Source organism: Citrus clementina, unplaced genomic scaffold, assembly GCF_000493195.1.
Source record: "Citrus clementina cultivar Clemenules unplaced genomic scaffold, Citrus_clementina_v1.0 scaffold_5, whole genome shotgun sequence".
Lineage (NCBI taxonomy): Eukaryota > Viridiplantae > Streptophyta > Magnoliopsida > Sapindales > Rutaceae > Citrus > Citrus x clementina.
The window spans coordinates 36,247,129-36,305,125 of NW_006262201.1; the positions used below are offsets into that span (position 1 = coordinate 36,247,129).

Genomic DNA, 57,997 nt, shown 5'->3' on the forward strand with positions numbered 1-57,997 from the left:
TTGAATAGAAGAAAAGAAGTGAATGAAGCCAAAAAGAAACCAATCTATAAGAGAAGATTCACTGTGAAATGCAGCATATGTCATGAAATAGGGCATAACAAAAAAAATGCCCAGCTTACAAGGTATAAATATTAAATATTAATAAATTTCGAAATAAAATTTTATTGAATTGACGTAGCTTTTGACATTGTAAAAGGAGAAGAATGTTTGCTCAAACTCTGCGAATGACCAAGTGCTAGCAGAACGAGAAGCTCTACCAGTAGCAGCAGGTAGTGGACTAACCTTACAAAGTTGCCTATATTTAATGTTTGTGAGTAATAATAATATTTTTTTCAGGAACAAATAAAGCTCACCAATTGTTTGTGAGTAATAATAATATTTTTTTCAGGAACAAATAAAGCTCACCAATTAATTGGACAACAACAATTATCTACACCCATTAAAGTGAAGCAAAGTAAAGTAAGGTCTATGCAGGTTTCACAAGCACAAATTAATCAAGTAGTTACACGAGCACAACCTGAACAAGCACCAGGTAATATTTAACCTCTATGTTAATTCCTTATTTTTATGTCCATGAATAATAACTAAATTAATACTTTTTAGGAATATATGGACCTCAAAGTACAATTGGACAACAACAACAACCTGCATATATTATAGCGAGGCAAAGAAGAGCTAGACAAGGGCATGATCATGGAACTGGTAACAACAACAATAATGGGGTTATTAATACTGAGCTTGTTGTAAAAAAAGTCAGAAAAGAGAGCAAAGATAGGTTGAATGCAACTCAACCATCAGCTTCTATGCCCGATGGCTTTGGTGGTTGCATGTAGTATCTAGTAAAATATGATATCTAATTAGTTTTGTTAACTATTGTAGCAGGGGATAAAGGTGGCTTCATTCGTTGGGTATGTGGCAATAAAATTCATACCCATTTGAATATTGTGTTTACTTTTGGTTAACTATGATGGAATCTTCTTATATTATGATTACATTTAGTTTATATGGCATTGATGCGTCAAACGATTACTCCCTGATTTTGATTATAACGAAGATATATAATTTTTTTTTTTTGGCAATGCAGTAAGATTTTGTTGGATTGTTTTTGTAAGAAGTGATTGGGTATTTATATTTTTGCAAGATTATAATTGTGGAGACATAAATGGTTGAAAGGATAGAATATTCGAGAATGTTTGTGCAAGGAATGTGGTTTGACAGAAGTGACGCAAATTAGGCTTATTGCAATTGTGTTTTACAGGTATATATAGCTTGATTCATGAAATTAGAAAATAAACGTTAGTCTTCCTATTAATATTCATTTTTTCAATCCATATACTAATGGTAATTAAGTCTTTTTGACTCTAAAAGTAAGGGCACTTTTAAAATTTCACTTTGTTATATATCAATTAAAACATATGTGGGTAATTGTGTAATTTTATCCACTAGAGCTAAGAAAATTGGCGCCAATCTCCTGTCATTTGGACACTAGGGGCAAATAGGTAAAAGTACTTAAAAATTGAGCAACTTCTGCTACTGTTATAACGGCAGGGAGGAAATTGGTCATTGTAAAAATAGTAAGGGGGGAATTGGTATATAATGATTTTAATAAGGGGGAAATTGGCAATCTCCCTAATTTAACACATAAGAATGAGTGAATGACAACATCAAGTGAGAACCATGCACAATCCTTTTTATTAGAGATCTTTTCTTAAATCTTAAATAAGAACATTAAATAAGCTTGAAAAATATTGGTAACTGACCCAAAACACATCCATCTAACGGAAAACAGCGGACAATTTGATGCATGTGTGGAGCACTTAAGGCAACAGAGCATCCACAGAATGCCTAAATTTGAAAAAAAAAATATTTGCATTTGACGAAAAGGACTTTGAGCGTTCAAATACAAAGTGTCAATTAACCTTACAAGATACATCAACCATCAGATATGCTCAACATGCAATACCAAATTAAATTACCTATCTCCAGGGTTGGATTTGTCTTCAATCAGATGAATGTTGGAGAGAATATAATTGAAAGAATGGCATCATCTACTATGCAAGGTAAAGCTCCGTACAGGTGCTCAACATGACACCACAAAAGAAAATACAATATCAAAGACACATCACCAACATATATGCAAACAACCAATTCTCACAGCATGCAGTGCAACAACTCACAAAATATGAAATTTAACATCATCTAAGCATTTTTGTCATTAAAGAACTTAACTGAAAGTAGTAAACATAAAGACATATAACAGCTTTATAAGTACAGACCACAAAGTAGAACTTTGTTCGAATGATAATGATCATAATCCACATTATAAACGCAGTGAAATCATCAAATGAAAATAAGAACACAGTACACAATTACACAAATATTAGGCTTAATTGATTATTTAGATTAAAACACCACTTCACACAGCTTCCTTAGCTGGAATCTTCTCATATCCCATCTTCTTAGGGCTCCAATCATCATCATGATCATCAACATCAGTGAATTCCTCATACGAATTGCGAGAATCGTGACGATTAGCAAAAAGGCTCCACACCAAATACATGGTAACGACAGTAAGCGAACTGCACCCAACGCCGAAAAGCAAAGCGACCGGTCTGGTCGCATAGAGAGGAGAAGTCGTGCTCGAAGGGCAAAATGCGACATTTTGGCTCGTGGATGAGGTGCTGCTCCCGATCATCAATTGAAGGGAGAATCAGACAATCGAGGAAGATTAAGGGACGATGGGAGCTGAATTGGCGAATTTCGGTGAAGATTGTGACGAATCTAACGGGGTTTTCGGAGTTAGAGTTAGGGTAACGGGAATTGAAATGGATCGATTAAGAGGAAATGAAGAGGGTTTTGCATGGCCTTTTGGAGGCTGAAATTGAGAGGACACCATGAATATTGTGAGAGCTAGGAGGAGACGCTGAGTCGATGACGCCATTGATTCATACCACAGCTTCGATTGGAAATGGAGCCTCTAATTGCTTTAGCTAGTTACCCATTTTTCAAGTGTTAAATCTCAGCTGTTGACTACCTTTCTTTATGATCTAAAGGGTCATTCGCAAAAGGACAAGCGACTGGGATACCAAACCCCTGATGCAATGTCGCTGGATCCTCAAAGTTATTCTTTCTTTACTGATTAATTAATAGTAAAATTGTTAATAACATAGTTGAAAGTCAAAACTAGAATGTCCAAACATTTTAAAATAACTCAAGATTATTCGGTGACTTGAATCTTCATCAATACAATTTATGCGGGCGATTAGTAATAATAGTAATAATAATAATAATAATAATAATAATAATAATAATAATAATAATAATAATAATAATAATAATAATAATAATAATAATAATAATAATAGAATTTTAATTACATGTTATGACAAAATAATATTATAATAGAACCCATAAATTTTAAAAATTTAATAGAACTCAACAAAAAAAAATTTGAATTTTTTTTTTGAATAGTGAGAAGATCTTAATTCTTCGACAAGGTATAAAATATTTATATTCGTTGTCCCTTATTGTCTGTTATATTCTTGCTAAATAGCAAATAGCTGTGTAAGTTTAGTTAATGTAAAAGTCAAAAAATATAAAGAATGTGTTATGTCTCTCAAAATTTCTTTTGATATTTTAATATTAAAAAGTGCGGCTCCAATAACACCGTTTCAAAAGACATACAGCCATTAGTTGGCCGACTCTCAAAAGCCCGATATGCTCAAAACATCATTAACATGTTACAATAATTGATATCGTTTATACATAAATTTATTTTAATACTCATTCGGTGTGCTCTGCGTTTTGTGTTACATTATTATATTATTTTTTATCACGAGTTTTTAATACCACACACAAAATCAGATTCAAATGGTAGCTCTCGTCACTAGTGCGCAGATTAAGGGCGGAGCGGCGCCATCAAGTGGGTGGTATAATGAAAGCACATTGAGGCATGAGGCGTTTGGAACAAAGCTGGCCATCACACTTGAGCAGAGCTAACATTCGAAATGACCAAAGAAGAGAACAGCATGCATTCTAGCTTTAAAAAGCACTAAATAAATATAAATTGAAAGAAGCGATCACCTCACAGATGATCAAATTCAGCTTTCGGTAATTACTGTAAAACATAAAAGAAAACCAATTAAAGAAAGCAGTCTTTTCTTTAAATAAATAAATTCAGCTTTCGGAAAAGACTGCTTCCACCTTATTGATAGGTATTAAAGTATTGTATTAATTTCACAAGGACACTACATTGTTAACGTAAACCTAACTTGTTGCCGTGCAGATATTGACATCCGGTAGACCCGCAAATTGACATCTTTGCGGTGATCAATTAATTATGCATTTTTTCCCGATCATTATCGTATGATGATAGTGGATAAGTAAGAAGAACGTCGTTTATCAAATTGTCCAAGTTGACATAAGATGACCCGTTAGGGCCGGCAGCGGCCTTTTCAGCTAATAATTTCCACTCCAACGCTTTCTCTTTCATTAGTTTCCCACTCTCTCCCTCCATCAATTCCCTTACACGCTTTTCTATTTCAACTCTGTCTCCACGAGGATTGACTTCAATGCCAACACCCCACTTGGTCTGGCAAAACCAACAGTTGGTCTGCTGCTCCGCGAAAAACGGCCAGCACAGCATAGCCACACCACTGCACAAGCTTTCAACCGTTGAGTTCCAACCACAGTGCGTTAGAAATCCTCCCACCGCCGGGTGACTTAATATCTGTTCTTGCGGGCACCAGCTTGCCAACATACCTCTATCTTTGGTCTCTTCAACGAACTCTTGTGTAATAACGGCTGTTGCTTCATTGACAATATCAGGCCTTATTACCCACAAGAAAGGCCGCTTACTATTAGCAAGCCCCCAAGCGAACTCAACAAGTTGATTTTCTGTCAGTGCAGTGATACTGCCGAAGTTGACATAAACGACTGAGTTTTGCTCTTTCGAGTCGAGCCACTCCAAACACCCAGGCTGTTCTCTCCATAAATTGGACCCTATGAGACTCAGCGCGCTGTCGTGAGCTGAAACCTCATTGTTGAGGACTAGCTGATTAAGAGGACCGATCGTGAAGATATTAGGATAAATCGAAGAAAGTTCTTTCAAAACCTCAGGCTCTAAATCATCAAATGTATTGAAAATGAGTGCAGAGGCATTATGCGTATTCTCAATTTCTGTTATGACAAAATTGACCATGATATCATCTCGATCGGTACTTCTAATAAAACTTGGCAAGTACTTCAATTGTATCCCTTCCATGACCGGTATCCAATCAATAACAGAGTCCATGTACCCATTCGTCAAATAACTGAGATCTACATGCAAATAACATAAAGAACGGTGACATTTATCAATACCAATATATCTTTTCGGGCAAAAAAAAAACTACGAGAATATATAAATAAAGTAACGGGTGCAAAGACATTAATATATCTCATAAGATTACCTTTGAGAGGGAATATACACTTTTCAACTAAATGGCGATAGTGCACGTAACCCATGAAGCCACAAGCGCTTGCCGTGAAAAAAAGAACGTTGGGGATGTTTAGTTGTTTAGAAGCTTTGAGAGTGAAGCCCATGGACCAGTCAGAAACTATGCAAGTGACAGGAGGATTAACGTTTGACAAAGCAGAGTTGTTGAGTCTAGTTAGAAGCTCTTGAAATGGAGCAGAGCAGGTTCTCCTGGTGGAATCGCAGAGAGATGGGATATCTTGCGTGGCGTCGGAATCGGACGGCGGGAGGCCGTCGGGAATTGTCTCAAAACGGAAGGTGGGGACGGCGTTGAGAGAGTCGGGGCCTTGGGATTTTAGCAGGCGTCGCTGGTTGAACTCTGTGTTAACAAAAGTGATGTGAAAGCCTTTGTGGTGTAGTAATTTAGCCAGTTGAAACATGGGATTTATGTGGCCTTGAGCTGGATACGGAACACAAACTGCATGAGGACGACGAGGGCGTTGTGTATCGATTAAGGAAGCCATCTCAGCTCTCTGTTTCAATCCTTCTTTCTTTCTTTCTAAGACAAGCGTGATTATTTATAGGCCAAAAAACCTGAAGATTTATGGATGGATCTGTGCTAACTAAGCTGAATGGAGTTTTACTTCGACTTTTTAATAATTTTGTTGATAATGTAGATAATATTGGTTAGGAAATAATATGCATCATAAAAAGAAAAGGGAAATTCAAATTATCAATGCACTATTTTTATTTTGTCTTATGTTCATCCAACTATTACAAAATTTTAACATGTACTTTACACCATTTTTCTTTTCACATTTGTATCAATTAGCCATTTTTGCATTAACACTATTAAATAATTGTAATAAAATAACAATTTTACCCCTAAATAAATTAAAAGACTATTTTATCTTATAAAAATTTTTAAAATTAAAAATTATAATCATAAAAATATCCCTATATTTTAATAAAAAATAAATCCCAAAATTAGAAATTTTATTTTTAATAAAAATTATTTTAATATAAAATTATAATTATAAAAATAATTGCAAAATTTTGGGATTTAATAAAAATCCTCTAAATTATTAAAATTTTAGGATTGATTCTTTTAAGAAATAAATTCAATTATTTTAATAAATACAAAATTATATTTTTTATTAAAAATAATTATTAAAATTTTGTAAAATCTAAATTTAGCAAAAATCAGTTGAGCACCTCTATTTGGGATTTATTTTTTTATTAAATTTAGAAATATTTTTATGATTATAATTTTTAATTTTAAAATTTTTTATAAGATAAAATAGTCTTTTAATTTATTTGGGGCTAAAATTGTCATTTTATTAAAATTATTTAATAGTGTTAATGAAAAAGTGACTAGTTGATACAAATGTGAAAAGAAAGGTGGTGTAATGATAATTTCTCTAAAAAAATTAAAAGAAAAAAAATAGGTGGGTCAACCAATATTAAAGGTAGCCAACGGGCCATGCCACGTGCCCTATCGAAACGTGCTTGTGTCGTGTTGTGTTGTACAGACACGTGCCATGCCCGTGCCGTACCAATATCACTTAACACACCCTTAATATTTATAATTATTTATCTTGGATGAAGAAAATGTAAAAATAAGCAGAAACCTCATTTGGTTTTAACTCTACTTTAAGGCGAACTCAATGACTCGTTGAGTCAACGGTATCTTAGCAATATTAAAGATGGCAATAAAAAAATAACATTTAAATAAATTAATTAATGAAATATTCGAGAATAGAGGGATTGTTTGTCAAGGATAAGGATCTTCTTTTTGTTTTTGTTTTTGTTTTCTCTCCTCATTTCTCTTATTTTTATAACATGGTGAAAAGAAAATAAGCTTGATTGGCAAATAAAATAAAAAATTAGGTTGATTGTCAACATTAAATGTAATACTCAATCTTGGCCACTAATTGAATCTTTTTCCCACCATCAAAATACTCGAATTTACCTCGATGTCATATTTCTTTGCATAAAGTTAAAGACAAAGAAAAATAAGTGATTTCATCATTTTTCATTGTGTTGAATTGCATCCCACATTGACTAGTTAAAAGAGTGATCATTTTTTATTTTTATTTTTTATAAATATGATAGGTCCTTCTGCTCAACAAGCTTGTCTTTTGAAGTGAATACCTCAATCTGTTAGACTCAACCCTAGCCAGTGGCATAAGAGCTATATTTTAATAGTCAAAACGTAGTGGTAGAACAGCTCAAAGAATTGGAATTTGGTAATATTGGCAAACTATAAGGAAGTAAGTGAATATATATTACCCAAAAAGCTCAATTTATATATAAATTATATGTTAGGTTTACCACCAAAGATTTTAGTATCTAGCTTTTTAAAAAAAATAATTGTAACGATAAACATACTAAAATTTTAGCATTCTAAATAATAGAATATGTGATGTGTTATTTATTAAGTGATTGATGAATTTTTACAAAATTAAAGTAAATTTCGTGCCTTATCTCAAATAAATAAAAAAAAACGAATAATATAATTCCACCATCGAGTCAATGTCTACAGCTTTTTTTGAAGTTTTTGGAATGTCTGGCACTATACTATTTTTTTATTCTTTATTTTGAGTTAAAGACAAATATGCTTCTCGTAGTTTGGGATTAGCCATTGGAAAGTCCTCAATCTGCGGTTCTCCATGGCGAGGTGCTTAATAATGCACACTTAGGGGTTGTTTGGCATTATATGTAGGGATGGCAAATTGCGGGTTTGGGCCGGGCTTTTCAAAGCTCAGGCCCAAGCCCACATTAGTTAAACGATGTCCAGGCCCTTCAAAAGCCCGTTCAACTCGGGCCGAGCCTAGGCGGGCCTGGGCCGGGCTCGGACTTTTTAAATTAAGAAAAATATTTAAATTAAAGATAATAATATAATATATAAATAGAATAATAGTCAAATACATTAAATATTAGCAATACAACCTAATAAAATAATAAATGCTAATATAAAAAATTAAACTAATTTAATATTTTGATTTTTTTCTTTTTTATTTAAATTAAATTTATTTTTTATTCATAAATTTAGAAAGCCGGGGCCAAGTCCGGACTTTTTTGCTAAGCCCTTGTCTAGGCCCAACATATGCGGGCTTTATAATTTTTAGGCCCACCCCCTGCAGGCCGGACTTTAGGCCCGCGGACTTGGGCTGGACTTGGCCGGGCCTGGGCCGGCCCGGGCTTTTTTGCCACCCCTAATTATATGGGATTGCATTACATTAGCAATGCAACCCCATGTTTGGGGTACCAAATGGCTGCAGTAGCTGAACCCGACATATAGTCGGGTTTAGCTAATGAGTCCAGCTACTGCATTAGCTCTGGCTTCCTCTTTTTTTTTTTTTTTTTTTACTTTGTAATAATAATAAATGAATGTAATTTTTAATTTAATATTATTTTTACATTATAATTTTAATATAAATTAATAAATTTATTGTTTAATAATATTATATTATATTTTAATTTTTATTATAGTAAATGTACAACTAAATAATGTATTATTTAATTATATTATATTGATTAATATGTAAAATTATATTAATTAATATATATAATTGATTAATTTTTAATAAGTTAATGTAACTAATAATAAATACTTAAATAATATAATAAAATATTACATTATTTAATTATATTACAATAATTAAACTAGTTGTTTTTAAATAATTTAATATAACTAATAATAAATATTTAAATTTGAATAATATTAATTAAAAATTAATAAAATATATAATTATTAGATTGTTTAGCACAATTCATCAGTGCTAAATATATAATTTAAATTAGTCACAATTCATTTTCAAAATATATAATTTAAATTAGTCACAAAAAATTAATACAATACAGTGCAATATCAAATATAATATAATTAAAAATTAATACAGTACAGAGTAGTACTAAATATTATACAATATTATTATAATACATTACTAATACAATACAACATGATATAATATATCTGTATTAAAATAATATAATACAGCATAATACAATACAGTGTGTCAAATACAACCTTATAGCATTTGGATTCACAAGGAAACAAAACCAAACCAAGATTTATAAAAATTAAGAAAATAAGTAAATAAATAAGTGCTTGGGCTACACTGACTACAAATGGCGCAAAGTGGTAAGTCGCGACAATATATTGACGTTAAATAGGAAAGACCAAATCGGCAGTTGTCCTCGGCGATGAAATTAATAATGCCTACGCAAAGAATTTGGAAACACATCCATCCTAACGAATGCTAAAGACAATAAATTTTTTATGCGCCAAAGGTCATCAGAGCCCACCGTTTCTTTAGCCTCTTTTTTTTTTTTTTCTGGTTTTGTTCAGAAACGTTCGATGCTTTGGGCTTATACTTTCAATAGAAAAACCAAATTCTGTGAAGGATAATTTCATTTAAAACTCACGGTTTTCCTGTATAAAAGGAACGAGTCAATGTTTAGTTATTTATATAGATTCATTCTTTTAATTGGTAATATATCTTTTAAAATCATGTAAAAAATTTTGGGATTCAACTGTCAATTAGATGAGGCATTATTTGCATTTGGTATTGAGATGAGGTAATTAAATTCACAATTACAACATCTCTCATTAATATTGCTATTAAATAAATTTGTTTCTTATTATATAAATTATTTTTTATTTTTTATTTATCCATTTTTTATACACGTGTATTCAAACTATTATGTATTTTTTTAATGAGAATTTCAATAAGTGTGTTTTATAATATGTCTATCTCTTTGTATATATATTTACTATTCTTATAATAGATTTTGAATTTTAATTTTAATTCAAACAATCAAACAATATCAATATAATATACTAAACATAGCATTATAAGTATCATATATTAATGTAAAAAAATAAGTGTGTTCGATATAAATTTTATTTTTCATACTTTGTTAAGGTAAACATTATTATTTTTTTAACTAATGAAATAAATTTTTTTTGTAACTTGTCGTGTGTTTAGCACTAATAAAATATACATATTGTTAATACTTATGAGATTGTATATGCCAAAATATTATATTTCAAATGTTTTATTTTTAAAAAACAACAACTTAACATTTATATTCAGATATTAAAAAAAAGAAAAAAATGTTATTATGATATATGTATTCAACCCTATTAAGATTTCAGCTAAATTTATACCCATTTAAATTTTAGATAAAAAAACAAACACTATCTAAGTCTCATAAAATTTAAGTTTATCCAATATTATTATGTTGATCTAACATATATTCTTAGTTTATCTTTAGTTGATGAGTCATAAAAGATTATTTTGTTGACAGTCAGTAACACTGACACCGTGACACGAGAAAGTGATAAGCTGAATGGAGGTAGGATGACATTCTCTAGAGCAAAATTGTAATCATCGATTGTGATACGCAATAAGTAATTATTAAAGATTTAGAGGCCTAGTCATGTAGATCCTAAAGGAAACCTATCAAAATTATACGTATTTTTTACTTTTTAATTTTAAATGATGGGAAATAAGTTGGGCTAGTCATTAAAGTCAGGCCCAAACAAAAGTTAGTGTCTCACCGCTTCTCTTGAAAGCGCATAGCAATCGGGGCTATTGAGACCAACTTTTTATCTCATTACATGTACATCAATTTTATATTAACCTTTATGTGTATGTGTGTCTATGTATATATATGGTCCATGCTACATTCCGTTAATATATCGTCTTTACCTACGTTGTCAAACTAGCACATTCACCGTATACTAATACTATACATAATGTAATCCCAACGAAAGAAGTATTTTTTTAGAGTTGTGATATTTGACTCTCTGATTATATCTCACCATCCCCACTAATCACTTTTGTATTAATATTTATTTTATCAAATGACTTAAAAGGGTAAGGAGCTTTTTAAGTGCACCCACATGATAATTTTTATTAATACTTAATTTAACTAATTTATAGTTCTATTTTATATATATATATATATATATACACACACACACACACAACAGGACATGTTGCATTAGGGGCTATTTGTCTGCATTCTCTCGTTTTGTTAAGCCTTAACTTTTGATAGGTTCGTTTCTTTTACCAAAAAAGAAAGAAAGTGACTCTACTGCTGCACTGTCTTTTCTTCATAATCCTAGTTTTGCTACTTTATGTTGCATTCATAATAGATGAATTAACTATTGTATTTTGATTAAAACATAGTTGTTAGTTGCTCCATGCTCTCATGTCTTCCAAGAAGGAAATTATGTGGTAAATTAATTGGCTAATTTGGGATTTTCTTATTTTATATTTACTTAGTGGGATTGTCCATCAATGAGGCAATGACTATTCGTAAAAAAATATTAAGGATGCTTGGGCTATTTCAAGTATCATTTTATAACTTAACCTCTTATACATGAGACATTTTGTAACTCTTCTCTTTTCAATTTAATTTATTTTAAGATTTACATAAAAAAATATATGGAAAATTCATTTGTTGGACATTTTTTTTTGGATGGTACTTTTGTTTCATTGATGACTTCCATAAAGTCAAAAACGAAAATTTTGAAAATTTAATCTAGCGATAGCAAAATCCTCAACAGGTTTGGGGCTCCATGGAGTCCCACCCCAAATGAGAAAAATTTTGAATAATTTTTGGGAAATGGGGTGGGGAGTGAGAGAAAAATAATCCCCAAATTCTTAAAGGGGTGGGATTTGGTTTTGCAGTCACCACCCCAATCGCCATTATATATAAATATATTTTTAATTCTTTTTTAATAATTTTTATTTTATCAACTATAATTTCAATTAATAATGTTTTTAATTTTTATGTAATATAAATAGGATATAAATAAAAAAAATCTACAATATTTTTAAACTCTAAAACATTGTTACGTTTTATTTTCTCTTTTAAAGTACTGCTCTCTTTAAATATTTTTCACTTTTAATATTATTTTAAGATATTGTTTCAAACTTTTAGAGATTTTTTTAAAATAATTTAAATACTTTATAATATGGTGATAATTTAATTTTAAGTCTCTAATTTTTAATTTACTGAAATCATATATCTATGCCTATTATAAAATAGGTAAATGAGGAATGAGGTGGGGATGGACAAATCATTCCCCACGTGGGGAATGGGGGCAAAAATATACATATTGTTAATATTTATGAGATTGTATATGTCAAAATATTATATTTCAAATGTTTTATTTTTTAAAAACAAACAACTTAACACTTATATTCAGATATTAAAAAAAAATATTATTCAGATATATGTATTCAAACCTATTCAGACTTCAGCTAAATTTATACCCATTTAAATTTCAAACAAAAAAACAAACGCTATATAAGTTTCATAAAATTTAAATTTCATAAAACAATTTTTATTTTATTATCCAATTTTATTATGTTGATCTAACATATATTTTTAATTCAAACGACCAAACAATTCTCGATTATTTTGTTGACGGTCAATAACGTTGACATGAGAAAGTGATAAGCTGAGTGCAGGTAGGATGGCATTCTCCAGAGATTGTGATCTGTAATAAGTAATTATTACAGATTTAGACGCCAAGTTGTCCATATCCTAAAGGAAACCTATCAAAATTATATGTATTTTTTATTTTTTAATTTTAAATGATGGGAAATAAGTTGGGCTAGTCGTTAAACTCATGCCCAAACAAAAGTTAATGTCTTACCGCTTCTCTTAAAAGCCCATAACAATCAGGGCAATTAAGACCAACTTTTTATCTCATAGCATGTACATCAATTTCAGATTAACCTTTTATGTGTATGTGTGTCTGTGTATATATATGGTCCATGCTACATTCCGTTAACTACGTTGTCAAACCAGCACATTCACAGTATACTAATATTATACATAATGAAATCCCAACGGAATAAGTATTTTTTTTAGAGTTGTGATATTTGACTCTCTGATTATATCTCACTATCCCCACTAATCACTTTTGTATTAATATTTATTTTATCCTTATATCAAATGACTTAAAAGGGTAAGTAGCTTTTTAAGTGCACCCACATAATAATTTCTATTAATACTTAATTTAGCTAATCTATAGTTCTATTATATATATATACACAACATGACATATTGCATTAGGGGCTATTTGTCTGCATTCCCTCGATTTGTTAAGCCTTAACTTTTGAAAGGTTCGTTTCTTTTACCAAAAAAGAAAGAAAGTGACTCTAATGCTGCATTGTCTTCTCTTCATAATCCTAATTTTGCTACTTTATGTTGCATTCGTAATAGATGAATTAACTATTGTATTTTGATTAAAACATAGTTGTTAGTTGCTCCATGCTCTCATGTCTTCCAAGAAGGAAATTCTATGGTAAATTAATTAGCTAATTTGGGATTTTCTTATTCTATATATACTTGGTGGGATTGTCCATCAATGAGGCAATGACTATTCGTAAAAAGTATTGAGAATGCTTGGGGTATTTCAAGTATCATTTTATAACTTAACCTCTTGTACATGAGACTTTTATAACTCTTCTCTTTTCAATTTAATTTATTTTAAGATTTACATAAAAAAATATATTGAAAATTCATTTGTTGGACATTTTTTTTGGGATAGTTATTTTGTTTCATTGATGACTTCCATAAAGTCAAAAACAAAAATTTTGAAAATTTAAATGGCAAAATCCTCAACGGGTTTGGGGCCCCATAGAAACCCACCCAAAATGGGAAAAATTTTGAATAATTTTTTAGGAATGGGGTGGGGAGTGGGAGAAAAATAATCCTCAAATTCTTAACGGGCTGTGGTTTGATTTTGCAGTCCCCATCCCACCTCCACCCCACCCCCACCCCCACCCCAATCCCCATTATATACAAATATGTTTTTAATTCTTATTTAATAATTTTTATTTTATCAACTATAGTGTCAATTAATAATTTTTTTAATTTTTATGTAATATAAACAGAATATGAATAAAAAGAAAACCCTACAATATTTTTCAACTCTAAAACATTGTTATATTTTCTTTTCTCTTTTAAAATGTTGTTCTCTTTAAATATTTTTCATTTTTAATATCATTTTAAGATATTGTTTCAAACTTTTAGAGAATTTTTAAAAAATAATTTAAATACTTTATAATATGGTGATGATTTTATTTTAAGTCTCTAATTTTTAATTTATTGAAATCATGTATCTATACGACTATACCTACTATAAAATAGGTAAATGGGGAATGAGGTGTGGATGGATAAATCATTCCCCACGTGGGAATTCCCTATCCCCGCCCTACTAAATTTATTGGGGAATGGGGTGAGAAATGAAGGTAAAAAATTTTAATGGGGGTGAGGAATGAGGTAGGCCTCCCCACCCCCACCCCATTGCCATTCTTAATTTAACCCAAAAAAGTTAGACTGTAATAATGCACTCATAACCTTACAGTCTTTTTTTTGTGGCGTTGAGTATGAACTCGTGACATTAACCTTGAACAAAGGCATGTTTGTATGTGCGTGTGTATATAATAATACCACAAAAAAAAAGTGATAATTTAGGGACCATATTATTTGGGCTATAATGAACCCATAATGTTACAATATTTATGTATTACGAGATTTTTTTTTAAATATAATAAAATTTCTCTATCATCGTAATATTGAGACCATACTCATTTGTTATTATAAAGATGTTATAATTTAATAGTGGTGTGGTTTTAAATCATTAATGGTACATATCAAATATACAAACATTAATAAAAGAGATAGACATAATTTCAAAAAATTAATACATATACTATTGTAAGTATGAAAAATTATTTTAAAAATTTCTAAACTTTTACATTCTCTTTAATATTTTTCTCTCATTTTTTTGTTGTACTATATGAAGATAAATTCTTTTAATGTAATATAACCTTTTTTTTTTGCAGTATATAGATAGCTATTTATATTCCAAGGTAAACTTCTTAAAATAAAATTTATAAAAAAATTATAATTTACTATAACATGCAATTTATTCTTATTTATAATTTGTCTAAATTTAGACTAAAATATTTTGCAATTAAATCAAAATTATCCCCACATAAAATATCACTATAATGTCGTCAGTGTCGGCAGGCAAATAAAACGTTTGATGCACGCAATAAGAACAGTATCTCACGTGATGCTGATACCTCCGCCAAAATATGGGATCCGTACTTCATTCAATGATCTCCGCAAGCGGATAATCTTGACTTTCTTAAAATGAAAACATATTTATCTTGAGAAAAATGACGTGTGCTCGGTTCACTGCTTGCGTATCGTTTCCTGATTCCTTTGCTCTTATTATATTATTATGATAATGATGACTGCACACCTCTACCGTTCTTTATTTAGAAGAAGAATAAATTATAGATAGTTTAAAGCTGAGCGATAATTCAAATCTTCAATGATTAGTCATTTGGTAAATAAATTGCGACTCCCGCGGTCCAATCCACACTGCTCATATAAAGTTACAAATATCTCAATAATTGGGACCTGTCTGTGATACAGATTCCGTAACAAACATCTCCTGTCATCCCACCATCCGATTGTCTATTGTTTAGTTTCTCACTCCACATCCAGCGGCTGATGCTGCAGTCTGTAGCTTACAGATAGGGGTGGGCAAATTCGGTTTGGATCGGTTTGAGACATATTCTCAAACCAATCCAAACTAATCGGTTTGAAATATTTTTAAATCGATATCAATTTAAAATTTTTTCAAACCGACTGGATCGGTTTGGATCCGGTTTGAACTTATTAGCTAAAATTTCACTTCTTTTATATTATTTTACCTAAATTATTTGTTATTTTTTTGTGTCCGTAATCCAAATTGATACATCTTTTATATTATTCATATCTACTTTGATATCTACATAACAATTCAAAGATACATCCATACAAGTTTATAGCATAATACATCCTAATAAATAAGTTCTTAACCTGTTCATTCAAAACAAACTCACAAAATTAAAATAAACTTGAACAACATTTGACAATTAAAATATTGTGCATCTTGTCCGTCAAAATTTATGCCCTAATTACTTTTGATTTGTCAAAATCTGCATAAAATGATAAATATAATTAGTTAGATTGCTTAACTTAGAATATAATATAATTATATAATATTTCTAGATTGGATCGGTTTGAATCGATTTGGAATCCTTCCAAACCGAAATCCAAATCGAGTGATGTCGGTTTGCAATCCAATAAACCGAAACCAATTTTTTTACTAATGAAACCGATCCAAATCGATCCAAATGGTCGGTTTGGATCGGTTCGGTTAAAATATGCCCACCCCTACTTACAGATTCTGTAAGCTAGTCAAGTCCCACTAATTGACATGTATCGTCTTCCACAGCTCACATTTTGACTTGTGGGATTTTTTTTGCCCTTTTTAAGAATCATTTCAAAGTTATTCTTTTTTTAGTGATTAATTAATAGTAAAATTGATAATAGCTTAGTTGAAAGTCAAAACTCAAATGTCCAAATATTTGAAGATCACTCAAGATTATATGATTTGAATATTCATCAATGCAATTTACGTGGGCGATTAGCGATTCATAGAAAAATACAATAACAGTTAAATTTTAATTACACATGCTTGTATGGACCGATTCATATGAGGATTAGAAATTTTAAATTTCCGTCCACCTTTATGTCGGTTATCGTTGTTTGATAGATCAATAACCCTGATGTTCGGATATGCTTTTTGGGAAAATTTAAATCACCGATATTAATAAGTAAGTTGATATCGTTTGATTGCTTCTGTGGAGCCCACTAGTGAGAGATCCTGCCTGTCAGGAAATAACTACTCTGGTTCTTGACTTATGCACCGGCGCTTGTAAGGTGTGGAAGGCAAATGATTGGACAGCTGGGTTTAGTAATAAATATACCGAAAAAAGAGGTATTGATTCGAAGCCGACTCCAAGCAGGATCCAAAAACATCCAAATCCAGTTCCCATTTGCGTGCAGAAGCGCGTGCAGCTCAATCGTCAAAAGTTTTCGCTCGGTCTTCTTTTCTCTGCAGTCGGGTTATCGTGACGGGATAAGAAACTGAGTTTTCTCGGCGTCTCTCTTCACACCTTAAGCAAAGTTAGTTGCAGATGGAAACTGGACCTCAGAGAGGCAAGACTTCTAGTAACAGAAGGTGCGCTGTCAATTGAGGAGACTTGTTCACAAGCATTGGTTATGGGCTCTTTCCTTTTTACAGTTATGTCCCATTAAATATAGATTTATTTACATTTAACTTTTCTTCTAATAACTGACTGTGTTATATGACGTGAAGTCTACTTACACAACCTAAATTTTTCCCTCACAATCCCAAGTATCAGAGCGATTTATGCTCTATTCACAAATTAATAGATACCTAAAAAATTTACAAACTAATAGATATGTCCCTTTATGATGTTGTAATTTTCTTACAACATTTGTAATATAAGAAATATGTATTATTGGATCTAATCAATTGTGCACACTATCTCTTTTAATTAACAAAAAAATTTAATTATGTTAAAAATAGTATAGCCAATTAACAAACCGAATCAAAGGGTAATTTAAACTTAAAAATAAAAAAAAAGAGACATGATAAAATACAATATCTCAAGATTTTTTTATTTGAAATCAAACTTTTAACAATTTCTTCTATTTGAAATTAAATTCTTGACACATTAAGTAATTATGCTTCAATACAAAAGCTCATGTGTGCACCTTCTTTTAGATAAAGATGCTATATTAATATATAAAGTGGTTTTTAAAAGTTAAAGGTTACAATTAAGTGGCAATTAGGCATATGTCATGGTTGCACAATAACAAGAGACCTATTTTAAGTTTGCACAATAAGAGATCTATTCTAACAATGGGAGAGGAACGATGGATTCGATTCCAACAAGTAAAAAATATTTTGTGTCAATGTCATTATCATATAACTTTAGTATTTTCTTTCTCAATTGCTAATATTCATGTAATTTACTCGCACATTATTTTGATGCATTGTTAGATATTGACTAGATGTAATTAGTGAAGTTTCTTTGTATTCTAATATTTATATTGGCAATTATCTAATTATTGTATTTACTAAAAAATATGAATTTTTTTTCAATTAATGAAAGAGTGGAGCTATTGGCACCCCTACGTTATTCTTATAAAACCCCAGTTTAAATAAAATTACAATTAAGGACAATTGAAAATTAAATACATTTAGATTTTTTTCTAGCAAATTACTTAATTCATAATCAATCCTTTTCAAAAAAATAATAATTCTATATGTTACTTCCTATTTAACTAAAATAAATTATACAAATTTAGAATAATCTATTGTTCTCTTTTGATTTCTTATTGATTAAATGTTTTTATACTTAAAATTGCTTTGAAACTATAATTTGAAATATGTGTTATTTCAGCCAATGATTAACACTAAAAAACTTATCACTCATATATCTTTTTAATTTGTGTATAGAATAATAATAAAATTAAAATAATTAAAAAAATAGCACAATAATACTTTGAGTTTTAACAATAAAACAAATCAAATGAAAATTGAGAACTTAGAAAAGTGTATCTAAAAAAGAGGTCTTTTCAGAAATAAAATGAATATAACTAAAAAGGAAATTTTATGAGGAGTTCAGAAGAATGCCAATAGTCCAACTCTTAATGAAAAGTTACTAATAAAAAGTGGATGTACACAGTTTGGTTAAAGAAATTAAAACTTTTAAAGGCAAGCATAGAAAATTATAAACCACAACAACAATAACTTTGATTAACCAAGCAAAAGAAAATTTGATTTTACACGTGTTTTACAATATTTATAAGCTTCAAAAGGATCGGGTGTAACAATATTTTAAAAAACGAGGCTAAAGGACTTTTGCAGCATTTGTCATATGCTGTCATAATACAGAGTTCTCGTAGTGAAAAATTAACATAGCAAACAACCACGGATCTTGGCAATCCACCAACGGCTCACATCGGACCTTGGTAATCTGTCAAGGGCTCACCTCTTATTATCATTAGTTTCTCTTTTCCGATTTGTTTAAAATTAAAAAAAAAAAAAATCTGTTTACCTATTCCTAGACATCCGATAAAATTGGAACGGGACAGAGAAAATTAGCATGGCCCCTACGCAGTGGCGGTGCCAGAAATTATTTGTAGGGGGGCTAAATTCACATATTAATTTAACTCAAGAAAGTAGTCAATAAATAACATATATCAAAATAAAAATTCATTAAAGTATTTAATTCAACACACTTATAACTGTACTCGGCGATATTTCATATGTTGAAAACGTTGAAGAATAACCTTATTGTCAAGACTACAAAATACATCATTTTCCATGAATACAACAAGACTATCATTCAACCATTGATCTCCTATTCGATTTCGTAGACGATTTTTCACAAAATGCATAGTCGAAAATGCCCTTTCTATTATAGCTATGGCAACTGATAAAATCAATGCTAATGTCACCAATAAATAAACTACTGAATATAATTGATCATTTTTAGTCTCAACCAATTTTTCTTGCTAACTCACCAATCCATTTCAATCCTAAAAACTTGTTGTCAGAATCTACATCCATAAAATAAATATCAAGTTGCGTTTCAACTGCCACAAGATCTATTAGAGAAAAATCATTTGAATAAAACTCAGTAAAGCGAAGTAGCTTCTGTTTATCAAAAGTTGCAAATGAGTCATTGGAATATAGACATGCCACACAAAAAAACAACTCAATATTGGTTTCATTGAAACGATTGCTTAATTCTTGAAGTTGCATGTCCAAGATGAATTTAATTTTTTTTAAAATTATAGGGGGCTGAACTTTCAAGGGGCCCGCCCCTGCCTCTACGCAAGAATGACACGCACAAATAAAAAAAAAGGTCTATTTATCAACAACTTGAATATTATAAACTATCTTTTAATTAACTAATTATTTGTTTATTATTATATTAAATTATATTAAATAAATAGTTAAAATTAAAATACTTGAATTTAAATTTAAGAGTGTACAACAATTTCCACAATTAATATTATAAAAATCCATACAGCATCATACAAAAATTCTCAGTCGGCAACTCAAAGACGAACCCTCTATAAAATTAATATATGAAGATATATCCTGGAAACCTACAGCATATAATATATCTGTTATTTTGACTTTACGGTTTAGTGTACAAGTTCATCTTTGCTGAAAACAAGAAAAAAAAAGTCGCGTGAGTAAATGAATTCAAAAGATTAGGCGGCAGCCTAGTTTAAATTTATATATAATTTTAGCGGTCTTTCGAGCAGTGTTGGCCTACAGCTCTCTTATAAATTGTTTTAGGAAATTGTTACGGTACATTGTACCTAAGCTATACATGTGTTAGTGATGGTAACTGTAAAATTGACGTACCATATATGATAACATATAATAATAAGTTCCATAATTTTCGCCGTGCAATTTTCAGTTTAGTATTCATTTGACTTTTAGGCTTTCACATTGACAAAGCCGAAAAAAAAATAATAATTGACACCGGCATGTTTTGGCGGGCTATAAAAGCGGGGAGCATGCAATCTCTCACAAATTACCATTTAGTTTTATTACAAGAGCAGCTAAAAGAGCAATGGGCTCCGTTGCCGCCGCCATAGAAATGCCTCATGCTGTTTGCATACCATACCCAGCACAAGGCCACATAAACCCAATGCTAAAACTAGCTAAAATCCTTCACCACAAAGGCTTTCACATCACCTTTGTTAACACAGAGTTTAATCACAAACGTTTGCTTAAATCTCGAGGCCCTGACTCTCTCAATGGCCTCCCTTCGTTTCGATTCGAAACGATACCCGACGGCTTGCCGCCGACGGATGTCGATGCCACACAAGACATACCATCTCTATGTTACTCAACCACAAGAACTTGCTTAGCTCCTTTTAAAGAGCTTCTTCATAAGCTGAATGATCCCTCCTCTAATGTTCCGCCGGTCACTTGCATAGTTTCTGACGGAGTCATGAGCTTCACCGTTGATGCAGCTGAAGAGTTGGGTGTCCCGGAAGTGCTTTTCTGGACTACTAGTGCTTGTGGCTTCTTAGCTTACCTTCACTTTCGCCAACTCATTGACAAGGGCTATACACCACTCAAAGGTACTTTAATTTTCCGAGTATCAGGTTCTGTTTTGGAAGTACGGTTTGATTTTTCCTAGCAGGCAGATCTCCTATTTTACAACAGATTTGAGCTAAAAGTCGCAGCAGCAAATTTACATCTATCTTTCTAATTATATGTGAGCTGTCAATTTCATTTAGTCGGTCACTAGAATTCAAATACTAAAAGTGACGGTGTTAAAAAATATATTTGGGCTTAACTCTCTACCATTTTTAAAATAGATCAGGATTCTCTCCTGATCTAATCATATTTTGAATAAATCAATTAATTATTGATTGATTGTTAATAAATAAAATAATAAAATATTATCCATATACTACTATTAAAAGACGTATGACATAAGACCTTTAAAAGATCAGTATAGCTCAAATCAGCAGATCAGATCAGGAGAGGATTTTATTCGTTACAAAATATGTGAAATATTGAGGCTAGATACTGATCTTTTTGTTAATTTGATTTGCAGATGAAAGTTACTTCACAAATGGGTACTTGAATACTGTTATAGATTGGATACCAGGCATGAAGGGTATCCGTTTGAGTGACATCCCGAGCTTTATCAGAACAACTAATCCTGATGATATTATGTTAAATTTCGTTATCTCCGAGACTGAAAGATCCAAAAGGGCTAGTGCAATTATTTTGAACACGTACCGTGAGTTAGAGCAAGAAGCTTTGGATGCACTTACATCACTGTTACTGCCACCTGTATATTCCATTGGTCACTTGCAATTTCAGCTGAATCAGATCCCAGAGAATGATTCGATCATGCGGATTGGATCCAATTTGTGGAAAGAAGAAACAGAGTGCATTGATTGGCTGGACACAAAAGAACCCAACTCAGTGGTTTACGTGAATTTTGGTAGCATCACTGTCATGACGGCAAATCAACTCATTGAGTTTGCTTGGGGTTTGGCAAACAGCAAGCAAACGTTTATGTGGGTCATTAGGCCTGATCTTGTTGTCGGTGACTCGGCGATTTTGCCACCCGAGTTTGTGACGGAGACCAAAGAACGTAGCCTCTTGGCAAGTTGGTGTCCTCAAGAACAAGTTTTAAACCACCCTGCCATTGGAGGATTCTTAACGCACAGTGGGTGGAATTCAACGCTGGAAAGTATATGTGGCGGCGTTCCATTGATTTGCTGGCCATTTTTTGCGGAGCAACAGACAAATTGTCGATACAGTTGCAGAGAATGGGGTATTGGGATGGAGATTGATAGTAATGTTAAGAGAGAGGAAGTTGAAGTACTTGTCAGAGACCTAATGGTAGGAGAGAAAGGCCAAGAGATGAAACTGAAAGCTTTGGAATTGAAGAAGAAGGCAAAAGAGGCAGCTACCGGTCCAGTTGGATCGTCATACGTCAACCTTGAAAAGTTGATTACACACGTGCTTCTTTCTCCTACGATACGATCAACGTAACGTACACGCACACACAACAATAACACTTATTAGTGGGATTCATCACTATTACTGTGTGTAGACGTACGTTACATTAATTGTAACGTAGCATTGGCCACGAATTAATTGTTTGGGGGGCTTAATTTTTCACTTTGATGTGATTATATAAATTAATCTCGTGTCTTGTACTCTTGTATTAATTAATTGGTTTCCATGTATTTCTTTATTATTAATAATTTTAGTTATCAGTCACCCCAATTTATATTATTATGATAATAATTACTGCACACCTCTACCGTTCTTTATTTAGAAGAAGAATAAATTATAGATAGTTTAAGCTGAGAGATAATTCAAATCTTCAATGATTTGTCATTTGATAAATAAATAACAGTTAATTAAATTGCGACTCCCGCGGTCCAATCCACACTGCTCATACAAAGTTACAAATATCTCAATAGTTGACATGTATCGTCTTCCACAGCTCACATTTTGACTCATGGGAATTTTTTTTTGCCCTTTTCAAGAATCATTTCTGATGCAGCGGAAGTTTAATGTTCAAAATATTCCGTTGATTCTAGAGAATACCGGAACAAAAGAACAACTAAATTCACGTTGATTCAAAAGAATACCGCGAATTTAGGAGTTAAGACTCGTTGATTCCGTAGAATGCCGAGAGTTAACTGTTCAAATACTCAAAAAGAGATTTGAAAATTGAAATATTATTAAACTCAAAATTCTCTGCTTGTAAAAGTTACAAATGACACTTATTTATACTAAGTAAGACTTATCCTAATATGATTAGAAAACCTATTTTAATAAGACTTATGCCTAAATTAGGAATATTACCCAAATAAGTAATACCTAAACAATAAGACTCTAAATAGGAAACCAAATTAAACTAGAATACAAATTAATTAAAATATTTCTAAATATTATACATTTAAATATAATTAGGATTTCTTCAATTTCTTGCTCTGCATCATTCCCGCCAGGTTGGAGAAAATTTGTCCTCGAATTTTGTATGTTGTAGTCTTCAAGAACATCTTCATGTGCATAATGATTAATTTTTAAAACAGAGCTTTGACATAGACGATGAACTTTAAATTTTCCAACTTTTGTAATAACGTCCATCCAATCACTCCAATGGCGTAAAATAAATTCTTCTATCAACAACTTCTCCAATAATGTCTTCTCGTATTGTTCGTGTCGAACTTCAACATAGTTGAGGAAAAACGATTTCTTTTCATAATCCATTAACTGTTGAAAAATATCACAACTCTTTTTGTCTTCTTTCGGCAAATCAAGAGAACAATAAGAGATTGTATCAACAACTATCTCTCTCTCCTCCATAAGATCAAAAGATGGATGAACAATTACCCCTTCTCGTCCCACAATATCAAGATTCTCATCAAATTTCGGCGATTGATCCAAATCAATATTGTCTTTGTGTTGAGGATTTGTTGTAGACATGAATGACCAATTAATATTCTCCTCGGAAGGAATAATATTGTCGAAAGGAACAAAGTTACAATTTTCCTCATTATCTTCATAACAAACATCACCGTGAACAACTTCATCAAATCCATATGCATGCTTTATGTGTAAAGATTTTCTATCTCGAATTTTCTCTAAATCTTGAGAAATTGAACGCAAAATCCTCAACATCTTAACTAAAACGTCTCTCAAGATGAAATCTTCACGTCGATGTTGTGATTTCATGATATAATTTTTTTCTTTTTTTTTCCTATGCTTTTTTGGTGTTGTTTGGGTTTTTTTTTTTAAAAAACTAAACGGAAAAAAACAAAAAAGGAAAAAAGAAAAGGTTTGGTGGTAGATGGAGTTAGATTGGTGAGACCAGGTTTTGGCTCTGATACCAAACTGATGCAGCAGAAGTTTAAAGTTCAAAATATTCCGTTGATTCTAGAGAATGCCGGAATAAAAGAACAACTGAACTCACGTTGATTCAAAAGAATACCGTGAATTTAGGGATTAAGACTCGTTGATTCCGTAGAATGCCGAGAGTTAACTGTTCAAATACTCACAAAGAGATTTGAAAATTGAAATATTATTAAACTCAAAATTCTCTGCTTGTAAAAGTTACAAAAGACATTTATTTATACTAAGTAAGACTTATCCTAATATGATTAGAAAACCTATTTTAATAAGACTTATGCCTAAATTAGGAATATTACCCAAATAAGCAATACCTAAACAATAAGACTCTAAATAGGAAACCAAATTAAACTAGAATACAAATTAATTAAAATATTTCTAAATATTATACATTTAAATATAATTAGGATTTCTTCAATTTCTTGCTCTGCATCAATTTCAAAGTTATTCTTTTTTTAGAGATTAATTAATAGTAAAATTGATAATAACTTAGTTGAAAGTCAAAACTCGAATGTCCAAATATTTGAAGATCACTCAAGATTATATGATTTGAATATTCATCAATGCAATTTACGTGGGTGATCATGCTTGTATTGACCAATTCATACGAGGATTAGAAATTTTAAAGGGTAATTTTTACTTTCCTTCCTTGAGCTTTGGATCTTTTGTATTTAGATGGCTAAGATTAATTTATTAGTAAAAATCCCCTTACGGAATACAAACGGTAAATCTCATATGGTTAGTTATAGGCAATTTAGTAATTTAATTTGATAAGCATAACTTTTACACATTTTGATTGACATGTGCCCAGTGAATTGTCAAATCATTGTGAAAAAATCGCGGCTTGTGATCATTCATATAAATAAAAAAGTGTAAAAAAATCAAAGCTTAAAACTTTTTCTCTTTTCTTTGAAACTAGGAAACCATTAACTGTAAGTCTAAGTCCAGACGTTTATTTAATGAAGTCTCAGGTCCCTACGTCATTTTATCCGACAATGAAATTCAAAGCATAATGTCCTATCACCATGGGAGTGACCCAAAGCCAGCCAGTCAAAACACAACCTTGAGGCCAAATTTTCCTCAGTTGAAGGAAATTTACAACTTTCAAATGCAGTAGCAAAATACAAATTCTCTAAGAGAGAGAGAGAGAGAGAGAGAGAGAGAGAGCCCAACATACTCAATCGGGAGCTGAACCTTAGCCATCCCTGTAGTCCACTGCGTAGAGCTTTCTTCTGAGTTTCTTTTCTTTACCTGATAAAAACAAGAAGTATGAAATTTAAGGCACAAGAATAATATTCTTGCGTGTAGAACTGAAACAGAATGGTGTAGAACTACCAACACAACCACTCATAAAGAATGCAAAGAACAAGAAAATTAGAATTTTACGAGGACACCTTTTTCTTTTTTCAATGACTAAATAAAACACACTAGTAGGCATCACTAAAGCGCTTTGAAATAATAGATAGATGTGTGCACAAAAAAATCCCAGTCACCTTAAGATGCTCTGGGATCTTGTATAATTCATCTGTAGCGTGCTTTAAATCATTCTCAACTTGATCATTCACATCAATATTCTTTCCCCTTTTCTTGGCCAGTTCTTGCTCAGCGCACTTCAACCTATCAAATAGTATATTAGAAATTTTTATTTTCTACAATATTAATGCTTCAAGAAATTGTAAACCTATACAAATTTATGATGGTCGAAGATCTCTCGGTGAGAACAAAGAGGAAGCACTTGTCTCAACTGACAAATTGCAACCTGATGAGGACAGTGGCAAAAGTCAGATAATATATTTTCGTGATTCGGATGATGAGATGCCAGATTCAGATGAGGACCCGGATGATGAACTGGATATATAATGATATGTAGAAAATAAAAATTTCTAATATCTATAACATATATACACATCAAGTCAAGCCTTTGTTTTATAAAATTATTTCACCAGCAGACTACATGTATTTTGGCAAGTTTACATTGTGAAAGAAAGATATGCCTCAATTCACTCATATATTGTTAAAGCAGATGTATTCAAAAGACACATATTGGTGGTATAATCTATTGTAAAGCCTTGTATTCAATTACATGATTATGGTCATCAGTATCTTTTGCTTATTCGTTAGTTATTGCGGAAACGCGTTTGAGTAGTCATCAAAATTATGGTGATCATGTGAGTGAGCTGCGGAAAAAAAAAAGTCGTGGCAATGAACAAATACAAAGAAATGGGATTTGAAAACAACTCTCACAATGCAGCTGAGACGCTGCAATTTCACTTTGTGAATAGCCATGCACATCAAACTAACCAATTTGCATCTTCAATTATTTCTTTGGTCGATACTAAAGTCAAACTCATTTAATCATAATATCCAATTGGGGGTATTTCAGTATTTTTTAATTCAATTAACAGTCAACTACAAAATTAACTGACGGTAGGGAAGTCTTTACTAATAAATGAATCTTGACCATCTAAGTATAAAAAACCCAAAGCTTAGAGGAGGAAAGTAAAAATTACCCAAATTTTAAATTTCCGTCTACCTTTATGTCGGTTATCGTTGTTTGATAGATCAATAACCTTGATGTTCGGATATGCTTTTTGGGAAAATTTAAATCAAATTGCTTTTGTGGAGCCCACTAGTGAGAGATCCTGGCTGTCTGGAAAGAACAATTCTGTTCTGTTTCATGACTTATGCACCGGCGCTTGTAACGTGTGGAAGGCAAATGATTGGACAGCTGGGGTGAGTAATAAATATACCGAAAAAAGGAGTACTGATTCGAAGCCGACTCCAAGTAGGATCCAAAAACATCCAAATCCAGTTCTAATTTGGGTGTAGAAGGGCGTGCAGTTCAATCGTCAAAAGTTTTAGTTCGGTCTTCTTTTCTCTTTTCAGTCGGGTTTTTACTATTGGATAAGAAATTGAGTTTTCTCGGCGTCTCTCTTCTCACCTAAGCAAAGTTAGTTGCAGATGGAAACTGGACCTGAGGGAGCTAGTAACAGAAGGTGCCCCGTCGATGGAGGAGACTTGTTCACAAGCATTGGTTATGAGCTCTTTCCTTTTTACAGTTATGTCCCATTAAATATAGATTTATTTACATTTAACTTTCTTTTAGTAACTGACTGTGTCATATGACGTGAAGTCTACTTACACAACCTAAATTTTTACCTCACAAGTATCATAGCGATATATGCTCTATTCACAAATTAATAGATACTTAAAAAATTCACAAACTAATAGATATGTCCCTTTATGATGTTGTAATTTTTTTACAACATTCATAATATAAGAAATATATATCATTGGATCTAATCAATTGTGCACACTATCTCTATTAATTAACAAAAAAAAATTAATTATGTTAAAAATAGTATAGCCAATTAACAAACCAAATCAAAGGGTAATTTAAACTTAAAAATAAAAAAAGAGACATGATAAAATACAATATCTCAAGGTTTTTTTTATTTGAAATTGAACTTTTAACAATTTCTTCTATTTGAAATTAAATTATTGACACATTAAGTAATTATGCTTCAATACAAAAGCTCATGTGCGCATCTTCTTTTAGATAAGGATGCTATATTAAAATATAAAGTGGTTTTTAAAAGTTAAAGGTTACAATTAAGCGGCAATTAGGCACATCTCATGGTTGCACAATAACAAGAGACCTATTTTAAGTTTGCACAATAAGTGATCTATTCTAGCAATGGAAGAGGTACGATGGATTGGATTCCAAAGAGTAAAAGATATTTTGCATCAATGTCATTATCATAGAACTTTGCTATTTTCTATCTGAGTTGCTAAGTTTATGTAATTTACTCGCACATTATTTTGATACATTGTTAGATATTGACTAGATGTAATTAGTGAAGTTTCTTTATATTAATAATATTTATATTCGCAAGCATAGAAAATTATAAACCACAACAACATTAACATTGATTAACCAAGTAAAAGAAATTTTGATTTTACATGTGTTTTACAAGATTTATAAGCTTCAAAAGGATTGGGTGTAACAATATTTTAAAAAACGAGGCTAAAGGACTTTTGCGACATTTTTCACATGCTGTCATAATACAGAGTTCTCGTAGTGAAAAATTAACATAGCAGACAACCATGGATCTTGGCAATCCACCAACGGCTCACATCGGACCTTGGTAATCTGTCAAGGGCTCACCTCTTATTATCATTAGTTTCTCTTTTGGGAAATGTACAAAAATAACCTAAAAATTTTTGTAATTTTTACAATGAGCCATTCAAACTTTTTTCTATCAACATTAGCCAAACACAATATTTTCTTCCCAAATTACCCTTGTTTACAAACCAAAAGCAACTTTTCTTCTCCCCCCTGATCAAACGAAACATAGTCTTGCACTCTTGAATTATCATCAGCGACGACAAACGGCAACGGCAACGGCGAACGGTAAAAATGAACTCCGATCAAATACAGCATAATCCATCCAGATCCAACACTAATACGTATCACCGAGCAGTAAGAGATATTTTCTTAACTTGCGAACTTGATTCAGTGCGATTGCAAACAGGTGCGACAGGCTGCCTGTCGCACCAAGATTTCGTGCGACAGGCTGCCTGTCGCACCAAGAGTAGGTGCGACAGGCACCTGTTGCACCAAGAATAGGTGCGACAGGCACCTGTCGCACCAAGAGTAGGTGCGACAGGCTGCCTGTCGCACCTATTTATGATAATGCAAGCTGTTGCTTCTTCTAAAAATCAAAATCGAATAAGCACTTCAACAGTGGCGGCTTGCATGGCACCTCTACTTCTTCGTCCCCTTCTAGCTGGTGAATGTGAGATTGAAACTAATTTCAATGTGGACCGCCTGTCCCCGTTCGTCTTCTTGATCATTTTCTATACGCCATGTTTTGCTTGTTGGTGCTCATGTGTTTCGGAGACAAGCTTGATGAATCCCAAATAAAAAAAATTGAGAACGTTCAGCGCAGACTGCTGTTGGCTGTTGGCAAGTTCAATATACTGAATTTCTGGCCAAGATTAACAAAAATTATTTTTTTTAAGAAGTGGATACAGTTCTTGCAGGTGCGTAGAGATCAAGAAAACGTATTGGTTACTTTGATAAGAGCAAGAAAGAAGATGAAAGAAGAAGAGAGCCTCAGTGTCAACAAGGAGGAGTATGTGTTATCGTATGTGGATACTCTGTTAGATTTGCAGCTTCATGAAGAGAAAAGAAAGCTTAGCGAAGAGGAAATTGTGAGTTTGTGTTCAGAATTTCTCAGCGCGGGCACTGAAAGTACCTCCACGGCGCTACAGTGGATCATGGGCAATCTGGTGAAGCACCCGCACGTTCAAGAGAAGGTTTATACGGAAATCAGAGGAGTTGTTGGTGAAAATGAAGAGGTGAAAAATGAGGAGTTGCAGGAGATGCCGTATCTGAAAGCAGTGATTTTAGAGGGACTGAGGAGGCACCCGCCTGGGCATTTCGTGTTGCCACATGCCGTGACAGAGGATTTCGTGCTTGATGATAAGTACGTGATACCAAAGGATGGGAGTGTGAATTTCATGGTGGCCGACATGGGTTGGGATCCGAAAGTTTGGGAGGATCCGATGGCGTTTAAGCTCGAGAGGTTTTTGAATGATCATGATCAAGATTTTGACATAACGGGGGGTAGGGAAATTAAGATGATGCCATTTGGAGCTGGCAGGAGGATCTGTCCCGGTTTTGGTTTGGCTATGCTTTATTTGGAGTATTTTGTGGCTAATTTGGTTTGGAATTTTGAGTGGAAGGCTATGGATGGTGATGAGGTTGATTTGACTGAGAAGCAAGAGTTTACTTGGCTTCTGCAAGCAGCAGCTGCAGCAAATCATGCTCAAATCACTCTACAATTATTTGGTAAAAAAATCTAAAATAAAACAACGCCAGAGTCAGATGCATATACAAATGATGATCTTGATAACGCATCAAGTAGATCTTGCAGTGAATTCGGCGGTGAGAGAGAGAGAGAGAGAGAGAGAGGAAGGAGAGGACGAAAAGATAATGTTATGGGAGGGGCATTTTCGGCACTAGGGATGATTATTGGCTAATGTTGATAGGAAAAAAGTTGAGGGGTTAGTTGTGAAAATAACAAATTTTTTTTGGTTATTTGTGTAAATTTCCCTTCTCTTTTCCCATTTGTTTAAAATTAAAAAAAAAATATGTTTACCTATTCGTAGACATCCGATAAAAATGGAACGGGATAGAGAAAATTAGCATGGCCCCTACGCAAGGATGACACGCACAAATCAAGAGATGGTCTATTTATCTCCAACTTGAATATTATCAGTTATCTTTTAATTAATAAATTATTTATTTATCATTCTATTAAATTATATTAAACAAATAGTTGAAATTAAAATACTTAAATTTAAATTTAAGAGTGTACAACAATTTCCACTATTAATATTATAAAAATCCATAGAGCATCATACAAAAATTCTCAGTCAGCAACTCAAAGACGAACCCTCTATAATATTAATATATGAAGATATATCCTGGAAACCTACAGCATATAATATATCTGTTATTTTGGCTTTACGGTTTAGTGTCGAAGTTCATCTTTGATGTAAACAAGAAAAAACGTCACGTGAGTAAATGAATTCAAAAGATTAGGCAGCCTAGTTTAAATTTATAAGTAATTTTACCGGTCTTTCGAGCAGTGTCGTCTATAGCTCTCTTATAAATTGTTTTAGGAAATTGTTAAGTTACATTGTACCTTACGTCAACTCAATAATTATGATTAGTAACACAGAATTAAAATCAAGGATCCCTCTAATATACATTTAATGTATGTTACAACCACTCACATGAACAGTGAGTGGAGTAACATACATTACATGTATGTTAGTGTTTGTCTAAAATCAATAGAAGCTATACATGTGTTAGTGATGGTAACTATAAAATTGAAGTACCATACATGATAATATATAATAATAATGGTGTGTTTACTTCATGGAATAAGGAATGCCAATGAAAGAATAAGAATCAAACTCATGTTTACTTGGCAAAATGTAATTTAGGAATAGAAATAAAATGTGTAGGTTCCACGCAATTTGAAAATAAGGAATGAGAATATCATTCTCATGAGGGGTTGGCAATGAAAATGAGGGAATGAGAATGAGAATGAAATATATGTTTACTTTTGTATCCCTCTATTTTTTTCATATTTTCCAAATTACCCTTATGCAAATCACAATTAATTTTATTATTTTAAATACCATTAATAATAATAATAATTATTATTATTAAATGTTATTAACTTTATTATTTTAGTTATTATTAATTATTATTATTTTTATTAATATTATCATTATTAACAATAAAAATAATGATAAAAATAATAATTAATAAAAATAATTTATTTATCATTATTAACAATATTATCATTATTGTTTTTATTATTATTATTAATAAAAAATAATAATAATAATTAATAATAACTAAAATAATAAAGTTAATGAAATTTAATAACAATAATAATGTAATTTTCAATATCTAGATATAAAAATGATATTAATTAAAATAATAATAATAAATGTTAATAATGATAATATTAATAAAAATAATATTAACAATAATTAATAATAATAGTAATAACAACAACAATAATGATAATATTGTTAATAATGATAAGTTAATTATTTTTATTAATTATTAATATTATGAGTATTTTGGTAAATTAATTTTCATTCTTATTCTTCATTCCCATTTATTTCACCAAATAAACACATTAATGACATTCCAACACATTCCTATTCTCATTTATTTTTTTTAAGTAAACACTGAAATCTCATTCTCACTCCAACTCATTCTTATTCTCAGCCATTTCCATTCCACTTCATTTTCAATCCATAAAGTAAACACACCGGAACCACTTCATTTTCAATCCATAAAGTAAACACACCATTTTCAATCCATAAAGTAAACACACCGGAAGTTCCATCATTTTAGCCGTGCAATTGCAATTTTCAGTTTAGTATTTATTTGACTTTTGGGCCATAAGTTCCATCATTTTAGCCGTGCAATTTTCAGTTTAGTATTTATTTGACTTTTAGGCTTTCACATTGACAAAGCCGAAAAAATTAATAATAATTGACACCGGTATGTTTTGGCGTCTATAAAAGCGGGAGCATCCAATCTCTCACAAATTATCATTTAGTTTTATTACAAGAGCAGCTAGAGAGCAATGGGCTCCCTTGCCGCCGCCATAGAAACGCCTCATGCTGTTTTCATACCGTACCCAGCACAAGGCCACATAAACCCAATGCTAAAACTAGCTAAAATCCTTCACCACAAAGGCTTTCACATCACCTTTGTTAACACAGAGTTTAATCACAAACGTTTGCTTAAATCTCGAGGCCCTGACTCTCTCAATGGCTTCCCTTCGTTTCGATTCGAAACGATACCCGACGGCTTGCCGCCGACGGATGTCGATGCCACACAAGACATACCATCTCTATGTTACTCAACCACAAGAACTTGCTTAGCTCCTTTTAAAGAGCTTCTTCATAAGCTGAATGATCCCTCCTCTAATGTTCCGCCGGTCAGTTGCATAGTTTCTGACGGAATCATGAGCTTCACCGTTGATGCAGCTGAAGAGTTGGGTGTCCCGGAAGTGCTTTTCTGGACTATTAGTGCTTGTGGCTTCTTAGCTTACCTCCACGTTCGCCAACTCATTGACAAGGGCTATACCCCACTCAAAGGTACTTTAATTTTCCAAGTATCAGGTTCTGTTTTGGAAGTACGGTTTGATTTTTCCTAGCAGGCAGAGCTCCTATTTTACAACAGATTTGAGCTAAAAGTCGCAGCAGCAAATTTACATCTATCTTTCTGATTATATGTGAGCTGTCAATTTCATTTAGTCAGTCACTAGAGTTCAAATACTAAAGGTGACAGTGTTATTTACAAAATATGTGAAATATCGAGGCTAGATACTGATATTTTTGTTAATTTGATTTGCAGATGAAAGTTACTTAACAAATGGGTACTTGAATACTGTTATAGATTGGATACCAGGCATGAAGGGTATCCGTTTGAGTGACATCCCGAGCTTTATCAGAACCACTAATCCTGATGATATTGTGTTAAATTTCATTCTCTCCGAGACTGAAAGATCCAAAAGGGCTAGTGCAATTATTTTGAACACGTACCATGAGTTAGAGCAAGAAGCTTTGGATGCACTTACATCACTGTTACTGCCACCTGTATATTCCATTGGACACTTGCAATTTCAGCTGAATCAGATCCCAGAGAATGATTCGATCATGCGGATTGGATCCAATTTGTGGAAAGAAGAAACAGAGTGCATGGATTGGCTGGACACAAAAGAACCCAACTCAGTGGTTTACGTGAATTTTGGTAGCATCACTGTCATGACGGCAAATCAACTCATTGAGTTTGCTTGGGGTTTGGCAAACAGCAAGCAAACGTTTATGTGGGTCATTAGGCCTGATCTTGTTGTCGGTGACTCGGCGATTTTGCCACCCGAGTTTGTGACGGAGACCAAAGAACGTAGCCTCTTGGCAAGTTGGTGTCCTCAAGAACAAGTTTTAAACCACCCTGCCATTGGAGGATTCTTAACGCACAGTGGGTGGAATTCAACGCTGGAAAGTATATGTGGCGGCGTTCCATTGATTTGCTGGCCATTTTTTGCGGAGCAACAGACAAATTGTCGATACAGTTGCAGAGAATGGGGTATTGGGATGGAGATTGATAGTAATGTTAAGAGAGAGGAAGTTGAAGTACTTGTCAGAGACCTAATGGTAGGAGAGAAAGGCCAAGAGATGAAACTGAAAGCTTTGGAATTGAAGAAGAAGGCAAAAGAGGCAGCTACCGGTCCAGTTGGATCGTCATACGTCAACCTTGAAAAGTTGATTACACACGTGCTTCTTTCTCCTACGAATTAATTGTTTTCTTTCTTTTTTTTTTGGTGGGCTTAATTTTCCACTTTGATGTGACTATATAAATTAATCTCGTGTCTTGTATTCTTTTATGAATTAATGGAAAATGATGTTAGCCCCGCGTCGAACCCCAAAACAATTGAAACGGCGTCTCGGCACTTATTTTTTTCATTCTAATTTGCTGTGAAACAATGTCAATTTGGCTTGTATAAAGTGAAAAAACAGAACTTTTCCTCTTCGTTTTCTTCACCCAGCTGCTTCTTCCTTTCCTCTTCGTTGCTGCAAAACCCTTAATAACACAAACATCATTTTCCTTTGCCAACGTAAAGAGTGAAAAAAACAAAACCAGCAAACAGAACCAGCTGCTTCTTCCTTCCTCTTCGTTCTCTTAATCCAACTACTTCTTCCTCTTTGTTCTCTTAACAGAAACATCATTTTCCTTGGAGGGTGTTCATGAAGGGTACTTTCCGATGCCAGAGTTCAAGTATAGATTAGTTTCATGTAGGTTAAGGAAGCCGTTGTTGGAAAATATAAAGGAAGAGCCAGTTTGTTCTGGGTGATGATGAATTAATCGATGGCCATTTAAATATTTTTGAAAGATAATTAATTGTATTTTCTCTAGGATTTGTTTACAGGGCAAGAGAGAATATTAATTAACTATTGTTATGTAATGGTGATGTGATGATAAATCTATGTAGATAAAAAGAAATTAAAGGAACGGACAGAGATTGTGCTTAGGTTTGATCTAATTGTTGTTTGTGAAACGAGAACGAAGACAAAGAAACAACTTGGTTCTATTGCTGCTTTTGTGATTTATCCAAGCCAAACGTCGACGTTTCATAGCGAATAAAAACAAAAAAAAAATAATAGACGAAACGACGTCGTTTTAGCCAATTTTGGGGTTTGACCCGGAGCAAACATCAGTGCTGTTAATTAATTGATTTCCATGTATTTCTTTATTATTAATAATTTTAGTTATCAGGCACCCCAATTTACTTTCTTATGTTGTTGTTATTATTAGGAGGGTAATTTTCGGATACCTCCCCTGAAGTTTACCCTTGCTACACTTAGAGAGAATGTATCAATATATTGACATATAGCACCCCTAAACGTATATAAGCGTTAGGGAGCCATTAGGTTTGACAATAAAAATATAATAATGCCCTTCATTCTACAGTACAAGAACTAGCAATTGTTCTTACATTACAGAGTTATCAAATCACCCCTTGCTTCTTGGCGCCAAATGAATAAGAACAAAGACAAGGCTAATTTTACTTTTTACACCATTTTCATTCATTTAGTAGATGTGATCCATGCTCTAATTGCATATCTTTTTTCCCTCTCAGATTTTTTTTAATTGATTCTCTCTCTCTGTCTCTCTCTCTCTCTTTTTATGTCAAAACTTTGTTTAAATAACTCCAATATGTCACAACTTTAAGATGTCAACGATTGTTTTCTGATATTTTTAGTTTCTCGTTAATTTAACGGACTAGTGGGATTCCTATGAAATTTTGTCTATTTCATACGCAAAAAGTTTTAAATTTTTCAAATTAACAATCTATTTAGAAGTTTCCAAGTTGGCACAAAACTTCTAGCTTTGATCCCAATCCCATAAAACTCTATAATTTAGCGGCATGGGGTTAAGCTGTAATTTACATTCATTTAAAAATTAATCTTAATAATCATTTGATAACTAAATTACAATTAAATTATTGAGAGCAATTCTCGTAGAAATATAAATCATATTATTATACAACTCAATGTCCTTATAGTAAATCCCAAAATCATTAATTAATTAATTAATTAATACATTTCACACACATTGCCAGCTTTTCATTTTTTCACTCTAATTTCCGCTCCATTTCTTCTTCTCTACTTCTCTCTCTCTCTTAAAAACACTTTCTTTGTTTCTTCTTTTTCTCTTCTCTTTCTCCTTCAGCCATTTTCGTCCTCTTTGTCTTTCTCTCAATTAACAAAATAAAAAAAAAATGAAGTCTTCAAGTTTCACACTAACACACACTCTCTCTCCCCACTGTGATCCATTAATTTCTTCCCACCTTTTTCCTTTTTCCCCTTCTCTTTTCTTGAATCAGAATCTTGAACTCAACCATTTAAAAAAAAAAACAAAAAAGAATAAAAACTTTGATCCAACTCTTTGATTCTTTCAATCAATTTCTCTCTATATTGCCTGCTACTTCTCTTTGATCCGGTCACTCACTTCCTTTCATTCACTTTCATATCAAAACTTCAATCTTTTTGCTTCCTATGCTTTAAATTTGCAAACTTTATTTTGCTTTCTTACTAAATTTTGAATTTTTTTTTTGGTCTTTTTAACTTGAAAATAAAAACCAATTTGAGGAATTCAAGAATTAGTGGTTTGAATCAAAAGGGTATTGTTGTGAGGGAAATGAGGGATGCTTTCTTGGTTGGCAAGGATAACAATGGCTTGTTGGAGACCAGTGAGGTGATATGCGCGTATGAACAAGGATAATTTCAATTACAATGACATTGATATTAGCGATTCTGATTCTTCACATCAAGACTCACTTTTTTGGTGCAAAGACCTTGAGAAGCACTCTTATGGTGACTTCTCCTTTGCTGTTGTTCAAGCCAATGAAATTATTGAAGATCACAGCCAAGTTGAGACCGGCCGTAATGCTTTCTTTCTTGGTGTCTATGACGGCCATGGTGGACTTGAGGCCTATTGAACGGAATGCAAGAATAAATTAAACCAAAATTAAGATTAAAGATTTTATGGAAATACACACCTGGCGTGTTCTTCATTGATTAACTGCTCAGATGCCAATTGTAGCCGGAATTTAGTTCTTGACATGCTTAATCTTAGAGAATTTTTTTCACTGTATCTTTAAGTTCATATAAGTTGAAACCAGTGGGTATTATATGGGAATGAAAGTCAGCCCATGAGAAGAAGTAGAGATGGGTTGCCATCCCCTCGGTTTTCATTGTGTTCCATGATTTGTTATTGTGCATTGTGTATGTACAATGCTTTCGTTCAACAGTCATTGTGCAGGATGAAAGTGTTTAGTTTAATCAGTTTACTGTTTCTTAATCATTTAAAAATTTTAAATTTTATAATTACGTTATCACCCTTGACTACCAATCGGCTCCATAACGCTTATATACGTTCAGGGGTGTTATATGTCAATGTATCGATATATTCTCTCTAAGTGTAGTAAGGATAAACCTCAGGGGAGGTATTCGAAAATTACCCATTATTAGGACAATAATTTCAACTCCCATTTCAACTCACTCATCATATTATTATTATCAGGCACCCCAATTTGACTTTTGACTTATTATTTGTTCTTAAGAAAATATTGGCAGCGTTGTCAGGTTGAGGAGATTTTGATGTAATAACCAAAAAAAAGAAAAAAGGCTCCTACAAGATGGCCCATTTCTGAAGATACGGCGCGAGGCGCGCCGTAATCATTGTCGTCAATTGCGGATCATCTGATTCATCTCCTCTTTCGGTTTTGGTTGCAAACAGCAATTTTCATTTAAATTTGGATGACACGAAATAAAGTTTAATTTGTCCCATTCGTTTCTGTTTTCATCTCTTTCTATCAGAAAATTATTATTTTAATTATTTAAGATATGGATGTGGATATATAGAAATTCCACCCACCGTAATATAAACTCTTCTTGTAACTTTTATTCGAATTTTGAAGAAGATTGATGCAAAAAAAAGCCTCTTTTTATTGGACAACTTCGTTGACGATTGATCAATCAAATATTAATTACTATTCGAGTTAGAGGCGAGAACAAATAAAATTAGAGCTTTAAAACTATACGAGTTCACTCCAGTTAAATTCTTTAAGAGATTAGGAACATAATTTTGTAGGGCACTATTTAAAAGGTTAATCACCACAGAAAAATTCTTAAGTATCTGAACTCCGATTTGAAGAGCATGCTAATTCCTTGAGGAGGCATTCCAAATTCTTTTTATATATCTACTCTTTAATTATTGAGATGTTGGTATTGTCTATTGTAGTTAACTTGGATAGAGCTAACAAAACGGTTCACTAGGTCATGTTTTTCTCATGTCATATTCATACCATGTTAATTCATATCAACCCAAACTTAGGAATGACAAAAATCTCCATGTGGACAGGGACCCTCGAAGATTTTTCTCATTTGAGGGGGGTATAGAGACGATTTTATACCCAATTTCTTATTCAGAAAAGGGAGGGAAATGAGCTTGAATTCTCATCCCCTCCCCAATTCCCCATTTTTATAATTTGATTTTTAATGCTAATTTTATTTTTTAGAAATAATAACGAATAAATAATAAAATTTAAATTATAAAATATTAAATATTGTATAAATAACAAATGTCAAAATATTTATACAAATATATTATGAAATTTTCAGGTCCAACTAAAAAATTGGAGTCCTAAATAACTATTTGATAAGATTTTATTCAAAAGGTCTTGGCCCAAAATTTTTTATTTTTAACTTTTATCCAATAAAACAAAAACTAAAGCAAAAGCTAAAGTTATAATATCCAAACTTTATCAAGATATATTTTCAAACTTTACATTTATTTAATTTTTTATTTTAATAGATTAAATCAAATTTAAAAACTAAAAAAGTATTGGTTATTTAGAGATTTTTTAGGGATTAGGGATCCTTAAAGATCCCTTTTTATTATTCGAGAAGGGGACGAAAATTCTTTTCTAATGGGGATGGAGAGGGGACATGGACATATGCAAAATATTGGGGATGAGTACGGGATATCAGTCATCTCCCCTACCCTCCCCTCCTCATTGCCATCCCTACCCAAACATGATCTGTTTAATAATTGTATCAAAATATTGAGACCGTAACCCAACATGAAAAATAAATAGGTTATCTAATAGCTCACTTAATGCATCTACATATACGTATCTATCAAAATGTGTGTGTGTGTGTGTTTGTGTCTATATATATGGATATTATATAATATACATATCTATCAAAATGTTATACATTTCCACTATTGAAATTTTATATCTATATAAAATTTTATAAATAAGACATTGTATATATTTTATCCTTCAAAAAAATTGAAAAGAGAGAATCATGTCTAATACTTGAAGCTAATATTTGAATTTTGATGATAAAAAACTATAAGTTAATTTAGAACATAAAATATATTTGTGTCATTGGTCGGGTAAATGGGTGAAAAACTTTGATCATAGATTTTAAAGACCCAACATATGCGCATTTAGTATTCCCTGCGTCAATTACTCAAGTACCCCCTATTATTTGGCTAGAAACCGACGCCTAAACTAAAACTTGGAGAGTAATTGTTTAATTAAAATTAATAGATAATTTGGATAAGAGTTGAGCTACTGAAACTCATGTTAAACTATTTCCACTCCATTTTAAATAAAATTTAAGAGTTAAGTGGTTTTCATCGAATCTAGCTCAAATTTGATTCAAACAATAAAGTTATATTTGAAGGGAGCCTGTTTCCAATTCGGGTCTAGGTGTGTTTTTCTTACGGGCAAGCAATTTAACTGAGGTACCTTAGGTTGTGAGTTAAAATAATATACAAAGTGACCTGAGTTGGTCATATGAGGAATAATAGGGGATAGCTCAGGTGGTCTCACAGAATACTTAGGGAGACTTACATATAATTAGGTGTAGCTCAGGTGCATTGGAGAGATAGCTGAGGTGGTCTCACAGAATAATTAGTGTAACTAAATTTGAACTTATTTATTTACTAACAACACCACATTTATAAATTTTATATTTTGTTATTTAATATATATATATATATATATATATATATATATATATATATATATATATATATATATAGTGCAGGATAGTCCGGAGAAGTTTTAAAACCCTGCTGTTTTAATGCTTAATTTCATAATGCTTTAACAACGAACTTTCTCGCATTTTAAAATCCTCAACCAGAGAATATTAATTTATTGAAGCAATTCCATTTTCAATCCACAAATTAGATATTTTACGGATCAATGCTTTAGATTTTGAAACCCATAAGATGATGGAATAAAAACGAACTAAATATTGTAAATTAATTTGGATTAATGCTTTATATTTGCTGTTGATAAAATGTTTTTAATTCTGAAGAAAGAAATTTAAGAAATCTGAAATTTTCAATTGTGCACAGTAAACCAAATGACGTCTTTCTGTGTTTTTTTAAAATTATTAATATGATATGCCAATAAAGTGTTGCTGACTTTCACTTACATTAGAGGATATAACCTTGCTCTTTTATCTTTTATAGCTATTTTATAATAATACAATTTGTAGGATTTCATAATTTGCAACATTCCAGTCTACATGGTTTTTTTTCCCTAGGCAACTGTTACCGTAAAAAGAAACAAAAAAAAAAAAAAAAGACAAGCAAATAGAAAACATTTTTCTTATATTCTAATCCTAGATGCAAATACTAATTGTTCCATTCAAGGGTTCAAACGTTTATTGTTTTTTTTTTAAATTAAAAAAAGAAAAAGGGGATGAGAGGTATGCATATGAGTGTTTAGCAAAAGAATACTGTTTATCTTTTGTGTAATTTGTGAACGTAAAAGACGTAAAACATCAAGAGTGCGTTATATCTCTCAAAATTTCTTTTGATATTTTAATATTAAAAATGTGGCCCCAATGACATCATTTCAAACGGCATAGAGCCATTAATTGGCCGACTCTGAAAAGTCCGATATTCTCAAAATATCATTAACATATTACAATAATTGATGTCGTTTACATAGATTTATTTTAATATTACTCCTAGGCTACAAACTTGTTGGTCGGTATTAAAATATGAGTAATAATACAGCCACAAACTCTTATACAAACATTTCTTGTACAAACTGACGTGGTATTAATTCATTTGTTGAATTAAATATCTTTTGGCCCACATAATTTATTTTTGTTATTTTGTATTGTCATTCAACCAATGAATTAATGCCACATCAGTTTGTACAAGATAAGTTTGTACAAGAGTTTGTGGCTCTATCATCACTCTTAAAATATTGTATAAATTTGACAAGGACACTACATGGTTAATGTAATCTTAACAGATCAAGATTTTCTCTTCATCTAATTTTTATTTGATAAAGTTTTATTAACATGATTGGTGGTTAATAAATTAAAAAAAAATTAAATTATAATCATACACTAATATTAAAATACATGTAATACATGTGGGATAAGATCTGTAAAAGATCTGTTCCGATCAAGATCTTAATCTAATCTTAACTTATTGCGGTGTGGATAATGACACCCGGTAGGCCCGCACATTGACATCTTTGCGGTGATCAGTTAATTATGCATTTTCCCCCAATCATTATCATATCGATAAATAAGAAGGATGTCGTTTATCAATTTGTCCAAGTTGATATAAGATGACCCATTAGGGTCGGCAGTGGAATTTTCAGCTAATAATTTCCACTCTAGCGCTTTCTCCTTCATTTGTTTCCCACTCTCTCCCTCCATCAATTGGATTATAATTTGAAATTATTTACTCCCAATTCAAGATAAAGTAGGATTATAATTTGAAACTATTTACTCCCAATTCAAGATAAAATAAACACATAAATTAGATTTTGATCTCCATTCTATACTTCCATTCTAATGTAAGTAAATAACCTACTTCTACTCCACACTTTCAGTCCTAAAATTCACACTCCTCAGAATTTCCACTTCAATCAAAAAAGTAAACGTTACCTTAAAGTATTGTATTAATTTCACAAGTACTCTACATTGTTAATGTAAACCTAACTTGTTGACGTGCAGATATTGACATCCGTAGGCCCGCAAATTGACATCTTTGAGGTGATCAATTAATTATGCATTTTTTCCCGATCATTATCATATGATGATAGTAGATAAGTAAGAAGAACGTCGTTTATCAATTTGTCCAAGTTGACATAAGATGACCCGTTAGGGCCGGCAGCAGCCTTTTCAGCTAATAATTTCCACTCCAACGCTTTCTCCTTCATTAGTTTCCCACTATCTCCCTCCATCAATTCCCTCACACGCTTTTCTATTTCAACTCTGTCTGCACGAGGATTGACTTCAATGCCAACACCCCACTTGGTCTGGCAAAACCAACAGTTAGTCTGCTGCTCCGCGAAAAACGGCCAGCACAGCATAGCCACACCACTGCACAAGCTTTCAACCGTTGAGTTCCAACCACAGTGCGTTAGAAATCCTCCCACCGCCGGGTGCCTTAATATCTGTTCTTGCGGGCACCAGCTTGCCAACATACCTCTATCTTTGGTCTCTTCAACGAACTCTTGTGTAATAACGGCTGTTGCTTCATTGACAATATCAGGCCTTATTACCCACAAGAAAGGCCGCTTACTATTAGCAAGCCCCCAAGCGAACTCAACAAGTTGATTTTCTGTCAGTACAGTGATACTGCCGAAGTTGACATAAACGACTGAGTTTTGCTCTTTCGAGTCGAGCCACTCCAAACACCCAGGCTGTTCTTTCCATAAATTCGACCCTATGAGACTCAGAGCGCTGTCGTGAGCTGAAACCTCATTGTTGAGGACTAGCTGATTAAGAGGACCGATAGTGAAGATATTAGGATAAATCGAAGAAAGTTCTTCCAAAACCTCAGGCTCTAAATCATCAAATGTATTGAAAATGAGTGCAGAGGCATTATGAGCATTCTCAATTTCTGTTATGACAAAGTTGACCATGAAATCATCTCGATCGGTACTTCTGATAAAACTTGGCAAGTACTTCAACTGTATCCCTTCCATGCCCGGTATCCAATCAATAACAGAGTCCATGTACCCATTCGTCAAATAACTGAGATCTACGTGCAAATAATATAAAGAACGGTGACATTAATCACTACCAATATATCTTTTGGGGGAAAAAAAACTACGAGAATATATAAATAAAGTAACGGGTGCAAAGACATTAATATATCTCATAAGATTACCTTTGAGAGGGAATATGCACTTTTCAACTAAATGGCGATAGTGCACGTAACCCGTGAAGCCACAAGCGCTTGCCGTGAAAAAAAGAACGTTGGGGATGTTTAGTTGCTTGGAAGCTTTGAGAGTGAAGCCCATGGCCCAGTCGGAAACTATGCAAGTGACGGGAGGATTAACGTTTGACAAAGCAGAGTTGTTGAGTCTAGTTAGAAGCTCTTGAAATGGAGCAGAGCAGGTTCTCCTGGTGGAATCGCAGAGAGATGGGATATCTTGCGTGGCGTCGGCATCGGACGGCGGGAGGCCGTCGGGGATTGTCTCAAAGCGGAAGGTGGGGACGGCGTTGAGAGAGTCGGGGCCTTGGGATTTTAGCAGGCGTCGCTGGTTGAACTCTGTGTTCACAAAAGTGATGTGAAAGCCTTTGTGGTGTAGTAATTTAGCCAGTTGAAACATGGGATTTATGTGGCCTTGAGCTGGATGCGGAACACAAACTGCATGAGGACGACGAGGGTGTTGTGTATCGATTAAAGAAGCCATCTCAGCTCTCTGTTTCAATCCTTCTTTCTTTCTTTCTAAGACAAGCGTGATTATTTCTAGGTCAAAAAACCTGAAGATTTATAGATAGATCTGTGCTAACTAAGCTGAGTGGAGTTTTACTTCGATTTTTTAATAATATTGTTGATGATGTAGATGATATTGGTTAGGAAATAATATGCATCACAAAAAATTAAAAGTATTTGGATTCAGAAGGAAACATAACCATACCAAGATTTATAAAAATTAGAATAAATAAATAAATAGATAAATAAGTGCTTGTGCTACATTGACTACAAATGGCGTAAAATGAGAATTTGAGCGTGACAAATCAGGACAATATACTGACGTTAAATAGGAATGACCAAATCTGCAGTTGTTCTCGGCGATGAAATTAATGATGCCTAGACATGAAGAATTTGGATTCGCACAGGAAACATATCCATCCATCCTAACGAATGCTAAAGACAAGAAATTTTGGACGCGCCAAAGGTCATCAGAGCCCACCGATGCTTTACCATTTTTGTTTCGGTTTTTTTTAGAAAAGTTCGGTTCTTTGGGCTAATAATTTCAATAGAAAAACCAAATTGTGTGAAGGATAATTTCATTTAAAACTCACGGTTTCTCTGTATTAAAGGAACGAGTTAATGTCTAGTTTTTTATATTAATTAGTTCTTTTAATTGGTAATATATCTTTTCAAATCATGTAAAAAAATTTGGGATTCAATTGTGAATTAGGTAAGGCCCTGTTTAGTATTGAGATGTTATAATTAGATTTATAATTACAATATCTCTCGTTAATACTCCTATTAAATAAATTTATTTTCTATTATATAAATTATTCTTTTATTATTTTTTAATTATCCTTTTTTTATAGGCATGTATTCAACTACTATTATTTATTATTATTATTATCATTATTGTTGTCGTTGGTGTTGTTGTTATTGTTGTTGTGAATGAAAATTTTAAACATAATAGAATTTTAGGTTTTATAATAGGTCCATCTCTTTATATTCATATTTACTAGTTTTATAATAGATTTTGATTTTTATTTAATACATTCATTTTAATTCAAATGATCAAACAATTCTTTATTGTCTTAGATAATTAACAAGAAAAACTATGAATATAATATACTAAAAATAACATTATAAGTATCATATATTAATGTAAAAAAATGTGTGTTAGTTATATTTTATTTTTCATGCTTTGTTAAGGTAAAGATTATCATTTCTTTTACTAATGAAATACTTTTTTTTGTGACTTGTCATGTGTTTAACCAATAAAATATAATATTATTAATATTTATGGCTTATATATGTCAAAATATTATATTTCAAATATTGTATTTTTGAAAAACATACAACTTAACACTTATATTTAGACATTGAAAAAAGATTAACAAACCTGTTATTTAGATATACATATTCAAACCTATTCAAACTTTAGCCAAATTTAGACCCATTTAAATTTTAAGCCAATAAAAAAAAATACAAACGCTACCTAAGTTTGGTCAAATTTAAGTTTCATAAGTCTATTTTCATTTTATTTTCCAATATCACTTTGTTGACCATTAAAGTTAAATCTAACATATATTCTTAGTTATTTGTAGTTTATGAGTCATAAAAGATTATTTTATTGTCGCTTAATAATATTGACGCGGGAAAGTAATTAATATTGATTGAAGTTGTAATATTGAAGGTGTAGGAAAGTATGATGATGTTCTCTAATTGTAATCACATATTGTGATATGTAATAAGTAATTATAGCAAACAAATCCAAAATACACCAATAAAATTTTTCTTATATACAATAATTATATCTATTTATCGTGAAAAGAGTATTAGATTAATATTTTATACTATTGAATTGCTTCATAAGAGAGAATTGTCTTATCATAACTAACAGGAGCGATTAATCAATTTTCTTGTATGTCTAAGTTCTTTATTTATCTATTTATTATTTCTTCTCCATTTTTCTTTGCAACGAAAAGAAATGCGTGTGATCAGCTTATATTGATTTCAAGGTTCAACAACATAAACTTTTCACATTTCAAGTTTTGACAATAAGGTGTGTGACACATATATGCAGATTTTTTTATTAATTAATTAAAAATATACAAATGTACAATTACCTTAATGTTACATGTAACTTTTAAATTTATTTATTTATCTATTATACTAAATGAATGGTAAAAATTATAACACTTAAATCTAAGGGGGGTTCACAACAACGCATTATCAATGTATAAACTCATATAATATCATAGAAAAATCCCGTGAAATGTAAAAGTTTATGAAGTTCAACAGTATGAGATTAGGGATGGCAATGGGGAGGGGAGGGGAGGGGACCAATCTCCCCATACCCATCCCCGATATTTTGCATATGTCTCCGTCCCCTCCCCGTCCCCGTCAGAATTGCTTGAGAGAATCCCCATCCCCTCCCTGAATAATAATAGGGGATCCCCGAGGGTCCCCGAATAACTAATAGTCTAATACATTTTTTTATTTTTTATTTTAAATTAATCATATTAAAATAAAAAATTCAGATAAAAATAAAGTTCAAAATATATCTTACATTAATATTGATCCATTACAAAGTCACATTCAAAATATAAATTATTAAAATAATTATCTTTATCAATGACTTAATCTTCATAATCCTACAATAAAAAGAAAAAAATTATTTTTATATCGGCAATAAAATAAATGAAATAAATGTAGATACTTAATTAATATTTTTAATAAAACTATTTACCTCCTGCTCGTCCTGCTCCTCCTGTTCTTCCTCGAGAAATGTAGCAAATTGAGAGATAACCTCAAATTTCAAACCTAAAACAATGAAAATGATATAAGTAACGTAACTTCTAAGTGCAAATATTAATAAATGTATAATACAATTACAATGTAAAATAAACTCATACTGCTATTGTAAGCTCGTAACCAACTTTGACAGTACATTAAGGCTTCCAATGTGCTTGGATGAAGTTTGTTACGGTATGGGCTCACAACTCTACCACTGGTGCTAAAAGCTGATTCAGAAGCAACTGTTGTAATTGGAATTGCCAAAATATCTCTAGCAATTCGAGCTAATGTAGGATACCTATTAGCATTTGTCTTCCACCAACTCAAAATATTAAAATCTTCTATCTGGGGTATAACTTTCTCATCCAAATATGAATCTAATTCATCTGCAACAACTGCACAATCTCCATTGTTTACATAATCATCAAAACCTGTCATCCATTTGGTTGCTTTCTTATAAGAATCCCTTGTAGATCTAGTAGAAGAACTACTACCAGTATAATCAAAGCAATAAACAATTGGTGAAAACTTCAATTAATACTTTTCAACTAATTCCCGGCAAAGGGTGACCACTTTCCCAACATACAACTATTTTGATATTTATTATTTTTAACAATATTTATAATTTTGTTATTTATTTATTAGTAATTTTAAAAATAAAAATAAAATTAAAAATTAAAATGGAGAAATTGGTAGGGGATGGGGATTCCACCTCATCCCCATCCCCTCCCCGAATAAAAAATTGGGTATAAAATTATCCCTATACCCTCCCCGAATGAGAAAAATCCCTGAGGGTACTCGTCCCTGTGGGGATTTTTGCCATCCCTATATGAGATTGTGTGAATATGAAACAGTAATGATAAATGAACTAACAATGAGTGAGTTTTGATAATCCTTTTTTTATTTAAAAAAAGGTTAAATCATAGAATATAAATCCATAAATTCAAAAAAGACAATTTTTTTATCATACTTAATCATTTTTCATTATAAAATTATACATTCATATAGCAAATTTGAACCAAATGGTAGCTCTTTCACAGTATAAAGAGCATATGCTTGAAGCAACATGTTAGGTAGCTCTTGATCTACCAGCAAATCAACAAACAAAAATCAAGCAACAGCGCAAATGTTCTGATTTATTCCTCCTTATTCCTTGCGATATATACTTGTCTTCCCATAAGAAATCGAATACCCTTAGTGATTCGTAGGAAGACAAATTGCTCATTCCTAGCAGGTACAAAAAAGCAATGTTACACAAGCAGGGAAGAGGAAGCATCGTCAAGTACCTCAACGCCGTCAAAAGGACGAGAAAACGGACCGTGGCCGGAGCCAAATGCTTTAATGTGGTCTTTGAGTGATCTCTTGTGTTTAAAATCAGACCCACAAACACAAAGCCAACGCTTGCCGCAATTCTTTTCGTGAGTTCGCCAGTCCCCTTTAACAGCCAAGAATTTTCCACACTTGCGACACATGAAAGGTTTCAGTCCATGCTTCCTCTTATAATGTGTTTGTAATGTGCGAAAATCTTTGAGCGGCTTTGCCTTTGGATGGTTTATGCTGTTCTTGCACCCTTCTGCGCAGCAATAGCATGGAATCCCCAGTATTGCACGCGGCTGCGTTCCCTTGAGAGATTCAGGTCCTTTACGATACTGTGATCCATGACCCCACATGTGCATCTGCCAAAGAATAAACAATTTATGATAATAATGGCTAACAAAAGACTATTGCATAAATCCTAATTATTAACAGAGTGATTGCATGCGTGCATGCACCTGAAGATTGTTATAGCGGTTGAAGGTTTTGAAGCAGACATGGCATGAAAAGTGGGTGAAGCCAATGAGTATTTGTTCAGGAGTTGGTATCCAATATTGTTTAGCTGCTGCTACATTTGCATTTCCCTTTGCACTTGGATTAGTGGAACTATGGGAATAATTAGGAAGACCAATGTGTAAGGCCACGGCGACATCATCTTTTTCTTCATTGCGTGCTTTACGGTTTTGATTCAGTGATGGTTGAGGTTCAGTTGATCCGCCATTGGAATTATATGTTACACTAGGAAAGAGATTAAGTGGTTCTATTTGTATGTGATTTGTTGAAGAAATGGCAAAGACATTACTGGAGTGACATGAGAGGTTTTGAGTCTCCATGACATATAATAACATGAGATCGTTTTGTAAATTAAGAGGATTACATTATATGTTGATCATTGATCACAAGAAGGAATTAATTAAAATTAATTAAACATGAGAGAAATGAGAGAGTCGATGTATGTAGGTTCGCTCGAGAATAATGTGGTTGAATGAAAACAACCTTTGACAATTGAGTCATAAATCTCTCCTGTTTGTTCTGTTTATCAAATTTGGGAATGGAAAGGAAATAACTTAAATTCTGTGGGCCGTGGCTCCTAACTTGGGCAAAAATTGTCTTACAGATGGTTGAAAATTTATGGCAATATATTATATAGGCCGGTTAACTCTCTCATCTGTCACTACAACGTTGACATTAGATTCACAGAGAAAATGAGAGATTGCGTTTGCTGGGGTAATATAATTAATTGCTAGCGGAGGATGTGATCATGACCTTTCGTATATATCAAGTATTCATTCGGTTCAGCTTACGTACGCCTTGAACAATATTTGATTTATGTATCGTCCTATACTAATAACTAACAATTCTTATAAAAATAATAATAACCTCTCTTTCATCGATTTATATTAGTCTTTAATATGATTTTCTTGTGTGAAAAAAGCATTTCTTAGGTGAGAAGTGTTTCAAAGGAATTGGCCCACGAGCATACCAGAACTAGCCGTGTATGCATTTTGTGTCCCTCAGTCATCTTATTTCGAGTAATAATTAATAGCGGTGAGGATTGATGTTTGCAGTTGCAGGATGAGATTGATCATACTCACCCAAACTTAAAAGCATAAAAAGTATATATATTAAGAGATAAAAACATTGGGGTTTCTTGACTTATCAAGTTTGTTTATCTGTATGAAATAGACCCCTCATCCCTGACCCAGAAACCCCCGTTGAAATGATTATGTTGCCGTTATAAAGGGTATTTAGTCATTTCAATAGGATTAGGGACCGCATTGGTATAAATGTACAAAGCACAAACAAAGCCCATGCATGAGTATTTATCAAAGATTGGGTTACTCATGTTATTACTACACTGATAAAAAATATTCATGACCTACACTACAACTTAAATGCAGTCATTGCAGTGCTGCGTAGCAGCAGTAGGCGTAATAAGGCTATACAACAAAATGTACCAGCAGGTAAGAGATTACTTGCAGCATAAGTAAATTTTCAAAATTTCTTATTGAGGGGAATGTAGTCCCCCGTTTTGTCCAACAGTTCATACAAATTCTCGAAAAAGATGTCAAATTATTAAATTTGGAGAAAATATGAAGAACCTGAAATGAAATTGAAAATTAATAATAGAATAATGTACCGTGAGAATTTTCATAAAAAAGAAATTCTGCATAAGATTGATGATTAGTCCATGTTGTTTTTTCTGCCGTAGCTGTGGAGAACACTAGTGATTTGTTGATTCTCTGATCACTTAACGCCACAGCTTTGAACCAAAAGAATATATTAATGTTTGTGTATGGGAATGATAGTGAGTGAATGTGATAAGAAGGCATAAATAAATCAAGATTATACAATTGAAACTCTGTGGCCAGATCAAGTATATGTTGATGATGATCAAGTTGTACTTCCCCCTTAGGTATTTGGACTCTCTGAAGTAACTTCTCGGGCTGCTTCTGTTTCTGCAGAGGTTTGCTGAGGCGTTTGTGAATCTGATACGAGCAATCACAGAGAAATTAGTTTGATTAGCTTATACATTAACTTTTAAAAAATGTCTAAACAATATTGTAACAAGATTATTATTTCAGTAATCCCTTCAAAAATCATAGTGCTGCACGGCCTTAAGGACATCTCAAGTACTACGCACAACCATAAATTGGATATATAGAAGAGGTGCATTTTTTGAGTTTGATCATTCGTCTCAGTCTAAAAACAAAAACAACAGTTCATTATTTGAATAATTTTTAGAAGGCAATCTCTATCTTACATGCATGTAAGATACACTCCCCTCACATGAATAGTGTATGTGTGGGACCCACACACTATTCATGTGAGGGGAGTGTATCTTACACCCTTACTAGAAAGTAGTAAGCTATATATGCAGACAAAGAAAGAGCTATCAAGTGGGTGATGATATAAATCTCCAAGTCTATCAAGTCAAAATAAAAATAAAACTATACTATATAATGTTGTAGCAATAGCCTTTCCATTCTTCCAATGTGAATATCAATATTAATTTTATTTTTCACCTAAAGCACTATTGGCAATGGCAGCGCATAACATGCAATGTGGGCCTTTGCATTATGACTGCGTATTCAGAGCGAAGCATCATCTTGACACTGGAACCACATGCAGTTCACTATTAATTTACACTTCATATGCTCCTCTGTCATGACATCCCACTGTCCCAGCACTCGAGTCATGGCAATTACCAGACAGCTCACTCACATGGCCGTGTGGCCCCCACGTCTCTCTCTTGATACCCACACCAACACTAACCCCTACTATATAACATTGACAATAAAATCCTATCATATGTTACACTCACATGCACATATGTTATTGGACATCGATACGGTTTTATGCATACATTTACCGTTGTGATACATTTAGTATTCTATCGTTATATGGTGTAAAGAGAGAGTGAAATTACCAGAAGAAAAGGGAAAGGGTTGCCTTGGAAGTTGAAGAGTTGGGGGAGGAGGAAAGATTCCTTCCGCCTGTGTGGGATAGTAAAGATATGAAGGTCCTGCTGGTGATGGTGGCATGCGTTGTGCTTGCGGAGCAGAATATGCTCCCCTTGGTGATTGCAATGAGTACCCATAGTAATATGGTGAGCCCATTGGCGTTGATGTTGTACCGTACATCTGATGATAGTATTGTGGCTGTTGAACTTGTGGGTTATACACAGCCTGCACATGTGCAACAATCAATGTAACAATTAATGACAATAATTATCTCTCAACTAAAAGATAATCATGTGATTAATTTTATCAAAATTTGAGAGGATGAGGCACTGACTTGGTGGTAACCATAATCAGGAGTGTATGTTGGGTACCTGAAAAGGTAAAAAAAATCAATGAATTGAAAATTGGACCATAATATCTGCTAAAGAGATAAGATAAAATTAGCACCATTTTCGAGGTAAGCAAAGGTAGCACGATGAAATTATTGTAACGCTTTCAATGGGTCCGGCCATGATAGCAACTGCTACCAACGATAATCTTGGTTACGTTAGGTTCTAAAATTAACTCTGAGGAAGACGTACGTATAAATAATAACAATAAAAATATACACTAGCTAGGACCGAGAAGGACAATATTGTCATAATCCATTACTCATTTTCTATAGTTATTGCCGGCAACTCCCCTTCATTAGGCTGTTTATGAATGTTATTGCATGATGTTGAATGTTGACCAATGTCACTATCCTTTTCAATTCAACAAAACAAAATCATGTGCAAGCTTAGAAGTTTTAAAACTAATAATTATAATGCATAATACACTTTGCTATTGAATAAGAGACGCATAATTTGGCTACTACTAAAATGCACGTAATAAGAGCTTACATAAATAGTTCATAAGATTTTTTTTTCCCAAATATTCATTAGTTTCTAAAAATAGAATGAAAGCTTTGTACTGTATATATGACAGATATATTGGAATAATTTAGGACAGAATTTGCCACTCTGTCCATTCCATTTTTCTTTTGTTTCTAACATTTTTGTGGCAACCGATTAATTACCAAGTCAACTCTATATATATATATATATATTTAATTATCAAGCATGGACCATTTTTCTATTAGTAAATATTATTACCATATATAGGTGCAGTGACAAAGAAAAGCAAAACTCACCCAAAAGGTTGATAAATGACTGATGGTGGCGGAGGTGGTGGCGGTGGCAATGATGCTGCAACTCCACCGTATGATGGCGCACCTCCCTGTTGTTGATGATAAGGAATATTGCCACCTTGATTTCTTCCTGTATCAATGTATCACCATCACCACCAACAAACATATATATCCAAAGAATTAATTAACTGATTACCATCATATACATATCATCAATAATTTAATTTCCAATCTTCAATCTAAAATCAAATGTAATTCAGGTATTATCTCTTAAATTAATACAAATTATATCTGCACCTCGTGGGGGCGAAGGTCGTGGCCGTCCTAGAGAAGCAATGTTACAATTTGCTCGTCGTCCATCGATAACTGGATTTGGATTATCACAAGCCCTTCTCGCCGATTCCGGATCACGAAAAGTCACCTATAAATTTATTTATTTATTTAAAAAAAAGACAAATAAACAACAAAAAAGAGTTATATATTTATATCGACATTACAATAAATTAACTGGAGAGTGATCGGAAATTAGTATTGAAACACACGCAAGGAAATTAAAACCAGTTATTAATTGTAGAACATTATGATATTGACTTACGAAGCCGTATCCTTTAGATTTTCCAGTGTTCTTATCGGAGATGATAACAGCTTCAAGAATGTCACCAAATTGCTCGAAATATCTCCGCATTTCTTCAGTAGGTGTCTCCCATGCTAATCCCCCAACAAAAACTTTTGTGAACGTTGTGTCTCCAAATTGTGATCGGTAATGTGGATAAGCCATGGCCTCTAATTAACCAAAATTAACAAAAAGAATAGCTTCCGTCGCCCTTTGCGCGCTTTGCTCTTCTCTCAATATATATAATGATTCAGTTCGATTACGTTAAAGTTGAAGAGAAGGTGCAGTCACTAAGCTTCCATCTCATGATCTTCTTTGCATAATGTTGCTTGTGCCTCCTCTCAAATATCTCCATATGCCCCCCCACTCCCCCTCATTACCACCACAAGTCTGGAATCATTGAAGAGAAGGACGACAGAGATAATGGAGGTAGTTTATGTTGTTATTATTTTGGTGGGTTGTCTCAGAACAAATGGGTGGTTAAGTAAGTAAATGAGAAAAGAGAGGAAGATTAAACCAAATTAAATTATAAAAAGAAATAAAAATAAAATAAAATTACAAGATCGAGAAGAAAGAGATGTGGCTTTGAGAAAGAGAAAGAGAGAGAGAGGGAGAGACCCGACAGCTGCAAACGCTAATTTGCTGTCTACAGTAGAGGAGAGATGGCTGGGCTGGCTTTGTAATACCGAATGACATTGACAGCTGCGCTAGTAGTGTTACTAGCTACTACACACTCATTGAGTCTCTCTGTTGTGCCTCGCCTTCCCTGTTATGCATTAATATACCCTCCCACCTTCCAATCAATATTTTTTTTGCATGTTTTCTTTTCAGCTTTCCCTCACTTCTTTGTTAAACTAATAACACAATTAGCTGTTGTTATTAGGTGATGTAATTAACATTAATATTCAAAAACATGGCCCTTGCTGTGACCATCATCGAAATTGACAGTCTTGATTTTGCATTGATCCCCAGCAGTCGGGGGGAAAAAAAACGAGGTATGTGAACACTTAAGAGAATGAACAGCTAATTAGTTATGAATTACCTTTGGGTACATACATAGTTGTTTTGTCTTAATTGTTTACCGATATTAGTTTGTTTCTATGCGGGCAGATGGATGTTACAAGCAGATTCTTGCATGAATAGTTTGCTATCTGGTAAGAAATTCCCACACATGAACCCATGTTACTAATCATGAGCTGTTAGAAAAGCCAACTTTCAAACAACAAACGAACGAATAAAACAGTTAGGATCAAGAAACCAATCTGAGTATTATTTGTTAATTCTATATTTTTATAAACCCTAATAAGCCAGCACTAACAATCAATCATGTCAAACAACAAAACTATGGGCGGCTGTGGCTAAAAACAAAACTCGAAACCATCCACATCTCCATCGAACCAGTCAACATTAATTCCTTAGTCAAAGTTTTATAGAGGTAAACTAAGGTAATTATACTGTATTGTCAATTATATATATATGTTAATGGAAGGCCATTATATATGTGGACTGCCACATTCTAATTTGCAAGATAGTCAATTAATCAATGCGGAACTAAACGTACATACATGCGTGTGCACAGAAAGAAAGAAAGAAAGAAAAAGACTCTACTCATAATTTAAGATTGTTGCCAGCGTTAGAGACGAGGAGAGACAGCTATAATATTAAGGACTTCTTATTGTTCAAATTTTTCATGAACTGGCAGTCCCTTCCACGTGGGTTCGTATCACTCTTTGAGCACAATGAGCTGGATTTCATTTCATCTCCTTTAATTATTTTACACATAGGATTTGAGACTTAGAGAGAGAAAGACACACACACACATATATATATATACACGACCCCTTTTTATCTTTGTGTTATTTTTTGCTTTGCTTTGGTCCTAATGTTATTATGGTGACCCACCCACTAGCTGCGTCAACTAACACCCGCCAATCAATGGCTATTTTAAAGCTGAAATTTTCTGCACATGGGAGTCAAGTTGATTTGAAGGGACAAATTTAAAAAGCTCTTCTCTTCGCATATATATTTATTTCCTCAAAATCTCCCACTTATGGCAGCCATGCTAAAATTCTCCAGCCCCGGTACAAAATCCTTCTTTTGAGTTGTGACTTGTGAGCCACTCGACTCCGCTCATGATTTTATTCAAAAAGCTGAATCTAATCCAAGCTCCTTATCTTTGCTCATAATTTAACTGCACCTCTTCGTAACCCATTTGCATACGACTTTTTTCTTGAACATTCGAGGAATTAATTTTCACCCACAGATAATTTATTAAAATTGCAATGTTCCGAGTAATACTAATCCTGTTATGCGTTTCAGCAAGGATTAAAGAACTAAAATCAAGCTAAGTACCAGGTTCAAAGGACAGGTAAGATTTTTTAAGGCCCTTATGTACAAATCGGCTACAATATTGAACTGATTTATTTAAAGGAAATTATTGGTCAATCATTTAATTAACTTGTTATCAAAAGTATTATAAAAAATTAATTTTTTTCAGTTTTGTACTCTCTGTTTATATTTTGCACGGTCCGTTAAAAAAAAAAACATAATTATTTTCACAGAATGATTGCTATAATAATTTTTGTTTGCTTTTATTTTGTCATTTTATAAAAATAATAATTCTATTATTTTAGGGGGACGGTTAATACAAATTGTAAATAAAAAGTACAAAATCGAATAACTTTTAAATTTTTATAACATTTTTAACAACAAGATAATATTTTAAGTAAATGATTGATAATTTCTTTTATTTAAGATAATTAGTTTAAAAATAATCCCACTGCATTAAAACTAAGAAAAAAAGAAATTATTCGATTGTAGGATGTTCTCGATGATCGTGAAATGTGAATTTCAAAACCCAAATGCCAAAGTAGATCGCTTTTGTCTGTAAAACGCTAAAGCCTTAAAGCCTCGCTAGCTAACACATGGAAGAGGACCTGTGTGCTCGAAATCTTTTCCTTTTTCTCCAAGTTGCTTTCCTTTCATATTGACAGGTCTAAATCTAGTAACTAATATTGGACTCACTCAACAACAACAACAACAACAACAACAATGGACCAGCAACACAAAGTCACGTCTAGTTTACTCTCCCTCCAATCTACACAAATAGTTCTGAAATTTGGTCCTATCTCTACTATTATAGGGGACATCTCGTTTCACTCGAAAATTTCTTGGTAAAAAAATTCATTATCTCACTGCTTGCTCTTTTTGTCTCTTTAGACTTTAGAAGAGGAAAGAGAATATAGCCAGGCAGCTAGTTTAAAACTTTCCAATAATATTATGGTAAATCACAGTTTTGAATAGTGTGATATGTGCCGAAAGTAATATAAACTTTAGTATAACTTTTGCTAGATGGCTCGTAATTGAGGACTTTACATAACCCATAATTTCAAGTTGGAAATTTTCGAGTGTTCGTTTGGTCGCTATCCATCACCGCGAACTACTATAGAAACTCTCAAATTTTCATATATGAAAAATGTTTATTCAAAAATCAATATTTTTTATATGTTGTTCTCCTTAGATTCAGGGATTCTATCAATGCCACGTCTGTACAAGATTCATTATATCATAATTTTTACTTTTGAGACCAAGGCTTCATTTGTTATTGATTTTCGGTCTAGTAGTTGTGACGACCCTGAATCAAAATTGTTAAAATATTTAGTAAATATTTCAAAATAAATTTATTCAATAGCTGCTTGATAACATTTTTTATTACTCTTATTTATTTACATCTACCCAACTTCAAAGGCTATGATTATCAAATTATTTTCACTTACCAACCTGTACTTCAATTTCCTATAAATTGGAAAGACGACTTTCCAAGGATATCAGTTTAGCTGAAATTATCATATGTGATTGATCAAATTTTTTTTTTTTTCAGTATAGACTATATGATCGTACTTATAGAAGAAAAATATAATAAAAGAATGTGACATTTGACCTCTCATTATGTCTCGCCAACCCTCACTAATCATTTTTATTTTAATATTTATTTTATCTTTATATGAAATAACTTGAAAGGGTAAATAGTTTTTAAGTGCACCCACATGATAATTTCTATTAATATCTAATTTACATAATCTAATTTTTTAAACCCTAATTTCTTTTAACTTTTTAAATTATTATCTCTTCTCAAATATTGTATACTTCATTTTTGTAATCATGAACTAAATTAATTTACAGTTCTCAACAGAGAACAATGAAGGAGTAGTAAATATATTTTTTAATGGTTATGACAACTATGGATAAAATCTTTAAAAAGAAAGATATAGATTATAGTGATTATGAGTATTTTTTTAAAAAAAAAATAGATCCTATAAGTTTTATATGGCGGGTGCTTGAAAAAAATATAAAAATTATAATATAGGTAAATTCGAGATTAGATGGCATATGTTGAGAAATAAAGATTCTTTTAAAATTTTTAATCAAATT

General features: G+C 32.5%; 7 protein-coding genes, 1 non-coding gene and 1 pseudogene across 8 annotated transcripts; 5 read left to right on the forward strand and 4 right to left on the reverse strand.

Annotated features, from left to right (window-relative positions):
* Positions 1-4,095: 4,095 nt before the first annotated feature.
* LOC18040880 (7-deoxyloganetin glucosyltransferase) lies at positions 4,096-6,054 on the reverse strand. Its single transcript, XM_006433897.2, has 2 exons — positions 5,451-6,054; positions 4,096-5,319 (listed from the first exon to the last, which is right to left on the reverse strand). The coding sequence occupies exons 1-2, from the start codon at positions 5,977-5,979 to the stop codon at positions 4,334-4,336; spliced, it is 1,515 nt and encodes a 504-aa protein (XP_006433960.1). The 5' UTR covers positions 5,980-6,054; the 3' UTR covers positions 4,096-4,333.
* Positions 6,055-19,476: 13,422 nt separating this feature from the next.
* LOC112098645 lies at positions 19,477-19,585 on the forward strand (annotated as a pseudogene).
* A 1,381-nt stretch (positions 19,586-20,966) lies between these two features.
* LOC18040881 (7-deoxyloganetin glucosyltransferase) lies at positions 20,967-23,149 on the forward strand. Its single transcript, XM_006433898.2, has 2 exons — positions 20,967-21,535; positions 22,018-23,149. Exons 1-2 carry the CDS (start codon positions 21,019-21,021, stop codon positions 22,968-22,970), a joined length of 1,470 nt encoding a protein of 489 aa, XP_006433961.1. The 5' UTR covers positions 20,967-21,018; the 3' UTR covers positions 22,971-23,149.
* Positions 23,150-26,931: 3,782 nt separating this feature from the next.
* LOC18042367 (cytochrome P450 89A2) lies at positions 26,932-30,713 on the forward strand. Its single transcript, XM_006433899.2, has 3 exons — positions 26,932-26,941; positions 27,226-27,262; positions 29,675-30,713. The coding sequence occupies exons 1-3, from the start codon at positions 26,932-26,934 to the stop codon at positions 30,711-30,713; spliced, it is 1,086 nt and encodes a 361-aa protein (XP_006433962.2).
* A 290-nt stretch (positions 30,714-31,003) lies between these two features.
* On the forward strand, positions 31,004-31,110 carry LOC112098634. The gene has a single exon (XR_002905744.1). It is a non-coding gene; the product is annotated as a U6 spliceosomal RNA (small nuclear RNA).
* A 1,871-nt stretch (positions 31,111-32,981) lies between these two features.
* Positions 32,982-34,913, forward strand: LOC18042368 (7-deoxyloganetin glucosyltransferase). Its single transcript, XM_006433900.2, has 2 exons — positions 32,982-33,545; positions 33,805-34,913. Exons 1-2 carry the CDS (start codon positions 33,029-33,031, stop codon positions 34,746-34,748), a joined length of 1,461 nt encoding a protein of 486 aa, XP_006433963.2. The 5' UTR covers positions 32,982-33,028; the 3' UTR covers positions 34,749-34,913.
* A 7,605-nt stretch (positions 34,914-42,518) lies between these two features.
* Positions 42,519-44,370, reverse strand: LOC18042369 (7-deoxyloganetin glucosyltransferase). Its single transcript, XM_024184824.1, has 2 exons — positions 43,678-44,370; positions 42,519-43,548 (listed from the first exon to the last, which is right to left on the reverse strand). Exons 1-2 carry the CDS (start codon positions 44,204-44,206, stop codon positions 42,563-42,565), a joined length of 1,515 nt encoding a protein of 504 aa, XP_024040592.1. The 5' UTR covers positions 44,207-44,370; the 3' UTR covers positions 42,519-42,562.
* Positions 44,371-48,154: 3,784 nt separating this feature from the next.
* On the reverse strand, positions 48,155-49,169 carry LOC18041771 (protein TRANSPARENT TESTA 1). Its single transcript, XM_006433902.2, has 2 exons — positions 48,780-49,169; positions 48,155-48,683 (listed from the first exon to the last, which is right to left on the reverse strand). The coding sequence occupies exons 1-2, from the start codon at positions 49,167-49,169 to the stop codon at positions 48,258-48,260; spliced, it is 816 nt and encodes a 271-aa protein (XP_006433965.2). The 3' UTR covers positions 48,155-48,257.
* A 1,299-nt stretch (positions 49,170-50,468) lies between these two features.
* LOC18041772 (RNA-binding protein 38) lies at positions 50,469-54,119 on the reverse strand. Its single transcript, XM_006433903.2, has 6 exons — positions 53,549-54,119; positions 53,251-53,374; positions 52,957-53,083; positions 52,120-52,156; positions 51,752-52,010; positions 50,469-50,810 (listed from the first exon to the last, which is right to left on the reverse strand). Exons 1-6 carry the CDS (start codon positions 53,729-53,731, stop codon positions 50,734-50,736), a joined length of 807 nt encoding a protein of 268 aa, XP_006433966.1. The 5' UTR covers positions 53,732-54,119; the 3' UTR covers positions 50,469-50,733.
* Between the last annotated feature and the right edge of the window lie 3,878 nt (positions 54,120-57,997).

What these genes read in the sequence shown, in the direction of transcription:
- LOC18040880 (XM_006433897.2), bottom strand. Translation starts at nt 5,979, where the DNA reads ATGGCTTCCTTAATCGATACACAACGCCCTCGTCGTCCTCATGCAGTT. An exon ending in GTGTATATTCCCTCTCAAAG is followed by an intron (nt 5,320 to 5,450) that starts GTAATCTTATGA and finishes ATTTGCATGTAG; the next exon opens with ATCTCAGTTATTTGACGAAT.
- LOC18040881 (XM_006433898.2), top strand. Translation starts at nt 21,019, where the DNA reads ATGGGCTCCGTTGCCGCCGCCATAGAAATGCCTCATGCTGTTTGCATA. An exon ending in GGGCTATACACCACTCAAAG is followed by an intron (nt 21,536 to 22,017) that starts GTACTTTAATTT and finishes TTTGATTTGCAG; the next exon opens with ATGAAAGTTACTTCACAAAT.
- LOC18042367 (XM_006433899.2), top strand. An exon ending in AACAGTCAACTACAAAATTA is followed by an intron (nt 27,263 to 29,674) that starts ACTGACGGTAGG and finishes ATGTGGACCGCC; the next exon opens with TGTCCCCGTTCGTCTTCTTG.
- LOC18042368 (XM_006433900.2), top strand. Translation starts at nt 33,029, where the DNA reads ATGGGCTCCCTTGCCGCCGCCATAGAAACGCCTCATGCTGTTTTCATA. An exon ending in GGGCTATACCCCACTCAAAG is followed by an intron (nt 33,546 to 33,804) that starts GTACTTTAATTT and finishes TTTGATTTGCAG; the next exon opens with ATGAAAGTTACTTAACAAAT.
- LOC18042369 (XM_024184824.1), bottom strand. Translation starts at nt 44,206, where the DNA reads ATGGCTTCTTTAATCGATACACAACACCCTCGTCGTCCTCATGCAGTT. An exon ending in GTGCATATTCCCTCTCAAAG is followed by an intron (nt 43,549 to 43,677) that starts GTAATCTTATGA and finishes ATTTGCACGTAG; the next exon opens with ATCTCAGTTATTTGACGAAT.
- LOC18041771 (XM_006433902.2), bottom strand. Translation starts at nt 49,169, where the DNA reads ATGTTATTATATGTCATGGAGACTCAAAACCTCTCATGTCACTCCAGT. An exon ending in ACCGCTATAACAATCTTCAG is followed by an intron (nt 48,684 to 48,779) that starts GTGCATGCACGC and finishes ATTCTTTGGCAG; the next exon opens with ATGCACATGTGGGGTCATGG.
- LOC18041772 (XM_006433903.2), bottom strand. Translation starts at nt 53,731, where the DNA reads ATGGCTTATCCACATTACCGATCACAATTTGGAGACACAACGTTCACA. An exon ending in AATCTAAAGGATACGGCTTC is followed by an intron (nt 53,375 to 53,548) that starts GTAAGTCAATAT and finishes ATAAATTTATAG; the next exon opens with GTGACTTTTCGTGATCCGGA. An exon ending in CTGATTATGGTTACCACCAA is followed by an intron (nt 52,011 to 52,119) that starts GTCAGTGCCTCA and finishes GCACATGTGCAG; the next exon opens with GCTGTGTATAACCCACAAGT.